Source organism: Colossoma macropomum, unplaced genomic scaffold (genome assembly GCF_904425465.1).
Source record: "Colossoma macropomum unplaced genomic scaffold, Colossoma_macropomum, whole genome shotgun sequence".
NCBI lineage: Eukaryota > Metazoa > Chordata > Actinopteri > Characiformes > Serrasalmidae > Colossoma > Colossoma macropomum.
The window spans coordinates 45,375,395-45,437,361 of record NW_023494791.1 but is presented as its reverse complement, the minus strand read 5'-3'; the positions used below and the strand labels follow the sequence as shown (position 1 = coordinate 45,437,361).

The 61,967-nt window shown below is 37.8% G+C and overlaps 2 protein-coding genes across 2 annotated transcripts; one reads left to right on the top strand and one right to left on the bottom strand.

Moving 5' to 3' along the window:
- The first annotated feature begins 3,446 nt into the window (after window positions 1-3,446).
- LOC118810000 (immunoglobulin lambda-1 light chain-like) lies at window positions 3,447-6,283 on the top strand. Its single transcript, XM_036573520.1, has 4 exons — window positions 3,447-3,563; window positions 3,729-4,014; window positions 4,287-4,324; window positions 5,671-6,283. The coding sequence occupies exons 1-4, from the start codon at window positions 3,509-3,511 to the stop codon at window positions 5,997-5,999; spliced, it is 708 nt and encodes a 235-aa protein (XP_036429413.1). The 5' UTR covers window positions 3,447-3,508; the 3' UTR covers window positions 6,000-6,283.
- Window positions 6,284-14,664: 8,381 nt separating this feature from the next.
- On the bottom strand, window positions 14,665-32,162 carry sh2d4ba (SH2 domain containing 4Ba). The gene is made up of 8 exons (XM_036575317.1): window positions 32,011-32,162; window positions 30,700-30,888; window positions 30,292-30,439; window positions 25,285-25,423; window positions 23,436-23,736; window positions 21,698-21,825; window positions 19,026-19,246; window positions 14,665-14,757 (listed from the first exon to the last, which is right to left on the bottom strand). The coding sequence occupies exons 1-8, from the start codon at window positions 32,160-32,162 to the stop codon at window positions 14,665-14,667; spliced, it is 1,371 nt and encodes a 456-aa protein (XP_036431210.1).
- Window positions 32,163-61,967: the final 29,805 nt, after the last annotated feature.

The window sequence follows — 61,967 nt, the reverse complement described above, 5'->3', positions numbered from 1 at the left end:
ATTTGCTAGCAGCTTCATGAGGACCCACTTGAGATGCTTTTCTAAGAAGATGCACACATGCTGAGACCTTGTCGTCGCTGAAAAACACTTGCGGTGGTGTTTTGAAAATGTATCTGTCAATTTTTGGAATTTAAATTTTAAATTTTTGTTTTAGGCATAATTTTATACACAGGTCAACTTCACTATTTAGACTTGTCTTAGAAAGCATTAAATAAGTCTTTACACAGTAATTATAAAAATACATTTTCAGGTGGGTGTGTCCAAACTTTTGACTGGTAGTGGTTTTTAAGGGGATTCTGCATAAGGCATAAAGAATCTTACCAACTGATTTCTTTACAGTGGTGGTGCTGGGAACGAGGGGTCACGATGTACACAATGCAAATAGCCATTTCATTTACTGACCAAAATGACCAGTGAACCTATATTAGTCTTTTGAGTTTTTATTTATACTGTAGATGATGGTAAAATGGTGGAAAATCTGAAAACATACTTGTTCTTTGGGAACTATGTTGCTGTACAATGCCCTACATATACCTCTCTGCAATGAATAGGTATTTAAAAAATATATTTCATGCCAAAAGCTTGTCAAAATTAGCATATCTAATTTCAGGCAGTGCATTAATGACCATTTCATATATTAACTTTCTGTGAGGGAGCTTTCAGAGGCATTAACTCCTCCGAGGTCTGGTTCCTATCACTGCTACTGTGAACATTTCTGGTAGGTGTTTCAAGAATGGAACATTTCACATCCCTCTGAATGACTTTGTTTACTTCTCAGTGATTGAAGTACGCAAAAGTGTTCAGTGGAAAATGGAATGGAATCAGTAGAATTCCCCTTTAATATTCGTTAGTTGTTTCTAAGAAAGGGGCCAGTTAGTGGAAGTACAAGGCAGGGTTTCTAATAAAGTGGCCAGTTAGTGGACATACAGAGTAGGGGTTTCTAACAAAGTGGCCAGTGAGTGGACATACAGAGTAGGGGTTTCTAACAAAGTGGCCAGTGAGTGGAAGTACAGGGCAGGGGTTTCTAATAAAGTGGCCAGTTAGTGGAAGTACAAGGTAGTTGTTTCTAATAAAGCGCCCAGTGAGTGGAAGTACATGGCAGGGGTTTCTAATAAAGTGGCCAGTTAGTGGAAGTACAAGTTTTACCTTGTACTTCTGTTTAATAGTTAAACATATCAATGAATTAATGTATTTAATATAAACCCAATTTAATTTTAGGTACAAGTATAAAATTCTTCTAATATGCTCGTCTTGTAAACAAAGAGACATATTAAATGCATCTACAGTGATAATTGAAGCTGCACATTATTGTAAATTGCTTGAGAAAGCTGTATAATATTGACAATGATCTAATAAAATTACCATCCTGAGTGCCTTATGTTTAAAATCTCATGATCAAATGTTGAGATAGATAAGTTATATAATCAATAATTACTGTATTTTATTGATCACTGTAGTTCTTGTAGCTCCTACAATACTTGAAATATTGAATAAAACATCCAAAACTACCTGTGTCTAGTTTGTGATGTTTAAATCTGCATTATAAAAGCCATTATTAAATATTAAGTTATTAAACATGATTAATATGACAAGTTTTAAACAGTACTTTAAACTGTGCCAGTAATTTTTAGAGGCTCAGTACTGAAAGCAGAATGTTATTAAAATGAGTTTCAGTTTGAGTCCCCAGAGTTCAGATTTGCATGCAGTTTCTGTTCTTGTTCTTGTTTTTCCTCTAACAGATGACTCGTCATGGTTGACTTTCCACTGCAGTTGCTGGGCCTAAAAACAGAGTAAATGAAGTAACAGATACAGATATAGGTGCAGTTTACACTGGGGATGCTGGTTGGTCTCCAGCAATTTTTGGAATGCACAATTTTGTCCCCACCACTTCATGAAAGTGTAGTCTGTTGAAAATATTTTATAAAGCAGAAATGTTTCACAACGTTTTACGATATCAGATTAGAAAGAAGAAAGGAAACCAGAAATTACTCCCGTCAGTGTGACGAAGCTGACATTAGCATAATCTTTGCCAGCTTCTCATTCGAATTTTCCACTCAACCTTAAATCATGCAGCAGTTTGCCAGCATCTGTACTGGTGTCAGAATGTAACTACTGCTCCATTTAAGGTGGGACAGAAAATTCAAATAAGAAGCTGGCGAAGATTAAGCCAACTTCATCCTTAAGTTTTGATATTGGTATCATACTTCAATGCTTGTATAATGTGGATATTGCTTCATGACATAGATGTATTGAGGCACATTAAGCATTTAGAGCTAATCAGAAAAGGGCACTATTAATTTTGAGTCAAATTAGGGCAAGAGCACAAGCCCCTAAGGATCTCCTTTGCCCCCCGCCTCCACTGCACACTGTCTTATACATTGTGTCATGATAGTTTGACAAGGTTTTGGCCTAAAACCTTTAATCCGTTCATGGTGGAGAGATACATGCAGAGTGCTGTAAAGAAAAATGAGGCAAGGCAAGTTTATTTATATAGCACTTGTCATTCAAAGTGCTGTACAAATGAGAAAATGCAGTCATTTATAAAAGTAAGGGAGACTGGAAATTAAAACATGATTAAAACAGTAGATTTAAGAGAAAATCAGTCAATTAAAAATTGAAATAGAAACTAAATTGGATTAATAAAATCAAATTCAAAGTTACATTTGGATAAAAAAAAAAAATAATAACCAAATGATAGCCAGAGATTTTTAATTTAGCACTATTTACCTTCATCAATATTCATTCTAAAAGCTCAGAAAAATGTAGGTTCACTGGTGGTTTTTGATAGTAAATAAAATGGCTATATTCGTGTTGTAGACATGGCAACACTTGGGTCCAATCACCACCACTGTAAAGATTCTATGGGGTGTTAAGTTTCTCTGGAATGGAACTTTTCATATCAAACCTCTCTGACTGACTCTGTTCACTTCTCATCCCCTGAATTATGCAGATATTTTCTATAAATTGGTAGAATTCTGCTTTAATATTCTGGCTGCAGCGTTCTGAACAAGCTGAACCTATTATTTGTAGTTTAGGTAGTCCTGTGAATAACGCATGACAATAGTCTAGTTGTGAAATGGCAAAAACATGGACCACCTTCTTAGTACCTTAAAGTATGAGAAAGAATCTAACTTGTTCTATATTTTTTATATCAAAGAAAGTTGTTCTGGTGACATTATCAACATGAGCTTTGAAGAATATTCAAGCATTATCACAATATATGTAATTTCCTGTTTTGATTGTGGAGCCAGATTATCCCTCACTTTCATTCTCTTTGCTTCAGTAATAACAATGAAAATCTCTGTCTTTTAATGTTATACAGATCACAGATGCAGTCAAGTGTGTGCAAATATTTTTGACTGGCGCTGTAACTGCATGCATGGATGAAGGCGGCGCTACGTGGTACTGTTTGTTGGCTCTCTTTATAAGAAGCAGTGTGTGAGTGTGGGTCCTGCTCTGAAAGTCAAAGACCTGTCTCTCATTTCTGATCTGATCCTTTACACAACCTATGAATATGATCCTCAAAGCCACCTCAGTCGCTGGGCTCCTGCTCACTCTCTCCGGTAAGGGACACTCAGTACACTGGACAAGTCTAGAAGGTTCACTTTTTTATGACTCTAATGAAAGATTCTTCTATGAAGAAGCAGTATTTGATTTGAACTTTGCTTTTGTTCATTGAAATTGACATTTCAAGCAAACTTCTACAGAGTGTCCTTTTGTTTTCACAGGATTGGAGGCCATAGTGCATCTGACCCAGGACAAATCCATTGACTTCACTGTGGGGCAGAATGTCCAGATTGTCTGTAGAAAAAGTACCAGTGGCTACACAATATCATGGTACCAGCAGAAGTCTGGAGGTACTCCTACCTTCATACTAGCTGATAGCAATAGGGCCAGTGGTCTTCCCAGCAGATTCACTTACACTGACAATGGATTGAATGAATATCTGAATATTAATGGAGTTCAGGCTGAAGACGAGGCAGTTTATTATTGTGGCTGCATCATCTGTGACTCGCATCACAGTGCTGCAGCTCAGTGAGCCCCTCATACAAAAACCTCCAGAGCATCCTGGCTGGACTAGAGCCCCCCCTGATTAAGTCCAGTAGCTCAGTTCTAGTGAGGAAGAGTTTAGTCATCAGGTCTTTATGGTTTCACATATAACTTTTGATTAATTTCTCCTGATTTCTCTTGTTTTAAACACAGAATGATGAACACTGAGGTGTTCAGCAGAAGCAGAAGTGTTGGGCTACATAGCTGAGGTTTTTGTACAGCACTGTTCCACTGTGGCATGGCAGCATTGGCCAAGGCACCGAGTTAAGACTGGGTAAGTGATCTTTTTAATACTGTTAGATTTAAGAAATGCTGTTCAGTTAATATTATTAATTATTAATCGATATGTAATGTAGATACAGTGAATAGATCAGTGCAATTTATTGAATCCCCAAAGTGGTAATTTCAGAAATGAAATGCATTTAATTCAGTTACTGTTTATTTTTTACAGTATTTTTTTTTACAGTTTTTTGAATCCTTTGAACCTCCAGTATGTTTAAGTCAAACGAATACAATATAGAGGAAAATAGAAATAAAAAAATAGAAAAAGATAAAGATATTAAAAACTAAAATGTAAAAAATCTAAATTAGTTAAATAAGTTAAAACGAATATATGGAAAAAATATTTCTAAGTATTAAAATTTAATTTGTAAGAACTATTAAATGCATGATTTTCTAGATAGATATCATTGACTCAGTGAACAAATTTTATTTTGAAAAAAGAGCAGGACTTTTATTCCATTTCAGTATATTAGCAGTATATTAAATGACAGTATCTCACACCATGCATACACATATGCCTTTATATTATTAGAAAGTGAGAGCATAAGTGTAGCAAAGGTCCAAGAATTATCAAATTAAACATAGAAGGAAAAATGGTAAAAAAAAAAAACATCCAAAAATAACTTTTAATAACCTTTTTATAAATCTTCCATTTTAGAAGATTGTAACCTCTTGCCCTCTCTAAATTTGTTTCTGTAAAATATTTTCATTATTATTAATATTATTGCTAATAATAATATATAATAATAATATTGCATTGTTGCTAATTTTCAATAATTACAAGTAACAAGTAAATAATAAATACATAATTAATAAACAAACGGGCCATTAAAAGTGTTTTTATTTGAAGAAAAAATTATGAATAATATTATTGTCATCATTGTTACTAGTATTATTATTTGTATTTATTTTATTTTTTTATTTTTTTTTACATCTTTTCAACCTGGAAACCAAACTAAAATTTTAAACGATAAAATATGTTACTAAAATTGAAAATTTCCCTTTTTATCTTAAAATATGTCTTTTAAGCTTTTATTATTTAAACTCTTGGTTCATTACTTAGTTATAAACGAGTTCTCTAGTATTTATCCTGGGTTGATTAGGTTAAAAAATACTGGAGTATAAACTAATAAGTTACTAAGTTACTAATATGTAACTAAATGTAGTTTGGAGAGTGAGGAACAGACTTTGGACCCAAAATAAAAAGTGTAAACACAAAATGGAGACAAAAAAAAGACACAAAAAAAAAAATATATGTGATGCTAAAAATATTACTGACCTTCTAATGAATCTGTCATTTGGGTTACTTGTTTGTAACCAATTTCTCCCCTTGTTCAGCTCGTCCAGCGTCTCCTCCATCACTGGCCCTTCTGGCCCCCTCTCAGTCTGTCCAGTCTGGAGATGAGGTCAGTGTGGTCTGTACGGCAAGGGGCTTCCACCCTGACAGTGTTGCTCTGTCCTGGGCTGAGGATGGCAGCGCTGTGGCGGGTTCTGAGGTCCAGACTGGATCATCCCAGCGCCAGCCTGATGGCACCTTCTCCCAGAGCAGCATCCTGAAACTGAATGCTGGACGCTGGAGCTCAGGACGCACCTACACCTGCAGCCTGACCCACCCAGCACTGACCAGCACACTGACCAAGAGTGTCAGTGTGGGTCAGTGCAGCTAGAGCAATCACATGTCATATATATTAAAAGGCTCGCTGATGCTAACACAGCTAGCCACATTATGCTAATAGTAGCTTAATCTGCATAACTTCAGTCACAAACTCAAGAAAGAATGGCATTTCATAACCTTAGAACTTTATAAGTGCTGTTCATTTCTTTTAATATTCTGTCAAATTGTAATCAAAGTGAAATTCAGAGATCAATGACACATTAAACCTGTATGTGAGTGATACATTGTACTGCTACTGTTTTGCTGAGTGTTGCTGAGTAAAAGTTGTATTGATGAGTAAAATTTGTGTCGTTGTGTTTTACAGAGGAGCTATTACAGTACTAATGTATAACGAGTAAGACTAATGTTCTTTAAATTAAATTTAAAGAAATTAAAATTGTACTTTTACAATATATTAAGGAATATATGCAGTGTTCAATATAAAATAAATAAATAAGTAAAATAAATAAATAAATAAACACACACACACACACACACACACACACACACAAACATTTTGGTGCTGAAGCCTATACCAGCTGTCACTGGGCAGAAGGCAGGATACACCCTGGACAGGTCGCCAGTCCATCACAGAGCTAAATAAATAAATAAATAAATAAATAAATAAACATCAGCAATCAAAAGCTTGGAATCACAAATGTTTGGGATTTTTAATGAAAAATAAATAATAATATTTGAAAACTATTATAAATATCTATATAAAATATTTCAAATATTGCATTGCATGTATAAATTAGGCTCCCACTCTACAGCTTCTATTTTTTCACCAACTTTTGCCATATTAAGTAACACTAAGAAGGGTGAATGAAACTTTACAATACTTGAAAGGTTTGCTGTTTGAAAGCTACATTAGTCTACTTGTCTTGAATATTCGCACAATGTAAAAGGGAACTAGCATTTCAAAAGTGTAAAAAGAATAAAAAAGTGTAAAACAAACCAACAAACAAAAACAAGTTTTATTATGACAGTGATGATTACAATCCCTCAAGAAATGAATGTGTTATTCTGTTATAATGTTGCCCTCTTGTGGTCATACTGGTACATTATAGGTGCGCTTTGAAATTGTGCTCAGGTGTGTGAGATGCTGTATTTATTTGCTACATAAAGTATCTAATATTGAAAACATACAAAAGACAGTAACTCTTTATAATAACGATAGTTTATTAGACCTTCAGACATCTGTTAGTTGCTACTTCATAATGCACTAATCATGAACTAATCTATATATATATATATATATATATATATATATATGGCCAAAAATGATGTGGAAAAAAGTTTGGTTCCATTGACTTACGTTAAAACTACAGCATGTTTTTTCCTTCTCCTGTAAAGTTCTCTTTTTGGAGATACGAGATTTTGTTCCAACAACAGTGACATGTAAACTCTCTGCAACATGTTTGTAGCCCATAAACAGTTACATTTATATAAAAATGTGTAAGTCATTTACAAACTTTTATAGAAGATTTTAGTCCATAAACAACCTCAATGAACTCTCATATCCATCCTGTCCTGATGCCTCCAGAAGGTGTGATGGAAGATCAGACCACCATTAAGGATGTAGACATGAGCTGAGCAGTTTCATTAAATTTAAGACAAATAAAACAAGAACCAAATGACGCCAGACAAAATCAGTCTGAAATACGAGAGCTCATACACCAAGAACAAAAAACAGAAACCACCTGGAAAAGAAGAGGAAACAAGCTACACACTAATGATACAATATGATAATGACATGGGAGGAGACAGGAGAGGGTGGAGCCAGGCACAGAACACTGTGACATCACTTAAGATTAGGTTCTGCAAAAATAACTTAAAAGTCACTCATAAACCAGAGCATCCTGACTGACACAAGTAATCATTTGTGTGTCTTGCAAAAAAAAAGCTAAATTATTAATAAAGCAATGAGCCACAAGAGGCTGCGCCCTTCCTTGTGATAAAATCACAGTAACACATGCTAAAAAGCCTCACGTTGCTTATTGCTTTTGTAAAATGGCGGCCAACATAAAATATGACCCAATACACAATTTTTCAGAAAGTACCTAAGTTATTATTGATAATAATAGACATATTCCGCCAAGAAATGTAGTTCACTTGGAGTATGGTATCATTGCCAAGCAACCATGGACCTCTGAATGAGGAGAACGTTTGGTCGCCCTTCGCTGTATATCACAGTCATTTCATGATTTTTTTGTACTTTCTGTCATATAACAATGAATGTATGATAACACAGCACTGTTTAATGCAAAAACTTTCATTTTGTAAGTGCCGCGGGTCTCATTTAGCTAGAATCCAGCGGCGCCCCTCTTCTTGTGCTGGGGCTGAATCTCAAATGGCTCCCTGCTCCCTACATAGTGCACTACGGAGGAATTTAAATACTGGATCCTGCAACCCAACAGAGCAAAATACAGCTAAAAAATAGTCATTCGGGATTCAGACACATCCACACTCAGTAAATGATGCACTGTTTGATTGTAGAGGCTAGAATTTCTAAACTTTCATAGCTAGAACACTATTCAGGGAGTACAGAGCCGTTTGGGATTCAGCCTGGGTTTGACACTGCTTCTGTCTGAAGATGGACATTAGAAGTGTGTAAAACATTCAAGTGACATTTTTTAGACTTTTATACTTTTTTTTAAATTTTTTTTTTTTTTTACATTGAATCATATCCTAAGAACTCAGGCCAGTGATATTAATGATGGAGTTGTTTAGACTGTTGGCTCTTTTAGCCTGTTGGCTAGCTGATCAGCCAAAACTGGCAGAGTGATATACAATTCAGTTGTTTTGAAAGTGGTCATCGTTGTGTTTTTTGTAGATTTTACAACGGCTTTGAACAGCCAATTAAATTTTAGGACAGGAACTATCCGTTTTATAATTAACAATAGAATAACCTCTATAACTGATGAACTATCATTGTTGTATAGTGTTACTGAAAAGCCTTTGACCGCCATTGGCTTCACTATCATATCTATTTCTTTATGTTCCACAAAGACGTGCCGAACTATATATAGCAGAGTTTCAGTTCTAGTATTTCTCATGAGATCTGATTTGCATTGGTTGCTCATTAGTGCGTGGGTACAATCAGGTGCCTGGAGTGAAAAAACACAACAGTGAAAATTGACAGAGAGAACAGAGGCAATGAGCTGTGATGATGACAAAACAACATGATCTTTGATATACTTTTCAGTGCTGAAAAAATAATAAGGCAGGATGCATTGTTTGTGATAATAAACAAGAAAAAACAAAAAACAAGAAAAACTCATGTGTATTGCTCACTCTGAAAATATAAGAAAAAACCTTGAATTAAAGTAAATGTTGTCTAGGAAAGCAAGAATATTTTTTGAACAAAACCACATGCATCTAATTTATTAGCACCCCAAACCTCTTGTGCAGAAAAATCCTCCTGGATTTATACACCAGCCGCTGCCTGAGGAAGACCAGGAGGTTTCTAAAGGACTCCACCCACCCAAGCCACTGTTTGTTCTCAGAGCTGCTGGGCGGGAGGAGATACAGAAGTATAAAGTCCAGAACCAGCTCCGAGACAGTTTCTTTCACCTGGGCAATCAGGCTGCTGAACAGCCAGTAGTGCTGCTGTATTGGTCAGTGGGCCTGTCACTGCATCTCATCATCATGATGATCTCCATGGACAATCCACACCTCAAACAGACTCACTCTGACTCACTTACTGTAAATTTAGTCTAGCAATTCTATACTTGCACACATTTGGTATGTTCCATTCAGAAGGCAGCTGCCTCAGTAGGCAGCACTTTAAAGCAGCATTTGCACACTCCAGAGATTAGGGCTGTCTCATTCTGAAGGCGGCACAAGTCAGCTGCCTGCTAAGGTGCCGTATTTTGACTGGATTCCAAAGCAGCGTCGCATGTATCCTTCTCTGTGAAGCCAATCCCAAAATCCTGTTCAACTGCCGAGAGTTCTATCGCTTCAGTTTGAAAAAGATGGCAGACAGAGCAGCAGTTTCTGCTGAGGAAAGCGTTTACAAATGTAAGTTGCTGTTTTCAATTGACTGTGCATTTGCATGTCATATTTAACATGTTTATGTTTGTAGTTTGACTGAAGTTGAAACTTGGTTAAATTTATCCAGCTAACTTAGCCATGTAGTTAAACACCATTGCCTTACAAGCAGCTATCATTACATGAAGCTAGCTTTAGCTTAGCTAGCACGTTGAGGGGTTTTAGCATAGTTTCGTCTGGTTTAAAAATAGTTGTGTTTTTCTAGTTGACTGTTTTATGGTGCTTTTTGTACGTAAATGGTTCATAAATTTGTGGTCATATACTCTGTGGGATGTGGTTACCATTGTAGATTTTTTCTGACTTCAGGGACAAAGGTATAAAGGTACGGGCCGAGGAAGAGGGGCTTTTTATGGGGGAAGAAAAACTCTGCCCATTGATTGACATCTTGTGTATCTTTTCCCTATATCGTTTGTAATCTGAAAAAATACTGGTGTATAATAATGTGTGTATGTAGAGTCTAATGTGTATATATATATATATATATATATATATCATATATATATATATATACACACTTATTATTTCTTTTGTATTTAAGTATAACAAGGGGGCTACAGATTTTCATTCACCTTCGCACCTGTGTAAATGTGATGTGACAATAACCGTGATTTGATTCGATTTGATATAATAATCCAATTTTTGTGACACTTACTGAAGTATTAATGTGAGGTGACATAGTGGCTAGACTTACTTATTCATTCATCAACATAGGAAAGATTAGAAATACATACATAAATGAAATGAGACAAATGTTCATAAAACCTTCATAAATCAGATAATCAGCAATAAAAAAATAGCTAGATGCATGAAAATGTGCATACTCGCTGTTAGGGCAATAATTAAGAAGTTTCAAACAACCAGAGCTGTAGTGAACACTGACTGGAGGAAGATGCATGTTTATTTCTCCCCTATGCAACATAAGGAGTAATGCTAGAAAGAAAAACATTCTCTAAGAATTGCAGTTGGAGGTTTGCAGAAGGTCACCCGATCTCCAGAACTTCAGTTAGACGCCAAGAAAAATGTGCCAGAAGAAAGCCCTTTCTTTCATAAACATGTCTGAAGTTTGCTTTGCTTCTGAAACTTTGGCTGAAACTGGCTTCTGTGGTCAGATGAGACAAAAAAATGAGCTCTCTGGCAACACTTAAGATGGGTTTGGTATGAAAAGAAGGATGATTACACAGGAAAGAACCTCATCCCCACTGTTAAATATGGAGATGGATCTGTGATGTTCTGAGGATCTTTTTCCTCCTAAGCCCCTGAACCTTGTTAGGTTACATGGAATCATAAAGTACCAGGAGATTAAAATGAAAATCTGTATGTTTTTTGTATCATGTCTACACACTTAAAAATTATGGTTCTTGAAGGGTTCTTTAGTTAGATTCTGTATAGAGTGAAAGGGTTATTCAGATAGATGGAAAAAATGCTGTAGATGGTTCTATATAGACATTTTTTTTATATTGAACCCTTTTCAAAAAGGTTCTACATAGACACATTCTCCATCAATCTGAAGAATGTTTCATGGTCGAAAGAACCCTTTATTCATGCCAAGGGTTCTTTGAGTGTTCAGGGTTCCATGTAGAACTTTACTAAAGAACCCTTTAAGAACCATCATTTTTAAGTGTGTATATACAACAGGTAAATAGAAAGGAAATTTGAGAAATGTGAATATATATATATATATATATATATATTATATATATATATATATATATATATATCAGTGCACTTACCTATATTTGTATTTTTGTTTGTGTCAGCTTAACTAGAGGAAGGGGGAAGAAGAACAAATCTGTTGCTGAGGTCGGTTTACAAGGCACAGATTCTGACCCGACACACAGTTTTAAAATGTTGGGAAAATCCTTGTTGAGTTGTAATGGGGGGAAATCTGACACCCTGAGCTGGACAGCCTGCCCATATCCCTTACAACAACAGCAACCTACTTTCCAACCAGGCCAATCCACCTTCTCAAGCTTCTTTTCGAAACCCAATCCTTATTAAAGCATTACTTTGTGGCCTTTTCTGTTAGAAACAGGCCTATGGACAGTGTTCTACCATAGAGACAAAGAACTTGAAGTTTCACCACCTGTGTTTGGTATGGAGGAGCGCTCTCATGCTGAGGACGAGCGGATTAGGTTTCGCTTTGTGGAAACGCAATCAGAAAGCCAATCTCCTGCATGGAAAAAGCTGTCAGGACTATAGAAGCGAACCTGACAGGAGCTCTAGAGAAACTCCTTTTTGTGAGGAGGAACCTGCTCCAGTTCACGTTTGAAATGTTTTACATTATTTTTGTGCCAGAAGAAAGCAATAAAGTGGCAATTTCTTCACTTTTAACCTCAAAAGATCACATGATTATGCAAATTGGAAAGCCCCCATGTCCTAGGCCACCCACCTTTAAACTTAGTTAGATATGGTTACTCCTACTGCTTGCTGCTAGTAAACTATGTAACATCAGTATAGGGTGACATTAATGCACTTATTGAGCAATCCAGTAGTTATTAATAGACTGCTTATAACTACATTATTAATCAGTACTAGCATAGATTTTCCCACTGCATTATTTGTGTCATTCATAAAAATCTTTAAAGGGTCCTTTATAATGCTTTGTTTAAGCCTTGCCAATCCTATAGCTGTTAGTAACTTATAAAGCCAATACCTACAAAATACCTAGTTGCTCTTTATGTCAACAAGAAAATCATACAATCCATGAATAACAATGCTCTGGATTTGCATGATTCTCTTTAGTTACTGTTTTAGTTACTGTTTATAATGTAGTAATGAGCAGCCAGTCAACTACTGGGTAGAAGAAGGTTTAATAAGAGCATTAGAAGTACTCTGGAAAGTGTCTAGCTCACCTTAGATACTATTAAATGATGAAGTCATAAGCAGATAGTTAATTAGTAGTTATTGGCTTGATGAGTTAGTTACCAAATAATTGCTTGATATGGCTTAATTAGGGCAAAATAACAGGCTCCTAAAACATTGTGCAAAAGATTATGATGTACAATATATAAGGAAATGCTCAGGAAGATGCTTAATTCACCCTAGTTACATGTCAATAAAGTAGTAATAAGCAGCCTGTTAATTACTGGGTTGAGAAGTCTTAATAAGAACATTACAAGTACTCTGAAAAAAGTGCCTAGATCACCTTAGGTACTGCTAAATAATGAAGTAATAAGCAGACAATTAATTAGTAGTTATTGGCTTGATGAATTAGTTACCAGGTATTTGCTAGATAAGGCTTAATTAGGGCAAAATAACAGGCTCCTAAAACATTGTGCAAAATATTATGATGTACAATATAAGAAAATCCTCTGGAAAATGCTTAATTTATCCTAGTTACTTCTTAATAAAGTAGTAATAAGCAGCCTGTTATTTACTGGCTGCTGACTTGTGAAGCATATTGCAAATGCATTATAATGTCCCCCTATGCCTATTACTGTGCTACTGTAAGCTAACTCAGTGATAATAAACTAGCTCATATTTACACCACTAACATTAGCTAGTCTATTTGTTCTGATGCTCAAAGTTTCAGGCCATCATGCTAACATGTTAGCATGTTAGCCAGCATTTTTTTGTACATTGCACCAGGTTGTTTTGTGACATCAAAAATATGTTTACAAATGGCACCTCACCAATCATTTTCACACAGAAGTACATATTGATGCTGATGTAGCAAAGTCAACCAAATACAAAGACATTTTGGAGTGCAGGAAGTCTTTATTGCCTTTTCTACAGCTTTTTCTTTCAAAAATAAGAATTGAATTTGTTACGGTTTGAGTCTTGTTACAACCAAATCTTTGTGAGGAGCATTAAAAGGTTTTTGCCTTGTGCACATGCTTATTTGAACTGAACCAACTCATTTCATTTTTTGTTATCAGACCCATTTATCTGGCATGACAAGACTGAGCTCTGAAATTATGCCTCCTTTCCAGAAGCCTGCTATTTTTTCCATCTACATCTGTTCTGGTTAAAGTGACGCTCAAAATTAACCAAATTAAAAAATGTAACCATTACTACATCTGATGTAAAAAGGCCTACTCACCTCCCACAGTGGTTCCACAGCAGTCTCTAGAGTGAGATTTTCCAGTTTAAAGAGTAGGAAAACCCCCTTCTGATGATGCGACTTGAAGGAGGGAGATGTCTTGAACAACTTGGGGTGGATACATGAGGGCAGGCTGTTTTAGCTGGCTAATGAAAACAGAAGCCATATAGCTAATGTTACTGCTAGGAAGTTGAATATCATGAACTATGATGTACTTGTGTGATGCATGTTGGGTATTGTAGTGAGAGAACATTGATGGATGAAAACACAAAAAAAGGAACCAAATCGTTATTTTTTCCAAACTGATGAGCTGAGAGAAGCATTGCTGTTGTGCGGAATATTTCATAACATAACAAATAACATGCTAGTTATGGGCCGGAATGCCACTTTAGGCCACATTTCAACAAAGTTCATGCACTGCTGTCCACAGGTTCAGTAAAACTTTCTCCACACCTGGCCTCCATTGCTTGTACCTTTTGGAATACATTGGCTTGTGGGTTCACTAACATGTTGCTTTTAGCACTACTTTTAATGGCCAAAGTCACCATTATAAGTGTTACGGGGTCCAGTGGAAGGTCAGTAGTTATGAGAACAGTCCACCATAGTCTCCAGAGGATGAAGCCTGTTTGCATGCATCCTGTAACAGCTCCTTCCCAGTGGTGGTAATGACTTCCTCCTAAAAAAGAAAGAGGGTGAGTTATGCATTAACATCAAATGGGTCAAGGTCCTATTTGCATTCTGGCAAGGCTAACAATCAAGTGACAATACACACAGTTATCACTATGTTAGAAAAAATAGTGTCAGGGACAGTTTCAGAGTAGCATGCTGAGTCAAAGTAGCTTCAGCTCTGCAATCTGCAGTGCTGTGAAAAAAGTATTTGCATCCCCTCCCGCTTTCTTGTTTTTGCATATTTACCATATTTAAATAATTGTTTTGATCGTCAGACAAAATTCCACATAAAATAAGGTCAACCTGAGTCAAGTAAAATCAAAATGCAGTTTTTAAATCACTGTTTTATTTATTATTATCAAACAATTAATCAAATTTTGTTGATCTCTGGAATCAGTTAAACCATAGACAACCAGGCTTGATTCCTGCCAGTCCTGTTGAATCTAAACATCACTTAAATAGAGCCTTTCCAGCAATGTGAAGCAGGCTAAAAGATCTTAAATGGCAGCACACCATGCTGCAAGCAAACGAAATTCCAGGAGGGATAAGAAAGAAAGTATCTCAGTCTGGAAAGGCTTACAAAGGTTACGAAGGCCATAAAGCCATTTCTAAAGCTCTGGGACTCCAGTGAACCACAGTATCTACAACTGGAGAAAGCTTGGAACAATGGGGAAACCTCCCACAAATGGCTGGCCTACTGAAATTCCTCCAGCACAGGAAGTCACAAAAGAACCCAGATGACATTTAAGGAACTGTAGGCCTCACTCGCATCAGAAAGGTTAGTGTTCATGATTCCACCTTTAGAAAGAGACTGGATAAAAATGGTATACATTGTGAGGCAGAAACCACAAGGAAAATAAAGCCACTTCTGACATTTGGCAAAAACATTGTAGTGACCTTTTGGAGCCTTTTGGAATACTGTTCTGTGGACTGGTGAGCCAAAAGCATCTTGGAAGACAGGGATCCCTTTATATCTGCCTTAAAATTAACACTGAACTTCATGAAGAGAACATAATACCAACAGTGAAACATGGTGGTGGTAGTGTTATCTACAAGAAACTCCTGCAAGAGAATGTCCACTCATGAGTTTGATATGAAGCTCAAGCATAATTGGGTCATGTGGCAAGACAGTGATCCAAAGCACAAGAGCAAGTCCATCTCTGAATGGCTCAAAAGAAAGAAAATAAAGTTTCTTGAGTGGCCTAGTCAAGGTCCTGACTTGAACCCCTTGAGGGATGCTGTGGCAGAACTTCAAATGGCAGTTCATCCTCAGAATGTGGCCAATTGTGTGGCTGAATTAGAGCAATTCAGAAAAGAAGAGTTTGGGCAAAATTCCTCTATAGCGATGTGAAAGACTGATCTCCAGTTATAGGAAGCTTTGGTGACACAACCAGTATCACAGTTCCTTCCATAAATCAAACAATCATTTAAAAACAGTGTTTTGTGGGTTCTCATGTTCTCCTTGTCTTATCTTACACTTTGTTCAAGGGTCTGAAACCATTTAGTGTGATAAATATGCAGAAACAGAGAAAACAGGCTGTGTCCTAGAATAGGTGTGGCTCTCCGTGTGATTTATCACAACTGGCTAAGACCTGTCATATGTATTCAATGTAAAACCCCAATATGTCTTACAAAGTCTACTCAATTCTCCTTTGCATACTCTTACTTCCATTTTAGGCTTGGGGAATAGAAGCCCTGCTGACAGTGGTACAATACGCTCTGCATTAGCATATAACTAACGTCAGAGATATCATAGTTTACGCCTCCGTCTCTGGCGGCTGGTGGAAATATGTATCCATGGTTACACAGGGGCTGGTGCAGTGAAGTGTGGATTATTCAGACAACCATGAAAGCATTCAGTTAGAAAACTTACTACATCGTGATTGATGTATATTCCCAGCACTTCCTGCATATGGGCAGCACATGAACTCACATTCTTTAACTTTCTTAAAATAGCCAGTTGTGTAATAGCAGACGTAGGTGGCCAGTTAAGAACTTATAACAATGCATTCTGCAGTCTTAAACTATAGCATTGCTGTTTTGGTGGCAGCTGCCTCAAGGCAGAATGAAGATGTCGCCGCTGAATGTTCATTGCTGTCCCACCTGCAGATGGGCAGGCTTCTGTTCACAGAAGGCCTCTAATTGGGCTAGTTTCCCAGACCCAAATTAGGCCTAAGCCTAAATTAAGTAGCCATTTTAAGTAGCTTGTAACTCACTCAATCACTCATTGACCGACTGACTGATTGACAGACATTCTCATTCACTCCCATTTATAAGACTAACATTTTTCCACACTAGCAGTCAAACATCTGATATTGCTGTTTTATCTTAATCTAGGCTTAATCCCAGCCTACAAAACTGGTCCACTGTGTGGAGCACTGAGTTGGTGTCTTTTAGAGCAGAACAATGCAATAAAAAAATTTAAAATTGTGTTGAATTAGAATTTTGTTGACAGTTATTGAGCCCCTGAAAGGAGGTGGTGTATTATTTTAGATAAAAAGTCTGGAGTGCAACAGGCACTATGTGGTCAGCACTTGATACTCTAAAGTGAGCAGTAAATACTAAATGCTAAGCACTTGTTAGTATGTGGTGAGCACTTGATACTATCAGGTGAGCACGCGATACTATGTGGTGAGCATCAGATACTATGAGGTAAGCACCAGATCCTATAACAAAATGTGTTTCTCTGGTACTCACCTGATATAGTATATGGTGCTCACCACACAGTATTGGGTGCTCACTTAATAGTATCGGCTGTATACCACGTAGTATATGGTGCTCATCTGATAGTATCGGGTGATCACCACATAGTACCGGGAGCTCAACTCATAATATTGGGTGCTCACCACGTGGTGTTTAGTGCTTACCAGTTGATATGTGGTGCTCACAAGAAAATACCACACATCCCTTCAGGGACGTAGACAGAAGATATTGACACTTTTTTCTTTTCAGTTAATTTAGAGCAAATATTTGATCATTTGAATTAGAACAATGGAAAATAATATCGATTCAATACATACATAACTTTTTTCTTGCTTTCTTAAATTACATTTTAATTAGTTCGGGCTTTGATTTCCACAAATGTGGCACTAATGCAGATTTAAGATTGTCATTGCTGTTGATGCTTAAAGGGACATCCAGCCTAGAAATGGAGTTAAAAATGTTGGAACTACTTTACAATAAGTCTACCCTTATAAAAATCATGAAGGTTTAAAATTAGTTTATTAATGTTTTTTAGGTCATAAACACCTATGTTACTGTTGCCCTTCTTATTGATTTGTTCTAACTGCTTATTAATGTTTAAACATATTTGTGATCCAATTAATAACCATCAACAAACTCATTTTAAACCATTCATATGTCCTTTATAATGGTAGTCTTATTGTAAAGTAGTGCCAAAATTGTTGTTATGCAGTATTTTGTAGTGCAGCATTGTGTCCTTCAGCCTCAGTTGGACATAATTCACAATTTTTATAGTTTTTATAGTTTTCATCTTTCAGTTCACCAGTGTTCTCTTACTATAATACCAAGAATGCATGACACCAATATATCATACAACCATTGAAAATCCTGACTGCAAGCCACTGATCTATAGGCGTATATATACAGCCAAGCTAGCATTAGTGTAACTCTTCCATCAGCTATTGGTCCAAATTGTAAAACCATTATTAACAGCAAAATGTAATTTGGCACAAAGTGGACTACAGAGACACGTTTTTTCAGCCATGACAGAAGCCAAACTGAGGTAAGTTGTCTCGATAGCTAGATACCTTGCTAACTTTAACTTTTAGCTTGTTGTCCTCTTATCTGATGAGTCATTTCTGTCATAGAGCAATGTATGTTTTCCATCGTAGTTCCTAGTAGTTGGCTTCCTAGCAGTTATGTTAGCATTCTGCCTTTCTAAGGAAAAGGCAAAAAAGAATCCACTTTGAAGACGACATAGTTTTTAAAAAAGTTCCTCCCACCTTTAAGACACATCATCAGAGGGGCTTTTCCTAGTATTTAAACTGTAGCATCTCACTGTAGGATTCAAGTAAGCATGTTAACAATACATAGTATATCTTTATGAAGTTGTGGTTAAATGTTTTATTTTGGAGTACCCCCTTAATCCATTAACATAAATGGACCCATCCTGCCCCTCATAAACTACTCGAGTTTGAAACTGAAGTTGTAACAGGTACAAATTTTATATGTTCACATTTAGGTCAGATGACTCACAGACAGATAACATAGCGTGTGAACTTCTGCATGCTCTGTTAGCCTTAAGCTAGCTACCTTGTGAAAGTTGATGAGGTCAGTAAGAGTGGCGTGGCGGTTCTGGTCGACTCCCAGAAAACTGTAGTAGTCCCCAGAGGCGTCGATAAGGAAGTGCTTGAAGCCACTGGCTGTGCGATATGACAGCGTATAACCCCAAATCCTCTCACTGACACGGACCAGGAAAGATCCTTCAGCCTCGTTCTTCAGTAACTTCTCAGATTCCTCTCTGGTAATGATTCCTGCAGGGGAGAAATACAGCTGTGAGATAAGAATGATGTCTTTAAAGGCATATTTTTGGCATAGTTGCCTGAAATGTCCATCATCAATATGGCTATTTAAGTTTCTATCATTAGTATGAATGTTTAAAATAGCTGCGTTTATAGGTTCCTTGTTATAGCAAATCTTTAGAATATAAAATTTTAGAGTGTACTTCACTGTTATACTGGCAGAAATGAAGAAGACAATAGGACCAGTTTCAGACTAGCCAAATAATTTGTTTACTGTGATGATGCTTCGCCAAACCACATGAGGAGACACGAATTCACCGGGTAGATTGTGACTGAATGGTTTGAGGGATGAAGTTGCAGGTGAAAGATATGACGACTCTGAGTGGTTCTGTTCAAACGGTGAGTGATTTATTTACAGACGTGAAAAACATACAAAAGAAAAACGAAAACAAACAGTAGTCAAAATATTAACCCTGACTCAATAGCAGCACAGGTAAGCATATGTAGTTCTAGGCCGCAAGGCCATAGAACTACACTTCTGACTGGCTCGACTCACATCTCCCTCAGCTGCCTCTCAGTCTGAGATGAGTACTATCAACCCTCCTTTACTAAACCTCTCCCATACTTCTTATAGGATTAGCCCCGCCCCTGTATCACCTGAGCCAACCCATTCCACTCCACAGGGGTGTCGCTATCCTCTAAGAGTGGGTTAAAACAAGGGTCAATACAACCATGATCTAATACAATCAATATCATAAGGCCCTTGGTAGGTTATGTTACTGGTAAAAGTGTTTTCAATACAATGCCCACATTTATTGACCTGTCTCACTTTCTTTTCTAGGACCTAGGTTGAAGACATCACCCCTCCCATGAGCTAGCCATGGGCACACTCATGAGTGAGCTCAGTCTGCTCTGCCTCCCTTTTGATGACTCTTCTAGGGAACAGACAACAGGTGAGTATTCCAGGTAGGTGTACAGGTAAGTATTACACACACATCGACAGTCTCACAGTGTCTGGTGATGGGCAATGCTTGCCCCATATGAACAACAACTCCAACAAAACTTGCTTGTTAGTATTGATATGAGCTCCACTCACCAAGTGAAGGAATCTGTCTTTCATAAAAGCAGGCCACACATGATAAAGTCCTGTCCTGTTGTAATCCTGTCATCTCTTTACTAGAAAGCAAGCTGAGGAGTTTCCATGTCCGAACCAGCTGTGTAATTCTAACCTTTTAGCTGTGCACTTGTCTGTGTGTACATAACCTTATCTAGAGCCCTACATTAAGATAAGAAAGGACCGTGTTGAGCCCCTTGTTCCAGTGGAATTTCTGACACTTGCCAGCCTATTAATCAGCTTTCTTGTCAATTAAGCAGCGGTCACCCACTATGACCCATTCTGACAAGACAAAGCTGTGGGATTTGTGCCAGTAATTAGCCTAGTAAAGCCTCTGAATTATTTAGGACTCCCCTCCATTCCTCTCTCCTGACTGTCACTAGACACACGCACACACAGCATTGCCGTCCAACTGTCTGTTAGGGAGTCTCCAGTTGCAAAACCAGGCCATCTGTTCTCCACTCCATTGCGTTCTCTTTGTGCATTGTAGTACGTGCAGGAGGGAAAAGGTCAACCTTGTTTTCCTGCTTAAAGGGTGCTGATAGATGTCTACATGCCTGCTGTGTAGTCAGCACTTTGCAGAACAATGTCATTACAATTGAATGGTTTAATGGTTTACACTCAGAAAAACAATGTACAAATGGAATAGCCAGTCACTGGTCATGCATGGATCTTGCACTGTTAGAAATAAAGGTACTTTGCAGGTACATTTTTTTTGTTTATCAAGGTACAAACAATGTAAATGTTCCCTCTAAGGTGCAACAGTGGTTTTAAGGTCCAATTGTGCACCTTAAATAATTTTTCTCAGTGGGAAAAGAACATATTTGCACCTTTTCATAAGCTGATGTTTTAAAACAGAACAATGACATAAAAAGCCTGGAGACGAGACCCACACCCCCAGGGTTTGTGGAGTCAACTTTCAATGGATGATTATGATATTCAACAATATCATTTCAATGGATTATGGTACAATTATGTTCCCTGACTAAAGGTACTGAGATGTACCCTTGAGGGAACCAACCCAGTGACAGTTTAGTACTTTTTTTTCTGAGATTGTGCCTTTAAATTTGTATATTGAATATTTTGATACTGTGGGCTCCATCATAGGCTGCACTGGAGAGCTTAGGGGGGTGTAGCCATACAAAGTTTCTCTTGGGATGTGCCACACTCCCAATGTAAAAATGCACTGTTGCTGTTGTGTTGTGTGGTTTCATGGTAGTGGTGTTTATTAGAGCAGTTGTGTCTGATTAGATGGGCTTTGCAGTTAACTAGTAGTTTAAAAATATTAAGATTAAAGGGGCTATATCCTATATACTATGGCACCTTTAGTCGCAATACAATCATCTTACCATGAAACCATGGGGCGATGGTGTCACTATTGCGTTCATAACCAGCCCGCTTGGGCTTCTGGTCTTCACAGAACCATAAAATGACAGACTCTCTGGAGCTCGGACGAGGACAGCGCACCCAGGCAGGGCTAGGGAGAGAGAGACATAGGGATACATAGGGAGAGAGGGAGAGAAAGAGATAGAGAGAGCAATGACAACAAGACATATTGTGAATGTAATAGAACAACATAATGCTAATATATGGAGGAACATTAATAAAGTTAACAATGGTCCAAAATGACTTAATAAAATAAAATCTAGTTGCCCTGACTTACATTGAGAGCTAAGAAACTTTCAGTGCACGACATGTTAAAATGTAACTTTTTTTATTATTATATTTTCCTCAAATGTCTACCCAATTTAGTCATATCCTATTCCACCCACTAGTTAGAATCACACGTTACCACCAGCACAAGGAGGGTGAAGGCTAGCACCAGCTTCCTCTGAGACCTGTGAAGCCAGGCACTGCATCTTTTTGAACTGCCGCTCATGCAACGTCATTGGACGGCTGAACATGCTCATAGGAAAAAGCCAATGCCAGAAGTGTTAAGTCAGCTAACAGACACCTGCACTGACTAGCACCGGCTGGGAGATGGGGGGAGAGGGGGGCCATCCCACCCACCCAGAGAGAGCGAGGCCAATTGTGCTCTCAAGGACTCCTGGCCATGGATGGCTGTAGCATAACCAGGGATCGACCTCGCGATCTCCCTATGACAATGCTTAGATGGTTGTGCCACACAGAGCCCTAAGAATGTATCTTTGAGTGTAAGAAATGAGGTTTTGAGTTTTGCTGTGACAATGACAATGTGTATATATAGAACCATCACTGTTATAACAAATCCCAAAACCTTGTATCTCCAATAAGAAAAGTTCTCAATGTCTAGCTGTCATATACAGTTGTATAGAAGAGTGTGACTATCCCTCTAACACTGATGTTTTGTTGATTTTCTAAGTGGAAATAAACCTAAATATGGCATTTTCTGCAAATTTTAGTGCACAATTTATTTGCTGAGTTTAACGTGTTGGGAAAAAAAAAACAATATATAAAATGTGCCATATCAGTAGTTTTATTTTTTCCCAATTTCTTAAATTCATCAAATAAACAGTAATAGAGCATTAAAATTTGCAGAATTGTGTCCTTTGTAGAGGGCGGCACGGTGGCGCCTCACAGCAAGAAGGGCCTGGGTTCGATTCCCGGCCAGGCGCCCAGGGTCCTTTCTGTGTGGAGTTTGCATGTTCTCCCCGTGTCTGCGTGAGTTTCCTCCGGGTACTCCGGTTTCCTCCCACAGTCCAAAGACATGCAGTCAGGCCAATTGGAAATGCTAAATTGCCCCTAGGTGTGAATGTGTATGTCTGTCCGTCTGCCCTGCGATGGACTGGCGACCTGTCCAGGGTGTATCCTGCCTTCTGCCCAATGACAGCTGGGATAGGCTCCAGCACCCCACCGTGACCCAGAAGGATAAGCGGTTTAGATGATGTATGTATGTATGTGTCCTTTGTAGAGGTTGTGTTAAGTTCTTTATACTTTGAAAATCAATAAAACTACAAAACACTGCAAAAATATTTTGACATATAATACCTATATGTCATATAGTCCAGCAAAAACTTTTACTATGGGTAAAACTCTCCCAGAAAAGACATAGTAGGTAGGCATATTCTACCCAGTGGTTCTGATTTGTGTAACGTGGTGCCTGTTCACCTGTCCATCAGCGGCTGGGTCACTATGGTGCTGTGTCTGCGACTCTGTCTCCGGCGGTACAGGGGTGGAGCTGCAGGCTGGAGGCCGGGCCGAGGACGGTCTTCGCTGCAAGGTGGCGATTTTGCCGTCTGCTCTATGGTGGCGCTATGCCTCCTGATAACATGAGGCTGTTGTTGGAAGTGCCCGCTGAGGCCTGCCACATGGCCTTGCTCGATGGCTCGGATGGACTGCCGTTTATACTCATCTCTTGCCCACCGGGCCTTCTTCTTCATCTCCTCGTCTGCCGCCTTAGAGCGACGCACTAGGGAGAGATAATTGATTGGATATTATTTTACCATATTGAGGATGAATAGATAGAGGCCATGCAATTTTTAATATTTACATATGGAAAAGTTAGATATGTACAGAATAGAATACATTTGGAATAATTAAAGAATTCTACTTTTGTTATTAGAAACTGCAGCCCATCTGTGGATGTATAATTTGTGTTAACCATTCTCAAATTCTCAAAGCCACTCTTGGCCTCATAACAGAGCCACCCACTACCATACCACTATCATGTCAGTGTTGAGAACGGTGAACCTGCCAAATAATATCTGGGCAGCAATAGTCCTGTAAACTGACCAATAGTGCAGAGGGTAAAGGGTTGGTGATTAACTGTGCAAGATAACAGGCTACACTGTGTAATTGTACACCCATATAGGGGACCTATAAGGTAGGAGGAGCTCATAAAGTGGCCAGTGATTGGAAGTCAAAGATGGGGACTAGAGTTGTACTGAGGTTGCACGTTGCCTTCTTCGCATCTAACTGATTTGTGACTCAACTTTGACTCAAAACTAAAGTCTTAGAATTATACTGAACTAACTTTGTTTGCACTGATTCATCAGACTTTTCTAGCAGGTGTTAAACTGACCCTCTGTCTATTACAGTGAACCCACCCATAGGGTAAACTGTAACACTGCACTTCCCGTCATTTTCTGTGGAATTGTACATGAAGGGTAGATGCTAGAAACAATGTTCAAGTGTCTGTTTGTAGCAGAGATGTATATGTCACTTGTGTTAAAATATGATTATTTAAACTTAAATATTTTTAAAGTTATTCAACAAAAAACCTCAATGTGTTAGGTTGTGCCCCAGTTTCCCCTACAAACTGAATAAAATGCAATTCTTTCGTTTCCAACCTTAGACTTTTCTGTCATAACTGTAACACTGTTCTGCTGCAACTCACAGTGGCGTCAGACTCAATACAGCTTCAAATAAAAAGGCTTTCATTATAGAAAAACCTTCTGTTTGATGGACAGAATGAAACACCACATGCAGTAAATGTGGTGTGTAAAGGAAAGAAACAACTTGAAACAGCTGTAGTTTGGATAGCAAGTATGCTAACTACTGCAAAAGCTCACTCAGCTAATCTATGTGTAGTTTTAGCAACAGATCTCATTAATTTAAAACTTCCTAGATGACCATTAGCTGGATTAACGGTTATGCTAGCTAGTTAGAATACTGGCTATATGAACTACAAACCAACCAATGCTTTTAAGTTGTTTTGCCTTCTTAAACATCTCTAGTGGAAGTACAAAGTAAGTGTTTCTAATAAAGTGGAGTTGCATATTAATATTGATCATAGCTTGTACATCTCGAATGTTTTTTGTAGCATGTGGGATTTGTTAAGCATTGTTTTTTGAAGCGTTACTGCACTGGGACCACAAAAAAGAAAAGAAATTTAACAAGATAGGAAAACAGCAGGTGTTGCAGGTTAAGTAAAAGACATAATGATATGTGCAAAGACGTTTGCTGGATGAATGTAAATGAGATGTGAAGCAAAGGAAAAGCTAAAAGAGGTACTCGCATTGTTCCTCCCACTCCTTATTATCCTGTTCACTTTTCTTTCGCTCCTGCTCCAGGGAGATGTAGAGCTCTCTTGCTCTTTTCTCCTCTACACGTCGTACCTCTTCCTCCCCTTTCTGCCTCTCCTCTTCCTCTCGTTTCTGCATGCAAAGCACAGACTTGTTGACACACAGTCACCTCTGCAAAAAATGGTTAGCATGGGATCAAATGAGCAATCACCTTTTGACGCTGCCTTAATGTACCATGCATGTCTCAACAGGCCTGATTATTTAGGGATGCTAATCACGTGCTAGTGCTAATAGCACTGATAAATACGAGCCCATGGTTCATCGTCTACGTAGTGGAAATAATTTGGCCGAATAATTCAGGCCCAGGGGTTTGACTTGTGGCCGTTTGGTAATGAGCCAATTAAACTTTGTCGGGATGTAATTACCGCAAAGGTGCTGTTTTGGAACAGAGGAGCATCGGCTGGACTGTTACAATAAAGTGAAAGTACTAATTCTCATTAGAATGGGAGATAAACCAGCATGCAGGATTACAAGCCAGCACACAACTTTATTGTCATGGGAAAACAACAGATTGTTGCTACTGAGCAGGAGAAAAAAACAAAACAAAACAAAACAGGAAAATTGTTAATCCACACATCAATAAACATGTCTGTAGAGGAACTCTCAGAGCCTTCTAGGCCTTCAGGGAAGGCCTAATGATTTCCAGAATCTAAACAAAATATTCATTTTAATTCAATAGGAATTTTTGAGTCATGTTTGTGTTTAAACTCTTTAAGAATTGCAATACTACTGTTAAATCACTGTTTCATTTAGGGCTGAATCAATATAGACAGAAATACCCAAAGCAGAATTTTGCATCCAGTCAGAAGTGAACACTCCCATTGGTTAGGACTTCAGGAGTGGGACCAAGTTTGTGAGAAAAAACTTCACTCTAGGCCTTCTGAAAGTTCTAGATACATCATTGGCCATGTGTACAGGCCAGAGACTAACCAGGTTTCAGTTAGTTGTTAGAAATGGAAAACAGTGGAAGCTCTATGCCAGAACTGAAAGACTCAAGCCACATTTACATGCAGCCTAATAATCTGTTAATAACCTGACTAATAGCTCAATCGGGATAGAATACGTCCATGTATACACCACAATCAGAATAGGCTAATCCAATTGAGGCCAACTGAAATCAAACCGCTGGTTGTCTTACTCTGACTGGACTCACGTGATGCTTGTTGTGATGGTAACATCTACACTGAGGGGTATTTTATGTATGCACATCATTTTGGATCAGATTACTTGTAGTGAGCATGTAAACTGAGATTTTCCATCAGATTGTTGAGTAGAGTGAGAATAAACACCTCAGAAAAAAACGTTAATGTACATCGCTGTTAGCTTAGTGCTAACATACCAATTGATTCGCATAGGGATGCTAGCAGAATTGATCTTCATCGTAGAGGTGGGTTTTTTGTTATGGCCCAAACTGACGGCTAATAGTCTCTGATGTTTCCTATAATGATCAAGCCATTATATTTAGAGGTAATGACTTTTACAAGAACAAGCTGGTGTTCTTCCTAATCAAACCGCCAATGTAGATATAGCAAGCAATCCCGCTTTGTTCTTTTCACCACAATTCATGTCAGCTTCTTCAACAATCCATTCAGAGATTTCCGTAAAGGATTGGGAGAGAAAACAGTTAAAAGTTTAATGACTCAGCGCTATCCAGCAGGGAGGCCGATCTGTGCGCGGGCCGTGATAAACGAGCTCTCTAATATTTGACGAGTTTCTTAAGAAGATCTCATTACTGGGTTCTAAATAATCTGGGACCATCAAGGCCTCAATGGGGATCTATTGAGCAGATGATATTGAAAAATGTAGCCCGTAGTACACTGTCTGCCCTCTCCCCGAAGCAAGCTCTCTTATCTCTTTCTTTCTCTCTCTGATAAAGTTTAGGAAGATAACACTACCCCTGCAGGGTCTGAATGAGGAACTGTTTGCCTTTTTGTAGTAGCTTTTTCTCTGCCTCTAACCTAAATTAATGTCAAACATGGTCTTCTATGCTAATATGAAATCTATTTGTCTTAACTACAAATGAGCCTAAATGCATCCTCCATCTGTGGCTAGAGAAAGCATGCCTCCATATACCTTTGGTCAGAAAATGACCAATGATGAATGGAGTAGAAGGTAGTTGACAAACTATACACGTCCATAGTGGTCCTGTAAGATAGATGAAACTCATAAAGTGGCCAGTGAGCGGAATAAAAAAGTATACATCCACAAGCACAGGACTGTGCAAAAGCCAGAGACCACTTCATTTATTTATTTTTCAGTCCAACCAGTGAGTACAAGTTATCGATCTTTCTGGAGATAGTTTGCAGAGATTCGATTTAAGATAATCTGCTTGCACAACAAGTAGAAAGTGAAAAGAAAACAAAGTAAACAAGCTTTTTTCCAACTAGTTAACTAGTTAAGATTTAGAGAAAATATCTCTTAACAACCATGCAAGACCTGGTAGACCACCAAAGTTGTCTTCATCCACTCTTTCAGAGAGAGGAGAAAGTCTTAAAGGGTCTGAAAGGACGTTTAGCTGTTGAGAAGCTATTACTACTAAAATGAGATCAAGAGGTCAAGCAAAAAGAAAGTTTGCAAATCAAACAGAAAAACCGCTGGTGTTCTCAGAACAATGGACTGGCCACCCCAGAACCTGAATCTCAACATCACTGAATGTGTTTTGGACTACGTGGGCTACAAGCAGAAAATGCCCAACCAACATCTAAGACTGAACTTTGGAGGTGTGGAAAAATATCTCTGCAGATTTCTTGACCAAAAACTGAAAGTGAGTCTCCCAAAAAGAATGGAAGTTGTAAGAAAAGTAATGTGTGGACACAGTAAATACTGGAAGAAATGGTCTCTGACTTTTGCACAGTACTGCACTTCAAAATTCTTTAATAAATTAATATATCTAAATATCTTCTGCTTACAGTGTTAATTCTACAGCTACGTCATAGCACACTTATCATAATTTGTCCATTTGTTTTATAGCAAAGCACTTAGAAAGTCACACAGCACAGGAGCCACTGTTTTCCCTGCTGAAGCAGAACACCCTCTTGCTGGATGCTTACTCAGATTGGGTATTGATTGCTCGATCTTTTGCTCATATCTCTTTGCTTCCAGTGAGATCTGGATGAATCCTCTCCATGACCCTGGGGGCCTAAACATTTCAGAGGCTGCTGGAGAGCAAAACATCTGGAAAATGAATTACTGTTAAATTACAGTGGTGCTTGAAAGTTTGTGAACCATTTAGAATTTTCTATATTTCCGCATAAATTTGATGTAAAACTTAATCAGATTTTCACACTAATTAGAAAAAACAGGTAAATGATCCAATAGTACATATATGTGAGTGACAAAATTATGTGAATGTTTAGGATTTGAAGGTGAAATTAGAGTCAGGTGTTTTCATTTAATGGGATGGCAAACAGGTGTGAGTGACTACCCTGTTCTTATTTAAAGGGATCTATCACAGATCATCACAACATGTGTTTGTAGAAGTGTATAATGGCACGAACAAAGGAGATTTCTGAGGACCTCAGAAGAAGAGTTCTTGATGCTCATCAGGCTGGAAAAGATTACAAAACCATCTCTAAAGAGTTTGGACTCCACTAATCCACAGTCAGACAGACTGTGTACAAATGGAGGAAATTCAAGACCCTGTTGCGCTCCCCAGGAGTGGTTGACCAACAAAGATCGCACCAAGAGCGAGGCGAGTAATAGTCTGCAAGATCACAAAGGAAACCAGGGTAACTTCTAAGCAACTATAGGCCTGTCTCACAGTGGCCAGTGTTAATGTTCATGACTCCACCATCAGGAGAACACTGAACAACAATAGTGTTCATGGCAGGGTTGCAAGGTAAAAGCTGCTGCTATCCAAAAAGAACACTGCTACTCATCTGCAGTTTGCTAAATATTATGTGGACAAGCCAGAAGGCTATTGGAACAATGTTTTATGGATGGATGAGACCAAAATATATCTTTTTGGTTTAAATGAGAAAGGAAAACACTGCATTCCAGGATAAAAACCTTTCCCATCTGTGAAACATGGTGGTGGTAGTATCATGGTCCAGGCTTGTTTTGCTGCATTAGGGCCAGGATGGCTTGCCATCATTGATGGAACAATGAACTCTGAATTATACCAGTAAATTCTAAAGGAAAATGTCAGGACATCTGTCCATGAGCTGAAACTCAAGAGAACATGGGTCATGCAGCAAGACAATTACCTTTAGCACACAAGTCGTTCTACCAAAAATGGTTAAAGAAGAATAAAGTTAATGTTTTGAAATGGCCAAGTCACAGTCCTAACCTGAAGCAAGCAGTTCATGGGAGGAAACCCACCAATATAACCGAGGTGAAACTGTTTTGTATGGAAGAATGGATTAAAATTCCACCAAGCCGATGTGCAGGACTATTCAACAGTTACTGTAAATGTTTAGTTGCAGTTATTGCTGCACAAGGGAGTCACACCAGGTACTGAAAGCAAAGATTCACATACTTTTGCCACTCACAGATCTGTAATATTGGGTCATTTTCCTTAATAAATAAATGACCCAGTCTAATATTTTTGTCCCATTTGTTTAATTTGGTTCTCTTTATCTACTTTTAGGACTTGTGTGAAAATCTGATGAAGTTTTAGATCAAATTTATGCAGAAATATAGAAAATTCTAAAGGGTTTACAAACTTCCAAGCACCGCTGTATATGTTCCATGTGCAAATCGCATTTTCTGACCCTGCAAGAAAGTGTCTTGCGTTTGTGCATGAAGGATTCTTCAGTTCTGGTCCTGGAGGTCAAGCGCCCAGCACAGTTTGGTGATTTCCCTGTTTCACCAGCCATCCAGGACCAAGAAGAACCTTGGTTTACATCACTCTCAGCTCAATCCTTGAATAAAAAATGTAACATCCCCATGAAATTATATCATTCCATTCGAAACCATAAATCAACAAGGAACCAGCTCACCTTCAGCTCCTCCTTTATGCGCTCCTCCTCACGTTTAGCTGCCTTCCTGTCCTCTGCTTCCTCCTTCCACTTTCCTGCTACCAGTCGGGCCTTTTCTTTAGCTACAGCGTCCCTGAACTTCTGCTTGATTTCTGCTTCTTTCTTTCGCCTGGGGAGAAAGAAAACATGAAATAATTTAATCTTTTGCCTAGCAACTGTTATCTATTGATAAATTACAAATTCTAATGTTATATTTATTTCCAGATTCCAAGGGTACATTCATATGATACATAGTGTAGATATAATTTATTTACAAATGTATTATAAATATTCTAGACTATCTACGGTATCTTTTGACCATAGTGGTCATGATTTTGACATGATATGTATTCCATTATTCTGTATCAGTAGAGGTCTCCTGTTACTCACCACAGCTCCTGAGCTTCTAGTTGGGCCTGCCGCCAGGCTCTCTCCTCGATCAGCTCTCTGATGATCTGCTCGTATGGTTTGTCTCCAGGAGCGTCCCCCATCACCCACACCCACACCTCACCATCACCACCATGGAGCCACTGGACCCTCTTTCTTCCACCTGGCATTGATGAATTCATGAATGCTGGTCTCAGAACAGTTTAACATTCTGTATCACTGGATTACAGAACTGGCTCTAGTCCTTTGGGGGCTCTAGGTGAGTTTTTTGGGGGGTCTTCCTTCTTGCTAGCTGATGTACTGTAAAGTTTGAGGCTGATTAATTATAATATAACTTCCACAAACTGTTTAAATTAAAGTCAGAGAATCTGTCTAAGATGAACATGCTTAGTACTCCACTACTACTTGCTGCCCACAAGCCAAAACAAATGACGTGACCTTAACATCGCAAAAAAAGAAACTTTTGGAGTCATACCATAAAAGGATACTTTTGATCCCTACAGAACCTTTCGCAACACTCCAGTTACCTCCAGACCTTGTAATATGCTTATTAAGTCCTGGCAAGATGCTAAATGGCTTATTATTATATTATTAAGCAGTAATTAATGGGTATTGAGTATTTTATAAGCATGATTAGTAAGTTCTAATAAGCCAGTAGTTAGCTGCTTGTTTCTGCATTATTAAGCAGTAAATAGGTAAATTGATCTTATGCATTTGTGTATCATACATAATCATTTCTTGCACAACATTTTAGATGTCCATTATTAAGCCTTTATCAACCCTTATCATGTCAAGCCAGTAACTACTAATTAACTAATTACTCTTTATGACATTTTTCATCCTTAATTTGTGTCAATTAAGCATTTTCAGAGCACTTGTTAAACTTTGTCAAGCCAATAGTTGGAAATTGACTCTCATTACTACATTACTATATAATTAAGCAATAACTACCATGTAATAAGCATTTTCCAACACACTTCATATCATATAGTGTTTTACTATATAGATCTTAACACCACAAATGAATGGCCTCTACCTTGTCTTGGCTTTTCCCAATTTTTTACCAAGTTTTTCTAGATTCATTTATCCAAGCCAGGAGCCATTGTGAACACACACAGGCACCTAAGGAAACCAGGTTTCTCTGTATGGCAAGAAGAGCCACAACACACTCATTATCACTATAGGGTATCATACCAACAATCAGCTCATGGAAGAAACCCAGCAACAGTTGTCTGCCATTTCTTAAAAGGCAGTCTGGAAGGGAGCACAGAATGTTGGCTGGACTCACCCTCTGGCTGAGGGGGAGGTGGGCACCTCTCCCAGCCATCCTCCTGATTCTCACGCTCCTTCCAGCGCCGCACCTGCTCCTGACGGATCTTGTAGAAGAGGATCTGCTTCTGTTCCTCATTTAACTCTGCCAGAAGCTCTGGCTCCACATACATGTCCCGAAGGATCTGCTGCATCATCTTGACCTTGGCCTTGGGTCCTCAGCTTGACCAGGCTGGGAAAGCTGCCAGAAGCATTTGGGGGGAAAAAAGTTTCTAATAAAGGGAAATTCATGCATAATTAAACCAAGAAGTCATTCAGATTGGCCTGATGTTCTGGAGAAACTTATTGAGTCAGAACTGTTTACAGTTGATAGGACCCAGACGTCTGAAGAGTTTAATGTGTCTAAAAGCCCCCTCACAGAAAGTTATAACATTAAATGGTTATGAATACGCTGCCTGAGACACTGTTTGACTTCAGATTTGAGATTAAATTTTGGCCTAAAACTTTCAAAAATATTCAAAAATGCTGATGGTGAAGTGACACATACAGGATGTAGCAAGGCAAAATAGTCCCCAAAAAACAGCGTGAAAACAGACCACTCTGAATGATTTTGTTTACATCTGAACAATGTAATCATGCAGAAAAAATTGAAACCTCTTAGATTAGCTAACATCCAAACCTTTGGTAATATTAACAAAGATGTTTACCTCTGTGGATGTCTGAATGTGGTGGTTCTGTGGCCATCCAAATTTACTTACATGTAATATTTCTGTTATTTTTTAGTCCACGCTTCAGTTCCTCATTATCAAAATCACATCACTTTTGTACAATTTTCTGTAATTACTGAATAGTAAGTCTTAATAACCAAATTAATAACTAACGTATAATAAGTCTAAGATTCAAGAGATTTACTGTAATGTGATCATAGCTTTAACAAACCTCAAATATTGTCAGGTTTAATCCAGAATCTTTATGCTAGCCATTGCTGTGGGTTCTTTAGATCCCTCTGTGTCAAGCCAGCAAGTCTCAAGTTGCTATGCCATTGAAGGGTGGACTGAAACTGAGCAGATCTTGAAGAATATGATGACCCAGAGCCATGGTCCCAAAACACGGTGATGAGTGTGGACAGTAAGACTTTGTCCTAGATGTAATGTCCCAAGCTCCTGCTTCCTTATGCTTTAGGGTGTCTGCTATGCACCACTGAATTGAAGAGTTCTGCAGAAGGACAGGTGGAGGCTTCTGTCAACCTATACTGCTCGAGGAAACAGATGCCAGTGCAACTGGATCCATGTAAGTGAGTGAGAGAGTAAGAGAGAGAGCAAGTGCTTGGTAGAGTCAGAGAATGATAATACATGCTGAACACCAGTGAGATGCGATGAGAGACAATAATAATGAGAATAATGAGAGAGCCTCTAAAATTACATGGTATATTTTTTTCACCATTATGTGAGCACCAGATAGTACCAGATAGTATCTGGTACTCACCTGATGGCATTTTACACTTACAGTATCTGGCACTCATCTCATAATATCTCATGCTCACCAAATAGTATTTGGCGCTCATCTGAAAGGACGTAGTTTATTTTTTTCACCAGGTAACAATCTGGTGTGCACCAGATACTTTGAGAGAGCACCAGATACCATATTGCACTCACCATATATTAACAGATAAGCATCAGATGCCATCATGTGAGCAGCTAGTACTATATAGTATCTCACTTGATGGCATCTGACGCTTATAGTATCTAGCACTCATCTCATAATATGTCATGCTCACCAAATAGTATCTGGCGCTCATCTGAAAGGACGTGGTAGTATTTTTTTCACCAGGCAATAATCTGATTTGCACCAGACACTATGAGAAGAGCACCAGATACCACCTTGTACTCACCATATATTAACAGACAACTTCAGATGCCATCATGTGAGCACCAGATAGTACTAGATAGTATCTAGTGCTCATTTGATGGCATCTGACGCTTACAGTATCTGGCGCTCATCTGAAAGGACTTGGTTGTATTATTCGGGTAATAATCCTGTGTGTACCAGATTCCATGAGGAGAGCACCAGATACTATCTTGTACTCATCATATATTAACAGATAAGCATCAGATGCCATCAGGTGACGCCAGATACTATCTGATCCCATCTGGTGCTCCCCAAAATTATCAGATGCTCATCAAATACTATCAAGCATGCACTAAATAGTATCTGATGCTTACCTTATAGTTTTTGGTGCTCACCTGATTGTATCTGATGCTCACCTGATAGTATGTGGTGCTCATCTGATGGTATCTTTTGCTGTTACACTCGCTGAGAGATGAGCATAAGATACCATCAGATGCTCACCTGATAGTATGTGGTGCTCACCTGATGGTATCTTATGCTCATCTACTTGGAAAAGAAATGGAGCTTCTCACTCAAAACATCCTCCCTTTCATTATGGAGCAGTATTAATTCTTCTAGACGTCTTTCCCAGTAATCATCTGAAATATCTTTTTTTAATATAATGAAAATAAATCATCAATTCAGCTCCCTGAGTACGTAAATTAAGACATCAATGCTGAAAGTCGACGACTTTCTCCCTCGAAAGTGCAGTCCCAGCGAGCAGGTAAATTATGCATCACAGTGACATGTGCTCTCTGCTTGCTCTGAGCCCTCAGAACCAAAAAACTGCACGGCTCACATGAATGCCAGCTGAATTCTGACGCTGCCAAGACTGACATTAATTGCTCTTAAATTGCGCCCTCCAGGGAGGCACTCATAAATGATGAAAGGATTGAATAGCAAAGTCAATTTTTGATGTTGGTAAATAGCAGCGTAGCGGGAGAGACTGAGCTCAGGATAAAGAAATGATTCCTCAGCTTCTGTCACGACGTTGACTGCTCTTTTTCTCCCCGTGCTCTGTTGACATTCAGACGAGTCCCCTTAGACCAGCGTTCTGCAGGATGTTTTTACAACAGGCAAAACTGCAGCCTTGTCCTTGTAAGGTGGATAAAGGGCTTAATATCATTAATCATTAATTGATTTGGTCTTTAATCTTCTGCTACTTATTGGTTTTATCCAATCTCATGTTTAGAATGTTTTGCCAGGTATTTTCAGGCAACTTTATGAGCCTGCATTGATAATGTTTATAAGCTCACATTGTTCACTACTTTTATCTGATACAATGAAAACAGAGGAAAAAAAGAAACCTCCATTGCGGTTGGCCTAATTGCATGTGGCTTTTACTTAGCCAGGGTCATTTCTAAACATGTTTTGTACTTAAAGATGAGAATGAATTCATCATTAGAGCTCACCTGCATCCTGTAGGCTATTTTCATGGCTATTTTCTATGCTTCATAACTCAGAAACAGTTTAACTTACAGACATGGTACACATATCATAACAATCATATGGTGGCTTCAAATCTGGAAGATGAATAAGCCAGTTTGGAAAAAAAGACAAAATCTTCTCCTTGTCCTGATATCATATCTCTCTTTTTGTTCTCCATAAAAATCACACATTGCCTTTGGTATCAGGTTCCAGAGCTGTTGGAGAGCTGTAAAATCTGACCTACAATCTCTGACTTACAAAGAATAAATAATCTAATAATAAATGACATTCAGCTTCATGTTTCAATTTCACTTCAGTTCTAATAGAAACAACTGTCAGTCTGAATAACACAAATCATTAGTTACAGTGCTTGGCTCTGGGGAAATCAATCCAAGGCCTGACTTGATGGCCATCAAAGTTTTATCAAACAGCATGTATCCATGAGGGGAGAGAATCAATAAAATCTCTGTCTTATGAAAATTATACATTATTTCATGGTAAACAAGCCATATAATGAGTTCTGTACATTTTATTTTGGTTTGTTAGACCACAGGCACAGCTTCTAAAAAGACATCTCATCTGGACTGACGTTTTTGATAGTATGTATTTTTTATGAAAAATAGCCAAATTCATAAAAATATCTCCAGCAATGACAAATCTTAGCCTAAGGTCATATGAAGATAACATAGCGTTTGTGGCTGTCTCATATAGATATATTGTAATTGTAAATGTAATTGTATTTTACCACCACCCCCCCCCGCCCCAAAAAAACAAAAAAAACAAAATTGACCTGGGGTTCAATAGATTGATTAATTAGTTTTGATCAGGAAAATGTATAAGGGAATCTTTATAGAAATGGAATCTTTATAGAAAAATGAAAACAAAAATGCATATGAATTAGTGTACAATGCAGGTGCATTCTGCTAATTTAATATTTTGAGAAGCAAAGTCATCAATGATGCGCTCATAAGATACTTTTCTGCTAATTATATCATTATATAATTATATATATTATATAATTATATATATGCTAATTATATATATATATATATATATATATATATATATATATATATATATATATATATATATATATATATTTATACCGTAATCATTACACACATATTGCACCTAGAGCATTTCCTGTTACTTCACAGTCTTTTACGAAAAAAACAAAACAAAACAAAACAAGTAATAACTTGCAATTTTTCAAAGCTCTGTTTCAAGTAGATTTTTAATTAGGATTTTTCATGGTTTTGCACTATTATATTTTGAATCGAAAGTGTAAGTCCTTACAGCACGACTGAACTGAGCTGAAATTATCTGAACACAAATACAACAGTTAAAATAATGTTTTACTCCAAATCAACTACTTGTTTTCTAGTAAACTGAAAAAGTCAGTTTTCAGTCTTTTTCCATTCAACAAAACGGACACATTTTGTACTCTTCCTGAATGAATCCTCCAATAAATGAACAACTGAAGGCCTTTATTGGCATCTAACCTAAGTTGGACATTAAAATATCAGAGTATTATTGTTGTATTTATGCCAAGTTAATATTTCAGCTCAACTCAAAAATTCTTCAAGCAGTTAAATCCAATATCTGAATGCAGTTTAGACCCAGTAGGGCAAACCTTAAAATAATCGGTAACACTTTACTTACAGGGTGTCTACGTAACACATTTATAACATCTGACATAAATGCTTCATAACATGTTCATGAATGTTTAAATCAACATTTATAAAGCATACATGTTTTACATGATATTAATATGACTACTATGTCAATTTACTTACAGACATTTTTCAAAATAAAAGTTCTTAATTTTTGTTTTGAAAAACTATATTATTTTCAGTAAAATGCCTTACATCTGGACAGCCAAAATAAAAATGACCTTGCTTGATCCCTTTGGTCATTAAGCACTTTGACACTTAGGCACACCACCATATTAACATTCAGTTGAATAATTGTTCCTAAGCATATTTATGAGTAATTTTCTGCCCATGTATTAAAGTGCAAAGCAACAAATGCTTGAAAATGAAAAAAACGGATATTTAAAAAGAAATTGAAAGAATAGGTAAAAAGATGCCTGAATCTCAAAGCACTTAACCAAATGGATAAAGCGAGGTCATTTTTATTTTATTTTGTCCAGAAATTAGCCATTTTACTGTAAATAATATACTTTTTCAAAATAAAAAAGAGGATTTTTATTTTTAAAAATGTCTCTCAATAAAATTACACAGTAGTCCATGTTAACATCATGTAAATCATGTGCACCTTATAATTTTTTTATTTAAACATTCATGAACATGTTATGAAGTGTTTATGTAAGATTTTATAAATGTGTTATGTAGACACCCTTCAGTAAAGTGTTACCAAAAATCATAATTAAAAAGATCATTTGAGCACAAATTTTGCATGGTTACTTTAACTAAATAGAGGTTTTAACTTGATTTTTTTTCACGGAAATCTATAATGTGATAAGTCAAGTTAGCATGGACTGACCCATCAGCAAAGTTGTATAAATAAATAAATAAATAAATAAATAAATAAATAAATCCTAACATTATATACCTGAGGGGTCCAAGCCACTGCATACAGTGCTCAGCACTATCAATTATTTGGTTAAGGCTACTGTAAATACCTTAGTCGCAGACAAATTCATTCTGCCCACATAAAGCTGAACCTAAACCCACTAATGTTAAAAACAGGCTATGCATCCCCGATGATGGCGTCAGTGTGTTTATTTGTGTGGGAGCCGGAGAGATTTGTCTGTGCTTCTGAGCAAGTGAGAGGTTTCACAAGTGTGAATACTTTACAATTAATATTTAACATGCCCACAGCCCAACATAACATAGTCCGTCTGATACCAGCCAAAAGCTACGTTATCCTCTTCAGCACTTATTACTTAGAAGAACATTCAGAAAACAAACTTTAGCAAAGTTTACAAATGCTTGAAGGGAGTTTTCTTTAAATATGCAGCCTTATTTAATGATGTTGCTGTTCTCTGCGAAATGCACAGTGGCATCTACAGCTTTATAAACATTGAATTAATTTGTCACTGTTTGGAACAAAGTCGACGCGATTGGCAGAGTGAACAGAAACATCCATAGGTGTTGCTGCATGACTAATAGTGTTGTGTGCTACTCGAACCCTGTTTGTGTCTTTTGCCATTTCTAATTTCCACACCAGATGCCTTGACGCACCAGATGCATCTTGTTATAAAGACTCAGACAGCTTCCAGACAACACAGATGCTGCTTAAAAATTCAGGCTTGCTTCCCTTTCTAGTATTATTATTATTATTATTATTATTATTATTATGATTATTATTTTTTTATTTTTTATTTTTTTATTTTTTTAAATCAATTTATGTTCCAGCAGACTGAATATTTAAACGTCAAGACAGACTGTTTTGCTTCTTTTCTAGGTTGCAATCAGACATGAAATGGAGGTCTAAAAATGTGTGTGCTACTGCATCCACGTCCACACATTGACACACGTCAACACTGCAATAGAATTTCTGAAATTTCAGCAATGAGTGCGTTTACATGCACTAAATAACTTGATCATAATCAGATTTCTGATTATTCAAAGGGTCATGTTAACAGCATACTCTGATTTCTTAGATCAGAGTAAGGTCTAGAAATCTAATAAAGAGAGCTGATTTTTTGGCTAAGTAATCAGATTTCTCAGTGCATGTAAACTCTTACTCTGATTTCTTTTCGGATTTCTCAGTCTGCGCATGCACAAAAACAGACTGCGGCACTGGAAATAAGTGAGCAGCGTCGCCGTGAGATGCAGCAAAACACTTTTGGAGTGACGCTGAAACCGACTACATGCTTGACGAAAATCAAAGATAATTTTATATTATATTCTTCATCTTCTAGATATTTTCAGGTAAAGTGGGGTGATGTGAAAAAAATTGCCACGGCCTGAAGTTTGAGTTTTACATCCCGTTTATGTCACGTCTTCTTCTGTGAGTTTATTGGCTGGTTGCAAAGCAGAAATCCACATATTGTCTGATTCATGTAGACCCCCATGTAGTTTCCCCATCACCTGATTACTCACGTGCATGTAAACACTTTGAACGGATTACTGACAAAATCTGATTTTCTGCAGTTATCGGATTATTAAGTGCATGTAAACACATTTGTGATGTATTGTTTAAGCCAGCATGATACTGTAAATGTTTTGCAGTTTTATACAGCATTCAGTGTTGAACTGTCAGAAAACATTTATAGTACAGTCAGATTATATCAAAAACCTTATTGTACAGCTACCGTAATTTAACTATAACACTACTGCAGTAATACAATAAAACTAACAGTATCTTCAGCTTTGCTGTAAAACTAGGCAGCTTTTTGTACTTTTCTGAAGCAGCTAAGGGTCATCGTCTCATGCCAGTGTAATTTTGTTATTGAGTTTTACATTATTAAAGTGCTACTGAGACGCATTAATATCTGTAACCAAAGTAAATACCGCAAAGTTTATAATTAGCTTTGTAACTAGTTGTAAATCTAGTTAACACAAGCTTAGCTAGCAACCACTAGCATGCCCCTTGGGGCTGATGTTATTGTGATGTTATCATACAATTATGATGCAAATAGAATAAGTTAGTTAATAAGTATGATCCTAAGTTTTAAGGTACCTAAAGATGGTCATCAGAATGATGCCATAAAACTAAAAGAACCTTTAAAGATCCATTGGTTCTTGGTGAAAGAATCATTTTGTGTTTTATGAACAGCCACATCTGTTTCAAGTTTTTTCTGCATGTCCAAGACAAGAACCTTTATTTTCCAGAGTTTATGCATAAACTGGAAGACAGGGGGCAGTGTTGAACCAGTTTTGAACTTAAGCAGAAACAAGCTTCTCACAAACCGGCACCAATCAAGAACAAGGCCCTCAAACATTAAGGACCAATCAGAAGCAAGGCTGTCATGGCCAGCTTGGCACTACCTGTCAGTCACAGTCTAGTGCCAGGCTTTGAGTAATGGTGTCTGCTACATCTTCTCTCATGGTCCCTGGGTGCCTCTCTCTTTTTTTTCATGTCCTCCATCTCTGTCTCTTTTTCTCTCACTGCTTTCACTGTCCGGTCTCTTTTTTCCATCTCCTTTTTTTGGCCTTCACCCAGTTCGTCTTTCTCTGAGCCATTCTGACCACCCGCCTGCCACTCTTAAAAAATAAAGGAGGCTGGCTGGAACCTAATAATGTAATGATTTCCCAAAAATGTAATAACGACCAGAAATGTCATAAGTTTCCGCTCTTAACTTGGTCTAAAATGTTATACAGCTCAATAATGTTTTATAGCAATATTTTATTACATTATTGGGAATTTATTACATTTTCTGGTTGATCATCTGTAATACTTTATTACATTATCGAGAAGAACAGAGGATACCACTGTGTTCCAGTCAAATTGGATTGATTTACTGTTTTTCTAAATATGAATACGACAAATATAAATATAATTTCTTTTACTTTGATGTTTAGAAGCCTTTATTACTTTGTCCAGATGGGGCAAGTCATAAAGTGGAGGCTCGTTCTGAAAGAAGAATGAACTCTTCAGTGGATTCCCAACACCAACACTGTAGAAAACCGTCTTTTTAACATTTTTGACCAATTTATGTGCAAAATCTTATTTTCTGTGAAATTATTAGAATGGTGGGCTCTACAAGCTTGGGCATACAGTTCTTTCATTCTGTGCACTTACATCATGTGTAAGCTCTTTCAATTCAAAAAGGTTCCTCTCACTTCCAAAACTGGCTCTATTTGAAGGTTCTTAAGTGACCTAAAAGTGGTTCATCCCCCAGAACCCTTTTACATACTTTTTTTTTTAAAGAGACATTTCATCTTACAGCTCTCCCTGCTGAGAGACAGAAGAGGAACCGAGGAATAGAGGAATGAGAGAAAGACAGAGAGAGAGAGAGAGAGAGAGAGAGAGAGAGAGAGAGAGAGAGAGAGAGAGCAGAACAGCTGGTGGGCGAGTTGTTGTAGAAGCACATCCTCGTCAGACACTGTCACTGTTCAAACACTTCATTTAACCAAAGGCAGACCACCCGGACAGCCCACACCACTTGAAACTACACAGCAGCGACAAAACTAGAAGCCTCAAAGTGATTATTGACATTCAGCTAAAACATTTACTGAAATTACATAATTAACAATCACAGAATTACAGTTACCCAAATACAATTTTTTTTGTATCATTTGCATTTATGGTACAGTAAGTACCAACTATTTAATATGTAAATATTACTACAAGTAATTTTCTGATCCATGCAAAGTACATAGTAATGTATATAGAAAATACTAGGTGTAAACATCTGTGTAGAGTTTGAAGGTAAATATGTAGTAAATACAAGTAATACATGATACATACTTTGCAAGTTGAGTATGTAAGTACAGAGCAACTAATGCGGGAAATACAAGTTATAAATAAGTTACAAAATAGTGGTAAGTATTACAAACTGTGTCAGTAAATACATGCATGTGTAATAGAGAAGTGCAGAACAAGATAGAGTAAGTATGTTTTCTCCAGTACAGCAATTTATTCCATATTAACAGGAATGTAAACATAAAGTGTAGGTTATTGCATAGTAATTACACAGCAACTACCTGTTTTCTTGTATTTCTGGCATGGAGAGCATAACCATACCTCAAAATACCAATTAATTATGAAACAAATTAATGTATTGGAAAAAAAAGTACTTACTAAGTACTTACTGGTAGTTACCCTGCAATTTTCACACCAATGTCACATGCTATGCTTATGTATTATGTCAGAATGTATTTATTAAGCGGTTTGGTTGTACTTACCACTACTGTGTAACTTAGCATTAAAAGCTGAAATATACCTAATTTTTTCATTAGTTGCTGTATACTTAAAGGTTGACCTTGCAAAGTATGCACCTTGTACTACATATTTACTACTTCCCATCAAATTGTGCATAAATCCTGCTGTACGTAACTGGCATATACTCATATTTACCCGTTAAATACTATGCACGTACTGTACTATAAAATAAAGTACCTAATATTTATATTTTTTAACCTAATTTTTCTCTTCTATTAAGACATGGCTAATTTTCATTGCAAGCTAGGAGGCCCACACATGATCTTGTAATGAGAAAACACATCTAGGACAACTGCCTCAAACAAGGGTATGTCCCCTCTAAAACCTACCCCCAAATTCCTCTTTGAATGTCTGGTGTAATTAAAAACACAAGCAAAACAAGTTAGCCAACAAATTAGCTGACATTCATGCTTCAAACTTCAATCAGCGTGCAGACACTGTGGGTCACAGCTAAGGTATAGTCTGGTTTAATGGAACTGTTTTGTGCATATCCACATGCTTAACTGAACATTTTGGGGGACTTTGCAGCCATGCTAGCTCATGTCTGTTGGAAAACATTGATGAGTGCACCAAAGCCCCCACTTTGAGCTCCAGGTGTTGGACTGGTTTAGAAAGTTTATTTCCACCCTAATACGCCCTGCGATGGACTGGCGACCTGTCCAGGGTGTATCCTGCCTTCCGCCCAATGACAGCTGGGATAGGCTCCAGCACCCCACCGCGACCCAGAAGGATAAGCGGTTTAGATGATGTATGTATGTATGTATGTATTTCCACCCTAATAAGTCTAAGTTCCTACCACATTTAGCCAACAGACATTGTCATGATGGAATATTGCTAGCTACTTGCTAGTTAGGTCTCCACGTCAGACAGTACTACCAAGCTTTGATGATAAGGGATGTGCTTCATCTGAGATATGTGAAGTGCCATTGCTTCTTCTCAAACTGCCACCAATGCCTCAATGGCCAGCTCAACACGCTTGGAGGAGAATACTAATTGCCAAGTCTGATACATCAGCTATCAGGCACCCTTATTGGCTAGAATTGTGCTGAGTAGTTGGGGGAGACATCAATAACAATTGTGCTCTTTTGGACCCCTAAACTCCCTATTTTTGTCACCTGTTGTAGTTAATATTCCTGTATAAATAGCCCTCAATTTGTCCCCTTTTTATCAGGTTGTGCAGTTATATTTGTTTAGTTCTCTCACATTTTCCTTAAATAGTCAGTTTCTAGCTTTAGCTCTTGTGTATTTACATTCATTCATAAGTTCTTTCTTCCAGTTCAGTTTTGGTTTGTTTTTCCTTGGTATCCTCACTTTTATCTTTCAATAAGTGAAACTCACACTTTCGTCCTGCCTCAGTGCCTCTGTTGTGACAGTTACACATTGAATTATGCCCAATTTATATTCTATATTGACCTGCTGGAGTCTGCACTTCTTTTTATGTTTGGTTTTGGTATAAAAAATGTATTGGATTTTTTTTTCTTCAAAACAAGACAGTAGAAACAACAATAACTTTTCAGCATGTTTAACAATAAAACACCTTATTTTCTACTTATGAACACAAATATGAAATGGGTTAAAGGTTTAGAATCTGCACTTTTGACAGAACTTTTCTGCTTGTTTAAATCAACTATGAGTCACAAATAATTCAATGCAGTGTAAAAGTGAGGCGTTTGGAGGCATCTATACCACCGAGGAAACTAGGAGAGGTAATAGAACAGATGAAGGCCTATCGCTGGACACTGATTGCGTCTGCAACACACTGAGAGGGGACGTGTTGGCAGTGAATAGAAGAGACTTCAAAGAGAGCCAAGCTGGGCAGAGCTTTAGTGGACGAGGGTTAGAAACAGTCAATTTATTGAACCTCACAGAAGCTCTTCTCCAGCAAGATGTGCTGAAGGCAGAATATAGCAGTACAGTCAACGTGATGATTCTCTCTTTCTCTATCTCTCTCTCTCTCTCTCTCTCTCTGGAGGATTATTGCACTGTTACATAGGCTTAAAACAAGAAGTACAGGATGTGTGAATCACATCTTTCTCACTCATACTCTTGTCATGCTCAGATTTGTGTGACCAGCTGAAAGATGCATGGTTGATACTGGACACACATGTACAAATGCTTTGCTCTAGTGTACCAGCTGTAACTCATATAGCTTTATTATCAGCGAACATCGTATTGAGCAAAATAAATCAAATAAAAAAAAATAATAATAATAATAAATAATAATAAATATATATGACATAAATTAACGTCTCTTGACATCAGTGGACAAAAGTATACTTATAGCCTTTATGACAGATGACACCTATTAAAATAAATAGGTTTATGTCAGTTATCATCATAAATATACACCGATCAGGCATAACATTATGACCACCTCTTTGTTTTTTACGCTCATTGTCCATTTTATCAGCTCCACTTACTATATAGGTGCACTTTGTAGTTCTACAGTTACAGACTGTAGTCCATCTGTTTCTCTGATACTTTGTTAGCCCCCTTTTACCCTGTTCTTCAGTGGTCAGGACCCCTATGGACCCTCACAGAGCAGGTACTATTTGGGTGGTGGATCATTCTCAGTACTGCAGTAACACTGATGTGGTGGTGGTGTGTTAGTGTGTGTTGTGCTGGTCTGAGTGGATCAGACACAGCAGTGCTGCTGGAGTTTTTAAACACTGTGTCCACTCACTGTCCACTCTATTAGACACTCCTACCTTGTCAGTCCACCTTGTAGATGTAAAGTCAGAGACGATAGCTCATCTGCTGCTGCACAGTTTGTGTTGGTCATCCTTTAGTCCTTCATCAGTGGTCACAGGACGCTGCCCACAGGATGTTGTTGGCTGGATATTTTTGGTTGGTGGACTATTCTCAGTCCAGCAGTGACACTGAGGTTTTAAAAAAATCCAGTAGCACTGCTGTGTCTGATCCACTCAGACCAGTGCAACACACACTAACACACCACCACCACATCAGTGTTACTGCAGTGCTGAGAATGATCCACCACCCAAATAGTACCTGCTCTGTGAGGGTCCATGGGGGTTCTGACCACTGAAGAACAGGGTAAAAGGGGGCTAACAAAGTATGCAGAGAAACAGATGGACTACAGTCTGTAACTGTAGAACTACAAAGTGCACCTATATAGTAAGTGGAGCTGATAAAATGGACAATGAGCATAGAAACAAGGAGGTGGTCATAATGTTATGCCTGATTGGTGTAGGTGTTGAACACTGACCTACAGTAAAATGTTTCCAAGTTTATCATTTTTTTGAGCTTCCAAAGTCATTTAATTAATAATGATTCCCAATGTTAAAGCATGAAACAACACATGTTGCTGTGATGAGAAACTACACTTTAAAATTGTTCAGAGTTTGATTTAGAGGACTGGCTCAGCATCAGTGGACATTGAACTTACAAATTTTGCTTTAAATCAAACCAGAAGGCAAAAAAATCCTTCGTGTGAGGCCTAAAAAAATTGGCCTTGCTTTCTCTGGGTGGGTATGATGGCCCTCCCTCTCCCCCATCACTCAGTGGGGAGATATAGAATATAAATTGAATATAAATGTAACTCACTGTATAAGTAGTATGTGACTAGATATATGTTTTTGAATTTGAATAGTTTAGTAAAATGAAAGGGATAATTTTCAGCTGGTAAGAGCTGTGGCAATGGCTTTTGTGAGTTGGTTTGTTTTAATTCCTTAACTGACCACACTTTTATTACACACCTCTGTAACCTGATACTCCAGTTGTCATAAGCTTTGCTCTGGCTTATTATTAAGTAACCCTCATAGTTTATTGAATAATAAGCCTTTGAATGAAATATTGGGATTTAAATGGCTTAAAGACCCATTAGCTATTGTGAATGATAAGCTAAATACACCAAATCGCTGAATTTTGTCCATCCTATCGTTTCCTTTTATTTGGCCTAAGTTAAGGTCTGAGATCAATATAAGATTTTTCCTCAAATTCATATTACAGAAGCAAATTTTCCCTTAAGGAAATGTATTTTATCTTACAGCATCTTATCTCAAGTTAGGAAATTTAATCTGCCAATCAAAGTTGACAATCAACTGTCATGTCTGTTACCTAGCACCCAGCAATACAAGCAAAGCTGAAATGTAAACAGGCAAATAAAATAATGTTAAAAATATAAGTTACAGCTACTTATATTGATGTAAAAAAACAACAAAAAATAACAATGATAAAGTGCATTAAAATGGAGATTAAGAATACTGTGAGAGCGCCCCCTCATGTTTGTCAGAACGTTGCTGCTCCCCAGTTTCAGCTTCCATTTCCCAAAAGCTTTAGCCAACCATGCTAGTGTTACTCCTCTTAACACTCATTATTCGCCACCATCACTGCTATTTTCTTTGATGAATTTTCATCTTCGTTAAACAGAAGTTAGGAGACCACTGGTGTTGTCCTAAATTTGGGACAATATTTTGACTAGTTAGGATGTTTGTGTAATACCCCATTATGATCTGGAGTTAATGGATAAGATTATGAACTTAATTGCTGCTTTTCTGTAATAGCTACTGTCATAAATCCAGTCCTAACTGAAGTTGTCATGGTAACAGATAGGATTTCAGGGTAAGGACGTTTCTGTAATACACCTCCTTGAAATCTTGCAGTTTGCTGAATGATATATTTGGCAAACTGGCTGCTGCCAAAAAGCAACAAATCTTATTCAAAATTCAAGATTCAAGATTGATTTGTTGTCATGTGTATTCAGATTACAGGGCTTTTACAAATACAACTCAATTCTTATACTGCAGCATATAATGCTCCCACAATTACTGGGTGTAATTTAGAATCAAATCACATTAATAAACTGAATAAATTGAGTCGTTTTGTTTTGTTCTCAAAGATAATCAGTACAGCTCTGTACCCCTCCATCTATGAATTATTTTGAGTTTTTGTCACTCAGGCTGTGCACCCTAGACAAATAGGCTAGAACCACTAATACAATAATTATTCTCAAAGCATTGATTTCCTTATTCACATAACAGCAAAGACATGAATATACAGAGGGAAAAAAAAGCTATTTAGCACTGCGGGGGGTCCTGACAGTTAATTCTAAATGACCGATTTGTCAAATCAAGAAGCTACAGTTCATTATTCTGTTGCTGTTACATCAGCTCCTCTGATGAATGACATTTTAAAGGCCTGCTTATTTCCCTCATGTATGCGATAGTGCTTGGCTGGCTGTAGAATAATGCACAAATGTTTAATGACAAGGAGAGACAAGGAGCACTAATGTTTTCAAGCTTTTAACTAAAAGAAGTAACAACATTATGAACTGTCACTTGGAGGATCATGAAATGCAGAGATTAGAAGGAGAGAAAGAGAATAGATTAAGATGAACGAAAAGCATTAATGGCAAGATGCATACACTGAGTTCTTCGAGGTTACTTTATATACTATACAATACTGTATTTTCATTTTTAATTCAATTTTATGTAATTTTGCTTTCCATTTTTCAAAGAAATCTAGAGGGATATTCTTCCACACTTCCAAAGTTCAGCCTTAGAAGTTGGTTTTTCTGCTTCTCACAATCCAAGTAATCCCAAACACATTCAGTGATGTTGAGGTCTGGACTCTGGGGTGGTCAGTCCATTGTTCATAACAGCTTCTTGACAGATCCTAGCACTGAGTTGTCTTCTCACGGTAGATGGATGGACAGTAACACCTTTGGAGATGAAAGCTTTAAGTGCTGTTTTTCTGATGGGCACTGTTTTGGTGGTCTACCAGGTCTTTCACGGTCATCTAGTTTTGAAAACTCCTGTTTTTTCACTGATTTGCCTTTGACTGTACACTGTTAGAAATAAAGGTTCTCTGCAGGTACATTTTTCATTCATTAAGGTACAAACAACATAAATGTTCCCTCAAAGGTACAACAGTGGTTTTAAGGTACCTTAAATAAGTTTTTCCAGGTGAAAAGTTCGTATTTGTACCTTTTCATAACCAAATGTTTCAAAACAGAACAATAAAATAAAAGCCTGGAGATGAGACGGGGTGCGTGGAGTCAATACAGCTTAGAAAATATCAATTCAAAGGATTATGGTACAATTATGTTCCCTGACTAAAGGTACTGAGATGTACCCTTGAGGGTCCCACCCCAGTGCCAAGAGGAGTACTGCCCCAGTGACAGCTTCATACCTTTTTTTTCTAAGAGTGTAACCCTCTTCATGCAAGTGGATTATCGTATATTCTGTCCTGAAAAATGAATAACTTGATTGTAATGGCTGTTTTCACTATAAAAAATGAAAGGTGGTTTCTGATTTCGCACAGGGCTTTGAATGTGGCTCAATCACAGAACTATCCATTTTTTAAAAAAAGTAAAAGCATGTGCAGTGTGAAATTATATGGCTATTCATTCTTGGCTTTGTGAAGTTGGAGTGGTCATCTGTTCAACTGGGTTCATGGCTTTGGGGGTGCCCTCTGGGTGAAATTGTATATTAGCTGTGATCTAGGCCATCAGTAGTGAGCACTTTTCTTCCTTCTCTGAGGACAGGGCTTGTGGCCAGGCCGAGTTTGATCCCTCTTTCAAGAGGCAGTAATCCAGCATTTAAATCAAAGGATGTGGCGTAAATGCCAGCATTGATTTTCATGTTTTTTGTAATGCTGTGGTGTAGAACTCTATCAGTGTTTGTCACTGGCACTAATAACAGATTGTAAAACCACAGAGCTGTGAGGAGGGGTGTTATAAGAGATCTGGGACTGAAGAACAGCACCATATGGGAAAGTTTTTCTTTTTTCCACAAAAACAATTCAATAGACTAAAAAATTGCAATTTAACTGACTTTAAAAAACAGCAACAACAAACACCTCACACACTGAAAAGAATGTGCAGTTTCACTTTTCAAGGACGTTAGTCTGCCGCAAGACAAATAACATCATACCACACTAACAGTTTAAGAGATTGGTGTGTGTCCATATAAACTAATTTTACCAAATTTATACAAAAAGAGGCACATTCCTTTTATTTTCCAAGGTCCCACTTTATAGTTTGTAATAACCTTGTAGTTACATATTAACAATGCATGCAACAACAATGTAAATACTACTGACATATTCACTGTTACAGATTGATTACAGTAGTACAGCTTAAGTAAATACACGTGTACCAACCTCATTTTTTACTCATGTAATTAGACATGTGTCATTTTGATAGATGTCATAGCATATTTTATATTATGTAATTACTGCTGTTTTTCTAACAAGACTTTTCTGATTCTAACACAAGGTATAATTACATGAGTTCAAACTAGAACTGACATGTGTAATTACATAAGGTGTGCTACTATAATCCATCTGTACAAATGAACATGTCAGCAGTAGTTACATTGTTATTGCATGTATTGTTAAAGTGTAACTACACAGTTATTAGATGTGCTTAATCTAAAGTTGGGCCTATTTCTATACACACTGCTGAAAGCTATATCTTACCAAATATTTAAATAAAACTGAAAGGCAAATTATTTTCACATATTGTTAAAAGTTTTACTATCGTTCATCCCATTTACGCTTACCCAAAGTCCTAAAATAAAAAAAGATCTATCTATCTATCTATCTATCTATCTATCTATCTATCTATCTATCTATCTATCTACCTACCTACCTACCTACCTTCAAATAATGGTACCAAAAGTCGAAATTTGAAGTGTGCAGCAGAACTAGAGGCATTTTGGAATGTTTGAAAAATCTCTTGAGTGCTAAAACAATAAATAAATAAATAAAATAAACAAATAAATAGTTCTTTGGCTACAATGACCGAAACTATGTTTGGATAAAAAAAGAACAGCCTACACGATGACTTACTGAAAATTGAAAAATGAATAGAGTAAATAGAAAAAAATAATTTGAAACTGGAAGAATCTTATGTCAAGAATAGAGGGACAGGAATAGAGGGAGTGTAAACTGGCTACAAAAACTTTACTAAGAGGCTGTGATTTCAGCCAAAGACTGAAGGGTACTAAATACAGACTGAAAGAGTGCTCAAACATATGCACGTTTTTTTCTAATCTGTGAAATTCGGTATATAAATGAAAATTGAGAATGAAGATCATCTTTAAGTTCATATTTTACTTTGTTCCATGCAGAGATGGAGTTAAGTACTTTTCATTTTGAAAATCAACTAGTTTTTAAATTTGACCAGAGTTTCCAAAACTTTTGTATACAACTCTACTACCTATTCATTCCAATAATGAATGACTTATGAATAATGTTGGAAACCTATCAGAGATTATTTAAAAGAACATGACTGAGAATGAAATCCATGGCTGTATTCGATTGAGGTCACTTAAATTGCAGTAGTTAAATAATACATCATTGTAAACCAAATTATTTCATTGTCATAGAAAAAAAGAGTGCTGATTATAGAATTATTGGCAATTATGCTGTCAAAGAATCATGTACTTCACTTCACGCAGAGTCTTCAGTCTTTAACTGCAAGTCTGAGTGCCTCATTCTTTGGCTGAGATTGTACAACTACTCCAGGACTGGAGATACCAAGAGTTCATTGTTGCAGTCCATTTCCAGGCAGTAGGGCAATCTGAAGCTGCTTTGTAATATTGGGGGTCTAGCATCACTGACCTGTGTAGTGGTACTGAAGGGCTTTAATGATACACTCCAGTGCCCTTCAGTGGCAGCCATTTCCCAGATACCGAGTGCTAGTTATGACTTCAGAGCACTTGCTTTGAAGCTGGAGAAATTGTTTCAGAATATGTTTCGTTTATCTGGTGTAGAAGCTTCACTGCTGTTTTATAACGGTTTAGTGCTGTAAAATGGGAAAGATGGCATATCTGGCATATCATAATCACAAACATCACAACTGAAAGGAAATGAAAACATATTTTTTTAGGTTATGGTTTATCATCATTGCACATGCACATTTTTCTTATTTTGTTTCACACATACATGTCAGCTGAGCTTTACATTTGGTGGAAATTTCATGAAGAATAGACCAAAATAAATTGTCCAAAATGACTTCTGAACAAATCTTGTTGCACTGACTTACGTTAAAAGTAATGTTATTTTATTTCCTCTTCTATAAAGTTAACAAACATTTTAGAGAAGTTTTGGAGGAACTAGTTTTGGTTCAGTTAGCAATGATTTGAGACAATCATTAAACAGGAAAATACATTAGAGCATTTGGTGAGTTCAATGAACTCATTTTACTAGCCTATTACTCTTCTGTCAGACAGTAACTAAAAGTTAGTCTTTGTTATTCGTGCAAATTTAAACTTTACACTGATGTGAATCTGGATGTTATGGAGTCATTTGGAGAAATTTCACAGATACTTTTCCCATATGGCCAGTTTGAATCCTTTACAAATTCCTGGACCTACTGTTTTAAAACGAATCCAGCTCGAATAGGGCTTTAGCTTTTCCACTCTAATTTATTCAGTCACTGTGTATAATTGTGATTTTATAATTCTTCTGAACTCAAGATGCAGAAATAAGCCCGGTCCAACTAAATTATATTTTTAGTGGTGATTAGCCAGTGAAAATCACATTTTATTCAAAGACAAGGGCTTCTTCTTGGGGTAGTGTTGATACAAGACATTGTACTAAGTATAAAGTTATCCTTGACCTTTTACTGTTTGAAGGACATTAAACATGCATGAAAAAGACATGCTGACCTTTAGATCTTCAACAAAGTCTTGCTAAATGAAGACAGGAGGATCTTTAAAATATAATTCACTTGGTGCACATTTAGACCAACCTAGAGTCCACTAGTTCTGCATCTAAATCCTGGCAACCATTTGGCCCTCAAGTTAACCCAAATAACAATCGCATGGAGAGTCTTATGAAACTGTAACTTTACCCTTGACCACATACATTGATCAGGCATAACATTATGACCATCTCTTTGTTTCTACACTTATTGTCCATTTTATCAGCTCCACTTACTGTATAGGTGCACTTTGTAGTTCTACAGTTACAGACTGTAGTCCATCTGTTTCTCTGCATACTTTGTTAGCCCCCTTTTACCCTGTTCTTCAGTGGTCAGGACCCCTATGGACCCTCACAGAGCAGGTATTATTTGGGTGATGGATCATTCTCAGCACTGCAGTAACACTGATGTGGTGGTGGTGTGTTGGTGTGTGTTGTGCTGGTACAAGTGGATCAGACACAGCAGTGCTGCTGGAGTTTTTAAACACTGTGTCCACTCACTGTCCACTCTATTAGACACTCCTACCTTGTCAATCCACCTTGTAGATGTAAAATCAGAGACGATAGCTCATCTGCTGCTGCACAGTTTGTGTATGTTTTAATCAAATCAAACCTGCCAAGTGTAAACATGCCTTAAGTCATCTTAAGGTAGCTACTCTTCTGACATGTTAGTGCTATAGCAATTATAAAACCACCACCCCTCTGTTCCATGGCCTTTGTTATGACAGAAATCATTAAAGTTTGAAAGAAGTATATTCACTTACATGCCATACCATGTCAGAGGCCACCCCTCCCTGTCCGCCCCAGCTCGTACACAATATTATTGCATACAGTATATTCATAACATGCAGTATAGATGCAGACAACGAAAACATAACTTTTCAAAAACTGGGGAAAGAGCTATAATCAGAGTGTTATCTTGTTCCTGTGAATAAACATGCTCGTCTATTCATACTAGGTAATCAGTTTTATTATGCATTTTTGTAATTCTGGCTGTTGCACTTTGTAGTCTGTCCAAAAAGTTTCTACATTTTTCAAACTCAAAAAGTTTGTCCAACACTACATCAAAGCTTGATGTCTTGCACATCTCACCTAAATGTTGAATAATTTTACCACACTGAATGCTTCGATTTCTCTCATATTTTCAGTGTATGATGAGGTCTTTTGGCTTATCTTTACCAACAGCGCTAATACTCTGTGTGTTGCATAGCAATGTGGCCATTTCCAATTAGAATGCAGTCGGTTTCATCCACCAGCACCCCTAGCTGTGAATATGAAGGGGCAGAAGTTATAATGCTCAACAGGGGGCCTGTAGCTGTGCCGGTGTGGTCCAGTTCAGTTCCGGAGAGCCAGCAAGCTGATGTGATGTGGGTGGCCTATTATTAGACAGGTTGCAGGTAGAAGTAATCACTTCAAGAGGAGAGGAGAGGAGAGATGTCCTGTTTTTTTGGCACCCCATGTGTGGATTGATGTTTGAACTGAGGTAGTTCAAATAAGGTGTTAGAGGCAGACTGTATGTAGCCTACAGACTAGATATGAATATTTACTTCATTTATTGTCCCTCTTCTGCCCTTTTGGTGCATTACTTAGCATATTAGTTTATATAGTATATTTTATGACTTATGTTGTAATCTGTGAAAACTCACAGCCATTTAAGCTTTAACTTCTAAATTAAAGTTTTAACTTCTGAATGAGGTTATGAAACATACGTCAGGTCTCCACATGTGGAAAGCACTAAATGCTGTCCAGTGTTCTGGGGAAGTAAACAAAATACTTTCATTATGAACACAATTGTAATTGTATTTTTATAGATCTTCAAGTTTATGAAGCAAAGTTTTGCTTTGTCCTCAACATGTCTTTTGTAAAAATCCAAACACCAATGCATTTGTCTGATTTTACAACAGTAATAGCCACGGCAAAGATAAATGTCATGCAAATGGCCAATTCAGCTTTGAAAACTCCACAGTAGATAAAAACCTGAGACCTTGTTTCCACTATTGCTAAGTAAACTCCATCACGAGTAAATCGTGTCCTTGATTATGGCTTTAATACATTTTGCAGTCTTGTTTTGAACTTTTGAGTTTCCCCAGTTAAACAGACACCCTTCACCCCATTCATTTTTGGTCAGGCTCTGACCACAAGACCACTATTGATCAGATTTTGGGTGGTGGACAGTTCTCAGCAAGGTAGTGGCATTGTAGCATGTGTGACCCAGCAGTATTGTTGGGGTATTTACAACTGTCACTGTCACTGCTAGGTTGATAATGGACCACCACCCAAAATATCCAGCCAACGGCAGCTCTGTTGTCTGAACTGTCCATTGATGAAGGACTTGAAGATGGCTCATGTAAACTGTGCATCAACAGATGGGTTGCTGTCTCTAACTGTACACCAGCAAGGGGGAACTAGAAGGAAAGCAAAACAAAGGACACCATTCAAACTTGCTGACTATATGTATGTATTGTTCTTCGAGTAAAAAAAAAAGCATAAACAGATCTTTTAGATGAGAATCAGATGATAAATTTGGGAATACAGCAGAGAAGTTGTGAATGCTGACTAAGAGTTAACATGAGGTTTCAGCATTTCTATCAATGTCTATCTTCTCCAGGGACTCTGGCCAACATGCCTCACTTTCTGCTTAATGTTCTGTTTTTAGTTTGCATGCTTTCTCATACCGAAGTCCCACGTGGAACCTCGTCTTTCTCCAGAATGCATTTTTTAAAAAATGGAGACATGAATTTCTAGGCCTCTTTCTCATCATTATGTGTGCTCACATCCTTGTTTTGCATCACTGAATTACCCGTGGAGAGTTGCAGATGCGCTCTCAGAAATAAACAAATAAAAACAAAGATAAGGAGGGCTGATGACACTCTCTGATAGAATATTTACCCCATTATGGTCCTTTTGTAAGCTCATAACAAAAGAGAAGCAAACTGTGTTGGCATTACGTCCAGGCTTGCAACCCACTCCAGAGCCGGCCAACAGACAAGCTTCCCTTGGGTAATTGCAGTTTCTTGGTGACTAGACAGATCTCGGCTGCAATTACAACTCAAATTGCCAGAGCGTCTTGGAGGCATGCTCATAAATTTGAACACAACCAGCGGAATCTCAATTGGGACCCATACTGGGCACAGCATGTTTGCCCAAATGTTGGTGTTGTAATTGTGCCCTGGAGTGACAAAGCTCCATGTAACTGGTGTAATGGGTGTAACTGGCAGGGCTGTTTCAAATGGAAATAAATGCTGGAACATAACTCTTGACTGGGTTGCATACAAAATCGATGAGCTATCGAAGTTCCTGAGTAAATTAATCTCCATTCATCATCCATTTTATTAGTACTTCTACCTTGCTGCAGCCTGTCTTCAGTTTATGTTAGCCATTGTTTAGGCCAGTGTTTCCCAATTTAATCTTCATTTCCCAGAGCATCCATTTTTTGTGCTGGTTTCCAGGTTACAGCACTCCTGAACCAGGAATTGAGTTCCTGATTGCTTGGTTCAGGTTTGTTGGGAGATGGGACAGAAAAGTGACCTTGAGGATGAAGCTGACAATTGTGTTAGTCATTAATTAGGCCTATGTTTCCCAATTCAATCTTTGGGGATCCCCAGAAAACCAACTTTTTCAAGTTCTTGATGGCTTGGTTCAGGTTTGTTGGGAGATGGGACACAAAGGACTGTTTGGGTCTTTGAGGTTGTAGCTGACAAACACTGCTTTAGGCCAATGTTTACCAATCCAGTCTTAGATGGACTCATTGTCCATTGTATTGAAAATCTCTAACTCGAAGGACTGTAGTCCATCTTTACATTGTTTTAGTCATTGGTCAGGCCCATGTTCCCCAATTCAATCTTTAGGAATCCCCTGAAGGCTAACAAGTTCTTGATTGCTTAGTTCGGGTGTTGTGAATAAAGCAAACAGAGATTTTGTAGAGCAAGAAGTTGTATTAGGTCCTTGAGGAACTGAGCTGACAAGCCCTTTCCAGCCAAGTGTTCCCAGGTCCCAGGACACCTGAACCAAATATTCAGTTATTGATTGCTTGGTTCAGACGTGTTGGTAGCTGGGATAGAACAACAAAATAGACCATCTGGAGGTCATCAAGGACTGTGCTGACAAACACTGCTGTGGGCCCTGGTACTTGAACATGGACCTGAGCCTGGTTACAAATTTGGACAATTCCCTTGCTTTACAGGCTGGTTGGTCTAGCTGGACTTAATTCCAATCTTCTGTGGAGCCTGGGAATCCAGCTGTTTTCTGAAGCTGATTGCTCCTGAACTGACCAGGGCAGAAAGTCTGACCTTAGGGTAGACACCTTCAAAATGTCCCCTGTGTCACAAACACTGAGGACACCAGCAGCTTTTTTGATGGGCGAATTTTCTTTTTTGGCTATTTCCTCTTCTTCAGGTTCTTGACAGATACCCATCTTTTCAGACCCATACAACTGAGTTGTCTTCTAACAGTGATTTTCTCCTCTCTCAAAGATGAAAGCTTTAGGTACACTTTACCTGATGTGGACACTTTAGGTGATCTACCAGGTCTTGCAAGTGGTTATTAGGATTTCCCTTTTTCTCTGTAACTTTTAATCATTTTTTGAACTCCAGTTTTGGATGCATCTGGCATTTGATCTTCCCCTTGCTTGTAGAAGGATTATTTTATGCTTTGGAAATATCTCCTGAAAAATCAATAACTTGTAGTTAATGGCCATTTTGAAGTGACATAAATGAAGGTTGGTCTCTGTACGTGTGATTGTATTGTGTTCATATTTGCATTCACAGTCAACTTGTCTACAGTTCAAAATTAAATCAATACAATTTCATTCAAATTTGTTTCCAAAATGATAACAAAGTAATTTAAAGTTATTTGACAACAAAAAAGGCTGCAGCATTAACTTGATCTGTTCCTCCTGGTTTGCTGGTAGTGTTACATTTGTCAAATACGTCAGGATTCCTCACACACAGAGTCATTTCTGATCTTATTCCTGACATTTGTCACATTTTTAAGGCTATCTTCATTCAGATGGCACATTTCAAATCAGTACTTTTCTTGTGCCTGACTGGATTATTATTTTTAGAAAAATAAACAACATGCGCCAGTTTGTTGAATGGCTTTGTAAGAAATTGATCCAGCTTGTTGAATGTTCTTGTTGCAGGGAAAGGAATCAATTGAATGGATATTCTAGTGAAAGTGACACTGGATTTTATTGGATTTCACTGGGTTTTTACTCTTTAACCCTTTCGTTATTACTTATGCCTACAATGCAGACAGACTGAGTAATAGAAGCGTGTAATAGTAGTGAAGACCTGCCAGCAGGTTCTGGTGATTTTGAGGAGTTAAATATAAGTTTAGAACATTATCTGACAACAATATTTGCTGTGGTTGTTACGGTTGGGCAATGTTACATAGCTGATTAGATTTTAACAACACTAGTCAGACAATCTGGGAAGCTCTGTACCTATATAATGGATGTATAAGGTTGATGTGATAAAGTGGTCATTGAGTGGAAGTACAAGGTAGGTGTTTCTAATAAAGAGGGTGGTCAGTGTAAGTAAAATAAGGTATTCTGGCCTAAAACTAGCAAATAATATGTTATTTGTCAAGTTTTCTTCAGCTCAGCTTTTTGTGCCAATTTTGTACTTTCATCCATTAATGTTCTTTCTTTACAATACCCAGCATGCATGTTTCTCCCATCTTTGAGATACATCATCAGAAAGATTTTCTGGTCTTAAACTAAAAAGTCTCACTCTTAAAAAAGATGGTTCCTCAAGGGTTCTTTTGCAAAGACAATGGTTTTATTTAGAACCATGAGTTCTATATTGAAACATACATACATCATCTAAACCGCTTATCCTTCTGGGTCACTGGAGCTTATCCCAGCTGTCATTGGGCAGAAGGCAGGATATACCCTGGACAGGTCACCAGTCCATTGCAGGCAGACAAACAGACCTGCACATTCACACCTAGGGGGCAATTTAGCATGTCCAATTAGCTTGACTGCATGTTTTTATACTGTGGGAAGAAACCGGAGTACCCGGAGGAAACCCACGCAGACACGGGGAGAACAGGCAAACTCCACACAGAAATGACCCTGGTCGCCCGGCCGAGAATCAAACCCAGGCCATTCTTGCTGTGAGGCAACAGCGCTACCCACTGCGCCACCGTGCTGCCTATATTGAAACATTTCATGCTTAAATAGCTCTTTGCATTGATGATTGGTGAAGAACGTGCTGTATTTGGTCCTATATAGTAATCGTTTGAAAATGGTTCTATATAGCATCAAAAAAGGTTCTGCTATTGTTACAAGCTTGACATCATACAAATAGCAAAACTCTTTTGGCGCCATATATAACACATTCTCCATGAATCTGAAGAACAATTTCACCATGCAAAGAACCATTTAAGCATGAACTCATGGTTCTATATAGAACTATTCCCATTACTAAAGAACCTTTGAAGAACCATCTTTTTTACTGTGTAGAGACAACTGTAGCACCACAGTAGGAGGTGACAGATCATTTTGTCCCTGTAAGCTTAGAGTTTTCTTTTTTTCCTTTTTTTCTGCCATAATTTTACTTAACTGGTCTGAATGTCATCAGTTTACAATATTTGGGTAAGTATATTTTTCACAAGATCATGAATTTTCTGCACATTCATGAAGTCTATTTAAAATACATTTTGATTGTTTGATCTTTAAAACTACACAGAAAATCTTTGACATCTGTGACCAAATTCTGGCATTCTAACGCTCTGATGTTTAAATCAAAGTTGGACTTTTAAGAGAATATTGTGTGCCTTGAAAGTGAATAGAATTGATTTGTTGTTGGTGAACAGGGATTCTTTGAAGAGTCTTATGAAGAGTTTAGAATAGTTGAAGGTTTGAGGTGGGGGGAAGTTTTGTGGTCATGATTTATCACAAACATCCATTTTAAGCCTTCATTTGAGAGTTCTTTGTGAGAGGAAACTGATGAAAAAGGATAAAAGAACCAAATGCACTTGCGGTAATCATGAGGGAGTGAGAGCCGGTAATTTGAGGACAATGTTGCACTCTTCCTCTCTCTCTCTCTCTCTTTCTCTCTCTCTCTCTCTCTCTCTCTCTCTCTCTCTCTCTCTCTCTCTGTCAGTGAAAACATCCGAAAACTCGTTCTTTCTTCTTCACTTTTACCTTCCCTTAATTTAGGGAACATTTTGGACTAATATTTTCAGCACAGAGCTTTTCAGACAAACTACTATGATACTGGAAGGTTCTATCACATTCTCTCACAGTTCAATGTCAGGGTTCTTCACTGAAAGAGTCATTCTAAAATTGATACATACAAAGTAAAATTTCATCAACGTCCAAAAAAAAAAAAGTCAATTTTTTTACAGTATTAAACTTGGAATTATCATTTACATTGTGTAAACTTGCATAATGAATTAACCAATAGAAATGCTCTAAAATCACTTGGAACGAAACTCCTTTACATTGATTTACTTTAAAAGTTGAGACCGTTTTGCAGTTCTCCTGTAAAGTTACCACTTTGGAGACACTTAAACTTCTTTACATTAACCCTTTAACACCCCAGGCTTTTTACTTACTAAGGCTTATTATTCTTTAACTACATGGACGTCAATGCAATCTAATGGGGCGTTTCTTAGGTTATAGAAGTGTGTAATAAAACTTTGGGCCTGCTGGACCACTGTTGACTTTTCTTGTAAAGTGACCACTTTGTTCACTTTGTATACCTGTTTTGGGTTGGACAGCAACAAAACATGTTAATGTCTGTTAAAACACATGAGGTGTTTTCTACAAGCTTAGGATGGTCAATATCTATTCATGTGCAACAGCATTAGCTTAGTGCTAACATACTGCTAGAAATCCCAGCGGTGCTAGCAGAAATTAGCATCATTGTAGAGGTGTTTGACAGCTATAGCTGAACTGAAGGCCTAGCTAGAATAATCACAGTTTGCCACTGATAAATAAGAAAACACTTCTCATTTCAATTGCCTTTTATTGTTTTACTAATCAAATAAATCAATAATTAATTTTTCCATAGCAATGTGAATTGCGTTCTAAGCATGTGCATATGTTCGCTCTGAAAGTACTACAGTGCATCCAACAATAAAGGCAGCATGAAGCTTCTTTTATATAATGATTGAAACTGACCACTGATGAAAGGCTAGAGGATTTAACAAACTGTATATCAACAGATGGGCTACAGTCTATTACTGGACACCAGCAAGGAGGAGCTACAAGAGAGGCTGCTTGTATGAATGATCCAAGCTTACCAATAATCAAGCTGGCTTGAAGGGTCAAAATTGATGCTAATGTTTCTAATAAAGTGACCACTGTCTGACTGGCTGCCAGCCACAACAGCTCAAACAACTGTTTATTGTGGCCTAGCATGGTTCTGCTAAATTTCTGAGCAAACTCAGGGAACTAGAAACATCTCCAAGTGTAGCACGAAATGGCCGGAATTCAGTGCAGAGATAAATAATGATGAGATGTCGTCTTCTCTTCGCCCACCGTGAGAATGTGAGACCGATCCCACAGGTCACACTCTCAAAGCACTTTAAACACCTTCTGCATCTCTGAGAGCTGTGGAGGTTGAAGCATGAAGCAAATTGGTACATCAAAGTCAAGTGCGTGTGCCTGACACCTGTCTGGGCTGTGGAGATGACCCTTTAAGCATAATTACCATGCTTAAAAATGTATAGTGCTACAGAGCACACTTGAGACAAGTTTGCTGCTGCCTCTGTATTATCTTAATGATGTGAGTAGGTGAGTAAATAATGCTTTCCCTTAACAGGGCATGGTTGGCTCGTTCCTGTTCGACACTGACCACTGGAGGCCACTATATCACTGCTTTGCATGTATGTGGTGAATTATGCAAGCTCAAGATTCAGACACATTATATTAAAGATTTGCCCCCAGCACCAAATAATACCCACCTTAGTCAATGCCTTTCTTTAGATAGATACTGAAATATGTTATGCAAGCATTTCACTGCAGCAGTTACTGTAATTTACAGTGACAATTCAGGCTGGCATAAAGGGAAAAATCATTAAGGACTAAAAGTATCCATGAATAAATGTAGTTTCCATATCATATGAAAAAAAAAAAAAAAACATATTCTGGGAATACTGTACTTGAACACTGACTTAACCATGCCATATACATGCCATGACAGATGTTATATGCTGTTATGAGCTGTCATTCTAGATTTTGTTATCATTACTGGTAATTGGCATGACAGATGCCATAATTTTGATGCCTTGACAGCTAATTAGAAAACACAGCAAAAATTAGCATGTACTGAACAAAATCTGTCATGACCACTCACAACGTTTATAGTATGATCATATAAATGTTATGTAGCAGGGTTTAAGTAAAGTGTTTGATGCAACATGATAAGGCTTCAAAAAGTACTGTCTGCTCCCCAGGCCTTATGGTCCATTTATTAAAACTTAACTGCAAAAACAACCACTTTTGATTTCAGTATGTTTCTGATGTCACAAGCCTGAGCACCCTTACAAATTACAGTCCTTTTAGCCTACAGCAGTTTAGCCCCACCAATTCACAATGCAGTGTTGGTGCAAGGCAAAGAGAGAGAATAACACACATAACAAGTTTGGGCTACAAATAAGAACTCAAACTCCCAGATCTCCTTAGAGATCACATGACTCAAATAAAGCTAAATGTACTGGACCTATTTGTGCTTTTATGCGCAGCGAAATGCAAACTGGTGATTAATATGGGGTTGAGAAGAGCTGACAGAGTGAGAGCTGGAGAAATATTTCACTACAGACTGTCAGCTGAGCTGAAACTATAAAGATAGTGACCTGACACCTGAATCAACATTATAAATATGATAACAGCTCTTATCTGCCCGTGTCTCTGCGCTCTGCTGTTCAGGTGGTGTGCCTACACGTCTCTTCGTCTTTTTCTTCACTCTTCCAGCAGTCTGATTGACTCTCATTTGAATGACTCATTGAGTAAATCTTAGACTTTCTCACACTGCAGGTGTTGCTAATGTTTTGAGTAATAAATATTAAACACGTCTGATAATATCGGAGGGCCTCTGATCAGTTCAGAGGCTAAAGATTCACTCGTTTCTCCTCTCACACTACCAGATCATCTGTGCCATCAGTTGCTTCAGATTCTGAAAATTTGTTGCAAGGGGCAAATCTGGCTTAAA

What these genes read in the sequence shown, in the direction of transcription:
- sh2d4ba (XM_036575317.1), bottom strand. Translation starts at nt 32,162, where the DNA reads ATGATGCAGCAGATCCTTCGGGACATGTATGTGGAGCCAGAGCTTCTG. An exon ending in CAGGAGGATGGCTGGGAGAG is followed by an intron (nt 30,889 to 32,010) that starts GTGCCCACCTCC and finishes AACTGTTCTGAG; the next exon opens with ACCAGCATTCATGAATTCAT. An exon ending in ACCCAGCCGCTGATGGACAG is followed by an intron (nt 21,826 to 23,435) that starts GTGAACAGGCAC and finishes CTCTCTCCCTAG; the next exon opens with CCCTGCCTGGGTGCGCTGTC.
- LOC118810000 (XM_036573520.1), top strand. Translation starts at nt 3,509, where the DNA reads ATGAATATGATCCTCAAAGCCACCTCAGTCGCTGGGCTCCTGCTCACT. An exon ending in GCTCCTGCTCACTCTCTCCG is followed by an intron (nt 3,564 to 3,728) that starts GTAAGGGACACT and finishes TTGTTTTCACAG; the next exon opens with GATTGGAGGCCATAGTGCAT. An exon ending in AGGCACCGAGTTAAGACTGG is followed by an intron (nt 4,325 to 5,670) that starts GTAAGTGATCTT and finishes CCCCTTGTTCAG; the next exon opens with CTCGTCCAGCGTCTCCTCCA.